The sequence below is a fragment of the Triticum aestivum genome, chromosome 5D, assembly GCF_018294505.1.
Source record: "Triticum aestivum cultivar Chinese Spring chromosome 5D, IWGSC CS RefSeq v2.1, whole genome shotgun sequence".
Lineage (NCBI taxonomy): Eukaryota > Viridiplantae > Streptophyta > Magnoliopsida > Poales > Poaceae > Triticum > Triticum aestivum.
The window spans coordinates 284,193,520-284,265,608 of NC_057808.1; positions in this window are offsets into that span (position 1 = coordinate 284,193,520).

The following is a 72,089-nucleotide window of genomic DNA, read 5'->3' on the forward strand; positions in this document are numbered from 1 at the left end:
TAATCTTGTTGCTACTGTAGTAAGATATGACGATAACAAATGATGTTGTGCGCATGTCAACTATATGAACAGTAATGTAACATAGTACCGCTTTTTCGACTGTCCGTTCGAGAATGAACGGTGAGATCAATGTTAATAGAACTAGGTCTACAACGCATGGAGAGTATGGTGCTACAATACACCACGAAACATGAACTATATGAAGCACGACTCAGTGTTAGGCAGGGTGTATGAAGGGTGCACGGGATGGGAGCAAAAGTTCCCTTCTCGACCCACTTTTGGGTGTTTGGCAGAGTGCATGAAAGGTGCATGAGTCCACACTAGTAGGTTAACACAAATACACGAAGAGGGAACAACTACATATTGAGATGAGAATGCAACCAAACACATCCACACGCTTTGTGCTACAGTGACTGATCTGCACCGTCTGACTTTGATCCAATGGTCATGTTGCGCCGAGACACGGACATGCCCATGCAGAGGACGCCTAAACACCACCGAAGTCCCTCTGCTTCTCGGGGCGCACGACGTTGGTGATGCAGGGTGCAACGGCCCGCAGAGCCCGCTCCCGGTCGACGGGAGCTAGCTCGTCAAAGACGGCGTCCAATGGCACGAATGGATTCCTGTTACAGAGCCCTGAGAGGATTCACCCGGCAATGGCGACGGCAGCCCGCAACCCCTCCTTGTCCAGCTCCGCCCCCACCATCGCGCGGAGACGGCTCAGCTCCTCGGAGATATAGGTGAAGAAGGAGACCAGGTCAGGAAGCCGCAGCTCGTTGAAGTCGACGGGGTGGTCGAACAGGTTTAGCCCGACGGCCGGCATGGTCGCGTTGGCACGACGGTAGGCATCGCGCAGCCGCAACACGTGTGTGGCAACTTGGTCCACCAAGTGGCTGAGGCGATTCGGGACCTCGTCACGATCGGCCCGCTCGCGCTCCAGCCGGCTCCCCTGACGGCCTATCGCATCTCCCGCTTTCTGCAGCAATGCCGCTGACGCCTTGAACATCTTTGTGGTGGACGCCTGCCGCTTTTGAAGCTCCGTGAACTCCCACACATAACAGAGGAGCATGGCACTCCTCTGCTCCTTGAGCTCACGGAGCTCCACGTCCTTGGCCCTGAGCTCCGCATCCTTGGCCTGGAGCTCCTGTGTCAGGCACCTCACCTCAGACTCCGTGATCTGCTGCGTCGCCATGGCACCAGGTAGAAGCAATGGGGAGAGGAAGCAAAGGGGGCGAAATGGCGGAAAGGCAATGCAATCTACAGGAAGACGGAGGGAGCCAGCCGAGGAGCGGGGAATCTTTAGGTTTTCACCATGGGAAAACACCAGTCGACGACTTCTCACATCAGGGAGCAGTGGGTTTTACAGGCGGAGTCATCCTGACTAATTACTGCCGCGCCTGCTCCCGTCAATCAAAAAAATAAAAATCCTGCCGCCCCTGCTCCCGTCAATCAAAAAATTAAAAATCCTGCCGCGCCTACCGACCCAAAGACTAGAGCAACGCCGCAGTGGATATTTAAATTTACCTGCCGGCAAGGAGATAAAAAAGGGTGAAAAAACAAATGTGGCGGCGGCCTAGCTAGTCGGTCGCACTAGCCCAACTAGCTAGCCACCATGCTTCACTGATGTACTCGGCGGGAAAGGTGGTCTTTCGTGATTTGACGACTCATTTACTTGCTTCGGCACTAACGACCGAGGAGGACCCAGAAAACGTGCGGTAGGGCATCCCATGTCTCGGCAAGGAAGAATATATGCGTGCACCACCCGGGAGGACCCCGAAACCGCGCGGTAGGGTGTGCCACGTCTCGGCACGGAGGAAAAATGTGCGTGTAAAAATATATTGTATTGGACGTAGTAGTACCTATGGTTCGACCTCGGGACCCAGCCAGTCGGTCGAAAACACCCCACCAGCCACACAGCTTCATCATGCTAACGTGGCACGGAGGATAGGTGTGGTTAGCTCCGTCTCGAACAGCCACAACGTCTCTTGTTCTAGGCGATTCTTCTATTTTCCAAGATTTTTTTAGTTATAATAACACCACGGCAAGCTAGCGCCGCTCTTCGTGTGTGCCCGTGCGTCTAAAGGTTAGACGATGGAGAGGAGAGAGAGATCACAGACCTGGGACCCACCAGTAAGTGAGTCAACGGTCATGCACGTGTTGACGAGGCACTCCCTCTACTCTACTCAACGTAATACACTACAGGAATCAGCTACTTTGTCGTCTGCCACGGCAGACGGCAAAAGGCTCCAGCAAAGTAGGCATCGGCAAAGAGCTTCTTTGCCGTCTGCTTTTTGAAGCGGACGACAAAGGGGCCTTTGCCATCAGCGGCGGACGGAAAAGAAAGCCGACGGCAATAAATTCGCTGTTAGTCCGTTAGGTGGCTAACGGCAGTCTTTGCCGTCCATGGCTGACGGCAAAGAGCATCAAGCCTTTGCCGTCTGCCACTATAGGCAAACTGACCAAATGGGTCAGCTGCCAGGAAGCACAGGTGGTTGCCACGTGGCTTCTTTGTCGTCCGCCGCGGACGGCAAAGAGCCCGTTGCCGTCGATGGCAGACGGCAAAGAGCCTGCATTGCCTCTTTTTCTGTTTTTTCTTATACCCAACCATTTTCACAACAAATAGATGATACATATATATTTTTCACATGGCAAGTTTACAGCAAACATATGAGATATCCAACACATATAATTTCATCATACATGCATAGTTCCATCAACCATACATAGCAAGTTCCACATACATGCATCCAACCATACATATTACAATAGTGTCATCCTACCATACATGCATAGTTCATCGATACAAAAGAAACATAGTTCATCCAAACAAGCACTCCATCTATGCAAGCTTCCATGAAGCGAATGAATTCTGCAAAATGGGAAATAAGAAAGTTAGAAGAAGAAGATTAGAAGAAGAAGAAGAAGAAAATGAAGAAGAACAAGAATATATGACATTTATGAGCTAATTTAGGTGAAATTGATCGTTTGTGAGCTAACCTAGGTGAAATGGATCGTTTATGAGCTAATCTAGGTAAAATGGGTCATTTTAGAGCTAACTTGGGTAAAATGCATCATTTTGGAGCTAACCTAGGTAAGATGGGTCATTTTGGAGCTAACCTAGGTAAAATGGGTCATTTTAGAGCTAACATAGGTAAAGTGGATCATTTTGGAGCTAGTCTAGGTAAAATGGGTCATTTTAGAGCTAACTTGGGTAAAATGGATCATTTATGAGCTAACTAAGGTAAAATGGGTCATTTTAGAGCTAACTTAGGTAAAATGGATTGTTTATGAGCTAGCTAAGCTAATTATGCCATTTTTGACATAAGTAAGCTAAGTACATGTCATTATTGAGCAAACCTAGTTAACTAAGCATATTAGAGCTAACTTAGGTCATTTTGGAGGAAACAAAGCTAAGTATAGATCGCTTTAGAGCTAACTTAGGTAAAATGGATGGTTTTGGAGGTCAGTAAGCTTATTAAGTCATTTTGGAGGAAAAGAAGCTAACTCTAGGTCATTGTGGTAAGCATATTGGAGGAAATAAGGCTAAGTCTAGGTCTTTATGCATTTGTTAAGCAAAACACTAGAGGAACTTACCATGATCATGGAGGGGCCTCGGAGCGCTCCCGACCAGCGCCCACCATCTTTCAACACCTGCCATGACAAAGAGTAAACGAAATTAGTACAACATAAAAAAATACCGACATGAATAATAATATGTATATCACTTAAGTGTATCATCATCAAGTACAACATAAAAAAATTATATACCTGACACTACTAACAATCTCGATCACTATCATCAATAAATGCATAATCATCATCATCACTATAATCAATGACGGGCTCATAGGGTTCAGTGGCATCAACATGTGGAAGGCCACCTTGATGTAATCGGTCAAGCATTGCAGGTCATCCGCAGCAGTAACCTCTTCTTGTTCCGGCTCTTCTTGTTCCTCCTCTGGGTTGATGTCGGATTCAGTGTCGCTGTCTACTTCAATGTTTTGGGGTGAAGTATAGCGGTTCTTGAAACGCTTTTTGGAAAGACGTGTCTCTTGGAAGAATTCTCCTTCATATGTTTCTGGGTTAATGTGAGGTTCATAATCCTCTTCCTTTCGGGGAGATAGTCTAGCACGTGGCGGCACTTCATAAACGACATCCCAACCTTTCAGATTTGGATTAGTTTGGCAGGCCCACCGTAGATAGAATACTTGGGTCGCATGTTGAGCCGTAATATAGACATCAGGAATATCTAAATGGGTGCTTTGTTTGATTTCAACTAGCCCTATATGTTCATGAGTCCTTCTAGTCTCCTTGGCTGAAACCAATAACATTTGAAGAGTACGACATTCGGTGGGTTGTCACCATAGAATATAAGTTCATAAATTGCTTCAACTCTCCCATAATACTCGGTACCTCCTTCGCCGATAGCAGATACACAACAATTTGTAGACTTTCGGCCGGCCATAGATAGCTCTTTGCCATAGGTACGAAAGCGATACCCGTTGATGTCGTATTTGTCAAATGAACGGACCTTATAGTCAAAACCATTAGCGACTTGTCTCAATTCGGCGTCCATAGACTCTGAATTAGCCTACAAGTTTAATACAAAAGGATTGTTGCATTAGGCAGAAATTAGCGAATGTAATGAAATGGTCTAATAGAAATTACCGTTTGTTTGAACCAAGAGATGAAACCGGGATAGCCGCCTCCTTGCTTTGCGAGAAGCTCATACTCTTCGACGGAATCCTTTTGGATTACTACTCCATACGAGAATATGGCGACGTATCGACTGTATGAAATATCCAGGAATAACAGCAGTTCAAAGGAAATAGAAGTTGCGAAACAATGTAGCGAGAACTTACTCGATGTACGGCCGCACTTCTGTCAGGTTGTTGAAGATATACAACGTAATGGTCCGCCATTCTTCGTTATCAAAAGATACTGGTTTCGAACCACTGGCTGGTGCGAGATTCCCTTTGAATAGGCTGAGGTTGGATCCACCGTTTTGAGGTTCGTCATCATTGTACCGAGGCTACGGATTATGCAAATGACGATTTTTGGCTTCGTAGTGTGCTGTCACGAAGTTTGCCACCTCCTCAGTGATGAATGCCTCAGCCATCGATGCTTCAATTCTACGTTTATTTTTACATTTTTGTCGAAGTGTCTTCTGCATCCTCTCAGTTGGGTAGCACCAACGATTTTGCACGGGCCCCCCCAATCTTGCCTCGGTCGGGAGATGCAAAATCAAATGCTGCATTGTATTAAAGAAACCCGGTGGAAAGATCTTCTCTAACTTGCAGATCAACTCCAACGCCAACTCTTCCATTTCTTCTAGCACGCTAGGCGATAGTTCTTTCGCACAAAGAACACGGAAGAAATAGCTGAGTTCTGCCAGTACTAGCCATTCATCCTCAGGGATGAAGCCACGCAACATCACCGGCATTACCCGCTCAATCCATATGTGCCAATCATGACTCTTGAGACCAAATATCTTCAATTTATCAAGACTCGCTCCCCTCTTTAGATTCGCTACATACCCATCAGGGAACATCAACTGCATTTTCACCCACAAGATAATTTCCCTCATAGCTGGCCTTCCAAGATTGAACCATGCCTTTGGCTTCGTCCAGTTCTGCTTTCCTTTCGGTTCTTTCATGTTTTGTAACGGCCTATCACATAGCACCTCCAGATCGACTCTAGCCTTAGTATTATCATTTGACTTCCCATCTATGCCGAACAATGTACCAAAAAGTGCCTCGGCGATATTCTTCTCAGTGTGCATCACGTCGATGTTGTGTGGGCAAAGGAGGTCTTTGAAGTAAGGCAGATCCCATAAGCATGTCTTGTGAGTCCAGGCGTGCTTAGAATTATACCCCTTGAAGTACCCTGGACGCTCTGGATCTGGCTCGAGAGCGTTTAACTGATCCAGGGTCTGTTGGCCTGTCAACGCAGGTGGTGCAGAGTTTTTGACAGCTCTACCTCTGATGAAGTTCTTCTTGTCTTTCCTGAACTTATGGCGAGGATCCAGGAACTGTCTATGCATGTCGAAGCAAGAAAACTTGCGACCGGCCTGAAGCCAACGAAACTCAAGAGCTCCCTTGCATGTGGGGCACGGGAATCTTCCATGCACACACCAGCCAACGAATAGCGCAACGCCGGCAAGTCATGCGTCGAGTACATGTACCAGACACGCATTATGAAGTTCCGTTTGCTATAGGCGTCGTATGTCTTGAACCCATTATCCCAGGCTTCTTGCAATTCGTCCTTAAGCGGCTGCATGTACACATTCATATTTTTCCCCGGATAGTTGGGCCCTAGAATTATCAACATCAGGAAAATGTTCTTTCTTTGAATAATCTGTCCGGGGGGGAGATTGAGTGGAAAGACAAATACGGGCCAACAACTGTATTGGGCTGCCGTCAGACCAAACACACTGAACCCATCCGTGCTGATGCCGACTCGAGGATGCCTTGGATCTGCCGCTTTGTCAGCATGTAATTCATCAAACTTTTTCCACACAAGACCATCCGATGTGTGTACGATCATCAGATTCCCATCTGCATCTAGTTCGGTTCTTTTGCCCGTTTTGTGCCATGTCATCTGTCTGGCCGTCTCTTCGACCATGAAAAAACGTTGAAATCTTGGTACGATTGGCATATACCGAAGAACACTAACGGGGATTTTGGTCTGTGTCTTCTCACCCATACCGTTGTCTACCACAACATACCTGGAAGACTTGCAAATGGGACAATAGTTCAAGTCCACATAGTCAAGCCTAAATAAGACACATCCTTTCTCACAGGCATGTATCTTCTCATAGGGCATCTTCAGTGCATGGAGGATTTTGTCCGACTGGTACAGGTTTGCAGGCATTACATGGCCTTTGGGTAGAAAGCGTCCAAATACTGTCATCATTGGGAGGAGGAGATGCCATTTGAGCTCACCAACGAACGCAGGGACGGAGCTCATTGAACGCACGGGGAGGTCGTCAAACACCACACCCTCGCAGTGACGAAACAACTGCACATTTGAATCCACCCGATAAACACAAATATGTATGATGTTTTGCATAACAAAATCGAAAAATATACGACCTAACTCATAATTCACAAATATATGACCCTGCCGGCCTCTGGAAGGCCAAAGAGCACCTTCTACATATTCTTCTTTTCTTGTTTTCTTCTTCTTCTTCTTCTCCCCTCCTCTTCTTCTCCTACACTTTCTTCTTCTTCTTCTTCTCCACTCCTCTTCTTCTCTTACACTTTCTTCTTCTTCTTCTTCTGCCCTCCTCTTCTTCTCCTACACTTTCTTCTTCTTCTTCTCCCCTCCTCTTCTTCTCCTACACTTTCTTCTTCTTCTTCTCCCCTCCTCCTCCTCTTCTTCTTCTTCTTCCCCTTCTACATATTCTTCTTTTTTCTTCTTCTTTTTTCATCTTTTTCTACTTCTTTTAATTATATGACTAATTATCTAAAACACATGCACTAAATCTAACACTAACACATATATATCTAGCACTAAACCTAACACTAACAATTAAATAGCAAAAAAAGAAAAATAACTCACCGGACCCGACGGCGGCCGGGGCTTCGCAACGGAAGGGTGGCGGTGGCGACGGGTGCCGCAGGGCTCCGGCCGGGGCGGTGGAGCTCATCATGGGGGAGGGGTGGTGGAGCTCATTAGGGGGAGGGGCGGTGAGCGGCGGCCCCGAGTCGGCAGGGAGGCGGGGGCGATGGGGCCGCGGTGGCGGGTGGCGGGGCGGCGGCGACGCCGGGGTGGTGGGGCGCCGGGGCGGCGGGGTGGTGGGGTGACGGCACGGGGTGGGGGTGGCAGCGGGTGGCGGGGGCGGCGGCGGGTGGCGGGGGCGGCTGGTTGGTGGCGGCAGGTGGTGGGGGCGGCTGGTGGGGGTGGCGCCGGGTGGCGGGGGCGGCGGCGGGTGGCGAGGGCGGCGGCAGGTGGTGGGGGCGGCGGCGGGCGGCGGCGTGGTGGCTCGGGGAGGAGAGAGGAGAGAAACAGAGAGAGATGGATCCAGGGCGGGGTGGGTCTCGCCGTTAGTTAGGTTATTTCTTTGCTGTCCGCCAAACCTTTGCCGTCAGTTTTTCTTTCTCTTTGCCGTCCGCTAGCTGACGGCAAAGAGGGGGGCCGTTAAGTTTTTTTAATCGGCTCGTTAGTGGGGACCACCACTCTCTTTGCCGTCTGCTAGCTGACGGCAAAGATTCTTTGCCGTCCGCTAGCTAACGGCAAAGAGCAGGCTGATGACAAAGACCATTCTTTGCCATGAGCCTGCTCTTTGCCGTTCGTTTTCTGTAAGCGGACGGCAAAGACCTTCTTTGCCGTCAGCCAGCTGACGGCAAAGGCTTGGCTGACGGCAAATTAGCTAATTCCAGTAGTGATACTGTATAAAATCAAGTTATGGGACAAAGCCAACAACCGTTGTTGTTTCAGGCTATCGACTTACGCTTTGTAGTCCAGGTTGCCAGTTCGAATCTCGTCTTTTAGATTTGTTAGTTTTAGGTCCAAATTTGATCAATGACAAGTGGGACCCCCGTGTGTTGTTCCGATATTTCAATGTTAGATGGTTTTATGAACAAACACTTTGCGCGGTTAGACAAGTAACGTCACGAGTTACACGTATTTTGCAAGTTGACGAACAAAAATGACAGCGGCATAGAATATCACATCCACCCCGCAGCTTAGATGATATGGTGATACGAGTTTTTACATTGTTGGAACTGAGATCCAATGGCTTGGGAGTAGTCTTTGTAATTATGCGCAATTTCCAAAGTCTGCAAGTTTTTTTTTGCAAATAAAACATCCAGGCCTCGTGTGTGCCGCTGCATCTTGGATCCAACGGCTCCCCGTTGCTCATATTAGGCGCTCCCCGTAGCTTAATTAGCCGCCACGGTGATAGGAGCGTCTAGGCTGTACGATCAGTGATCAGATGCCACATGCGTAGTACTTGTACTTCCTGCGCAATTCCCAAACTCTCTCGGGCGTATATTGCAAAAACATTCAAACCTCCTAGTGTGAGCCATCAGATCTCCATGAACTCGTATCACCATAGAATCTATGGTGCGGGAGCACCTTATATTCTCCCGTGCAAGAAAACATCAGGTGCTCTCGCAGGTTGGATGGTACGGTGATACGAGCTTCGAGGTCATTTGATCTGGGATCCAATGGCATCTGAGCAGTCTTTGTGCTTGTAAGCAGTGGCCGAACTCTTTGGGGGCTTTTTTGCAAAAAAAATTGAACCACCAAGGAGTTGTTGGGTCACAAATCCAACGTCTCCGAAGAGCTTGTATCACCAAAGCATCTAAGGTGTGGTAGCACATGATATTCTTACATACAGGAGAATATGATGCTCTCCTTCATCTTAGATGCTACGGTGATACGAGCTTCGAGGTTGTTGGATATGGGATCCAAGGGCACCTGAGTAGTTTTTGTACAAATTGTGTGCAATTCTCAAACTCATTAAGGTTTCCTGTAAAAATATTAAGACATCATGTGAGCTGCTATATCTCAGATCAACAATCCCCAAGCAACTCGTATCAGCATATAGCATCTAAGGTGTGGGGCACATGATATTCTCCTGGGGAGGAGGGGGGTGCACAACCAATCGGTGTTTGGGAGGTTGGGGACAAATATAATCTAAACAATTTTAAACAAAGCTTCACAATTTTATCTAGGGTCGAGGGGTTAACCCCCGACAATCTACATAGCTCTGCCTAAACACAACATTTGCATGTACTATAGTACTAGACTTAATATTCATGTTTCAGTTTCCTGTTCCTTTTAAATATTGAATTGAGGACCATGCATGTCTTTCATTTTACTCCCTTCGTTCCTAAATATTAGCCTTTTTAGAGATTTCAAATGGACTACCACATACGGATGTATATAGACATATTTTAGAGTGTAGATTCACTCATTTTGCTCCGTATATAGTCACTTGTTGAAATCTCTAAAAGACTAATATTTAGGAACAGAAGGAGTATTTTTGAATTCGTGTCATACATGCATGGTTTGGAAAAATAGATGCACTATACTTATTGGATTGTTGTTGTGTTTGTGTGTGTGTGTATGTGTGTGTGATCGTATGCTTGATATATACAAAGTTTTCTCACCACCATACCGTTCATCTTTTAAATTTGAATTTGCAATGAAAAACTTACTAGGGATACCATGAAATGTGAAATCCACGTTGAGATTACTATATCACAAACTCACTCTAATTCAAGAACTCATCATAAATCAATTACCACATTGAGATTACTATTTGCAAGGAAAATAAGGGCATTGTAATACACATAGATTCGTTCGGCAATTTAAAAGATTCCTTTCATATTCTTTTTTTTGAGGGATCCTTTCGTATTCTCGAATGGTTGGTCCCAATGGCGTACCAGCCAGACCTTGGCTCGTGTTGATCCTCACAAAAAATGGGCTCGTGTACTTCTCGTGGCGTGCGTGGTACGCACATTAGACAACCCCAACCAGTCGAGCCTCCGCGTTTCGAGTCGAAATATCTGGCAGCTAGAATTCTAGCCCTAGGAAATTCCCCTCATGTCCCCGGTCCATAATGACTACCGATGAACAACGGAGGGATGCTTTAGTAACTAGACAACGTTACCTACCGGGCCGAGCACGGTTCAATTCCCTCGGTCGCCGCTACCAAGGTCACCGGTCAACTGCATTGCCTAGTACTACTACTACACCAGGATGAGCACAGAATTGAGCCCGTTTGTTCGTGCCTACTAGTACTTGAGTAAATGTATACCCCTAAAAAAACTTGAGTTAATATATCCGGCAATGCACTGGTACAGAGAGATTATCCTTTTACTCTGCATATATAACTTGTCTGAAGTCTAACTAGGCAAAATGTTTGACCAAATCCTTTCTTAAGAAATACAACAGGAAAGATGTATCGCTTGAAAATTTATTGCATGATGCGGGTTATGATATTGTTTCGAATCCTGGATTTTAAATTTCAGAAAATCCAAAAGTGACCAGAAATTCATGAAACTGAGCATGGTCATGTGATATGGCACAAATATTCCTATGTAATTTTTTCTTCAATTTGAGACAAGCAGCTTATGAGAAGTTGCACAAATGAAGAGCCAAGGTATTTTGGAACAAAGACTTGTCACGTTAAGGCGAATGCTTTCACTATTGAAACCATGGGCGTTTACGTGCCGCCATGAGTCCCGCTTCTCATCGACACATGTCGTCCGAGCAAGCGTGTGAGTCGACGGGAGGCGTGCGAGCAGACCGCTGCGCCAGATGACAGGGAGGCATGCGAGCAGACCGCTGCGTAGGCTCACCGGGAGGCGAGCCCTTTGACCAGGCTCCACTACCCACCTTCGTCCCAACCACTCCCACTTTTAATGTCGCCGGCGCCGCAGTTTAAAATCAACCCCGCACTACCCGGTATCGCTACAATCTTCTCTCTTCCCCTCTGATTCTCCTGTCGTCTACCTCCAACCAGCCTAACCTAACCGTACGCCATGCCGCATCACGATGGTCTGCCCTTAGTCTTCTAGTTTACTGAGGAAGACACCCAGCCTGAGTCTCAAGAATATAAGGCACTGTGGGACGAGCTTCAACCGGCCTTGCGGGAAGACACCGCGCCTGTCCCCGCTCCCGTTCCGGCTCCCGTCGCCCCGTCTGCGCCAGCGCCCATCCCTGTGGAATTGATGGGCTGGGAGCCGCACATTGTCGCCGAGATTTATGCCACGGGGTTCCACGAGGTCCCCGCCGACTTTCACGCGCCCGTGCACTTACCAGCGCATGCGCCTGCGCGTGCACTGACGCGCACGCCCGTGCTGGTGCCCGTGCACCTGCCAGCGCATGCGCCTGCGCGTGCGCGCCCGTGCCGGTGCCCGTGCAGATGAATGTCTCCGTCGCGCCGTTGCCAGTGCATGTCCCCGCGCGGGTGCCAGTGCCCCCCTCAGCGGCATGGATGGCCGCCGTCGACCGCTTCCTTGCACCAACGCCAGTCGCCTCCTCCCGCTAGTTGACTCGCTCCTGGAGACCGAAATCTAGAACATTATGGCCTTCCTTGAAGCTAGGGCCAACGTCCAGGAGTACGCCAACAACGGTGCAAGACGCCGCCGTCGCCGTCACTGTCGGTCAGTGGCCCGACGACAGACAGAGCACGGCAGAGGAGCCGCTTCCCACCGCAAGACGCCCCTGCCACCGCCGCGTAATCTAAATTTGCCATGAAAAACATTCGGATTGCCATGCTTGAAATCCGAACGTTTATCATTTCCGTTTATTTTAGATCGATCGTTGTATGAGTGCAAAGTCGGAGTCAGACTGAATGAAATGTAAGGTTTGATCGATTGAATGTTCTACTAGAGCTGTATCAAATTAAATATAAAACGTCATCAAGCCACATGTTCCTTCTCATCCAACGACCTAGACTGGCTCAATGTCGAACGCTCAACATGTTTAGCGTGCAGTTAATTTCATGCCAAAAATAGTGCTAATCACATAATAACATGCAAATAATATCCTACTTAATATCCACATGCACTTAATATACTTCCAAATTAACGTGCATTGCATGTACACATTGACTAGTACTACTAGTACGTGAAATTGGTGTTGTAACTTGTGAATGCGTCCAGATATAGTGAACGGCAACATCACCCACGAGTTCTTCGTGTTTGCCCGTGCGTCTAAATGCAGAAGGGGAGGAGAGAGAGAGCACACATGGAACCCACCAGTAAGTGAAGGCGAATAGTACGTGTTAACGAACCGGTCCCACTAATGTACGAAAAATAATATTACATGTTATCCATTAAATAGGTTGTGGTAATATAAAAACATTATATGAACAAAGGGGGTACAACAAACATTGTTGTTCTACGTATGTTGCCTACTGACGTGCGGCTTGAAGGCCCTGGTCGCATGTTCGATCCTCGTCCTTTATATTTTAATTTGTATATGGGTCCAAATTTGTTTCATGACAGGTGGGCCCTTGATGTGTAGTTTGTAACACTTTAATTTGTGGTAGAAATTTGTTCCATTCCAGGTGGACTATCGGTGTGTAGTTTTGTAGCTTATTTGTAATAATTAAAGAGAACAACAGAGTTTTTTGCAATAATACCATGGTGCGACGTTGAAGGGAGAAAGATCGTGCGAGAGAGCGATGACCGAGCCAGAGGGAAATCAATTGGGGGAGGTGCGGGGGTTGCAACGGTGTTTGGAGTAGTCGTGGGCCGAATGCTACGAAAATATAATCTAAACCCACCGGAATAAATGCCTACACAAATTAATCCAAGGTTGGAGTCCCTCTTGCAATGTAAATAGCTCCGTCTTTGCGAGGGATGGAGAGGTAGCTTCAATGTGTGGAAGATATGGCGTGAGAAAGCGAGGTCAATCGAGAGACATATAGATAGAGAGGCAAAGTGAGTGTGGTCCGACATTCATTGAAAATATATATATGCTCTGGAGAGATATTGTTCGATTGAGCTTTTGGGAAGAGTGAGGGCTGTAAGATAGAGCTTGAGAGATGATCCACTCACAGACATGTAGATATATTTTGTGCGTGGGAGGAAGCAAGGTCAATCGATTACATATATAAAGGGAGAGAGACTGAGCGAGTGTGGGTCGTCGTGCAATCGAAAGAGTGAGACGGGTTGGAGAGAGTGACCTAGATAGACAATGTGAGTGAGAGAGTATAGAATATGAATATGTCAAATTGGGCTCAAACATGGAGATATATCGTTTGTGTCCGAGAAAGAGCAAGGTCAACCGAGACATACAAAGAGAGAGAGAGAGAGAGAGAGAGAGAGAGAGAGAGAGAAAGAGAGAGAGAGAGAGAGATTGAGCGAGCGTGGCCCGCCATGAGGTTAAAAGAGCGGGGGCGGCTTGGATGTACTGATCTAGATAGATAATCCGCGTGAGAGAGTATGGAGTGTGTCGATCGAGGCCCGAATAGGGAGATATATTATTTGTGTGTGAAAGAAAACGAGGTTAATCGAGACTCGGATAAAGAGAGCGAGATTGAGCATGTGTGGCCCGCCGTGCGGAAGAAAGAGTGAGACAGTATCGAGGGAGCGACCTAGATAGACAACGTGCATGCGTGCGCACGAGAGGTTGGGGGGCTAGATAGGCAATGCATGTATCTAGCGAGAGAGGGTGGGAGGGAGAGGGAGAGAGAGAGAGAGAGCTCGGCATGGGGTGCAATGGCGGGTGTGTGAGGTAAATACATTTGGTAACAGAGTATAAAAAGGGGTTTGTGTAGTTGAGAGAGTTAGAGATCGAAACATGGAGAGAAAGAATGAACGTGTGTCAGAAACTGATAGCTTCCAAATATGGTTAGGAGAGGAAGATTGACCGATACAGGAAGTATGTAGCGTGTGTGCCGAGGGGGGGGCTAAAAACAACATTTGAATGTAGATAGTACGAGACTTAATATCGATGTTTCAATTCGGTGTACATTGTAAGATTTGAACTCAGTACCATGCATATGGGTAATTATTTTGAATTCGTGTCATACTAGGTATGGAAAAGTTGACATTGACTCGATTGTTGTGCTATTTTCTAGCAAGAGTCCAATGCATTGCATGGAACACCAAGATGCATTTATACGAGTTGTTTATCTTGTGGGAGACGAAGATGAACGAGGGAAGTCCTTATCTGCAAATGTGGAGAGGGGTGCGGGTATATTTTTGCAAAATTGTCATAGTTTGCTTTCTATCCGTCAGATATAGATCGGACGGTCTATATTGCAGGATGGCAGGCACACCATCATCACCAACTCGGTTTTTTATATATATAATAAATACCCCTATATAGTGTTTGAAAGTTGGTCGTTGGATGAAGCCAATCCGATGGTACAGAGATGGCAAATTCGAGCACTACTGGCCGTTGGATATCATCTACATTCCACCAGATTCTGCCACATGTACAATCTAGAAGACTCCATGGTTGAACTTAAGCATAATGCACAAACCTCAAAACACAAGTGCATCTCCTTTGTTCTCTAGAATCTTCCATATCTTAATTGCCCAAACTTTTTTTCTAAATGAATTGTCACTTTTTGTTTTTACTTTATGCTTTACAATGCACAATTCCATGCAAAGTTTTCTCACTACCATGGTATTCAACATATACATATGAATTTGTATTAAAAAGTAGCGTGGATACCGTGAAATGCGAAATCCACGTTAGAATTGGAGATTGCTATGTGACACACACTCTAATTCAAATAACTAATTATGTGACACACACTCTAATCCACGTTAGCGTGGATACCGTGGATACCATTTTGATTTTTTTTTCAAATAACTCCTCATTAATTAATTTATAGTATCTCGTTTCAAATGACTAATTATTTGCAAGCAAAACACGGGCATGGTAATACATACAGATTCGTTTGCAAATGACAGAAGATTCGTTTGCTTTCTCAAATGTAGGCGCACCAGGCAGACCAGGGTCGTGTCGTGGTGGTCGCGTGTGTCGTACGGACGCTTAGCACCCAGCCACCCACCTCGCTCCCTCCCCTCCCCCCTCCCCCCAAAAAACGACAAAAAAATAAGTTCGCGCTTCCATGTTTCGGATTGAAATATCTGGCGGCCCCAAGCAAAATCTGCCTTCTCCACCGTCCCCTTCCGTGCCCAGATTGCTCAAATCCCTAATTCGCCGCCAACCCAAGCAAAGTTTGAATCGCCCCTCTGTCGGCGTCTTGGGAACGGGGGTCCCCAGACTTGCCTGCCTGCGGCCCACGGTGTGGCTCCACCCGTGGCCCTGTACGGCCCATCTTCACCAGCAAACACTCAAGACCCTCGCGAGGGGACAAGCCTCGCGAGGCGGGCGATGCAAGACCTCCTCGGGGGCGGCCTCACCAGGCTGGCTCGCGAGGGGCGGAGAGATCAAGGCTAGGGGCACCTCGCGAGGTTCCCATGACGTAAGCCATGACGACCGGGGCCAAGCGGGCGCCAAGCGGGCACCAGCGCGCAGTGTCCTCGTTTCCTCTTTGGTGCTAAAGAGGCAAGCGCAGGCGAGGAGTCCCGAGGCATCAGGCAAAGGTTTCCATATCGGTGCAACAAGACCAAGACCAGCAGGATGGCAGGTTGGAGGTCACCGTGGAGCCCAAGACGGCGTCAGCGCCAGAGCCTTTGGTAGGCGAAGACCACCTTTAGTCAGGATAGCCTGTACTAGTTGTCTCCCTTCAAATCTGGCTGTTGTGGGATCCCTTCCCGCTCAATATTTGGGAAGACGACCAAGGCCTATATAAATAGGACTACCCACCACCTTAGAAGGAAGGGATCATTCAGATCACCCTTGACCAGCCGAACTCACTAAGCACAAGAACACCTCTCCTCGGGAGGTTGTTCTTCCCTTGTAACTGTTCATCCTCGGCCCAAGAGGCAATCCACCACACCACACCAGAGTAGGGTATTACACCACATCGGTGGCCCAAACCAGTATAAACCTTGTGTCTCTTGTTCTGTGAGTTCGACGCGTTGAGCTTTGAGATCGCGGTGAGGGTGTGAGCTAGGGGGAGGAGAGATCTTCGTGCGCACCCCAGTGTTTGAACCTCAAGGGTTTTGCCGGAACCCGAGATCTGACATTTGGCGCGCCAGGTAGGGGTGCACCGAAGCCCCTCTTCCATCAGCAAACCCACCAGCAATCCGCAGCGCCGATGTCCGGCGACCCGAGGGCCGACGCCGGCCATAGGCCAGCCCGGGCGGCGGCGTCAGCCCAAGAAGACCTCAACCCCGCGCTCCAGGCGGCGCGCGCACCGCCAAACGCTGCGGGGCACGGGCGGCGCGGTTTGGCGCCGTCCACCCTTACTCCGCGGCGCGCGCGGGCCGCTGCAAGGGCCTCAAGCTATGCTATAGCAACGGCGCCGCACACCCGGCGGGAACAAGCGAACATGCGGGCCGCACTCACGGTGGCACGGGAGCTGCTGCGATGCCGACTGATGGAGATTGGCCGAGATGCGCTGCTGGAGCGTGTTGCCGAGTTATTGGACGCCGCAGCCATGGGTACGCCTCCTTTATGCTCCTTGCATACACCTCAGGCTGCGGCCGGATTGCATGGTGGGCCTCGTCGCGCCCGCATGCTCCCGGGCGCACCAGAAGGTTTCGTCGGCGTCGACGCAACCGGTGGCGCAGGGCACCCAACTGCACATGTGCCTTCCACGATGGGCGCAGGCGTGAGCATTGCCACCCATGGTCCCGGCAAGATGCCGCCTTACCATCCTCGGGGCGGCGCGCTGGGCCGGGTGGCGTGGAGCGCGGGGCACTTCAGCAAGGTTTCCGGGGCGACGGCTCCAGAGGCCTATGTGCCCCGCATGATGGACCAGGAGTACACGCCGGAAGATGACCCCGGCGCGTTCCTTGAGACGGGTTGGGAAGAGGAGACGCTGGAAGTCGAGGCCTTCCAGGAGCCGCCCGGGAACCTCGCCGACCATGCCAGCAACAACAGCTACAGGGTACCGCTAATCTCTCAAGAGCAGGCTTACGCTAACCATGGGTCGCAAGTGAATCAGGTCACAACTGTGGATGATGGCCCCAGCACGGCGGCCTCCTTTCCGCCAGGGGAAGCGCACAAGGGGCTGCGTGGGAGGAGCCAGGAGCAAGGCCCCTACCCGCATCACACGGAGCAAGTCGTCACCCGGAGGTAGGTCCTCTACTGGGGAGGCACTGGCGAGCCTTCCCCCCGGCAAAGGGCCCGTGGTCGCCGAGGGCGCCGCTGGCGGCCCCTTTGCCCCTTGGCATCGTCCTGTATTCCGGACGCCCCAACGGTGGTCGAGGGTGGCGCAAGGCGCGGCCCTCGTCTAGCAATATGAAGCAAGGCTCGCGCCTGTGAAAGTCTCCGCTCGTGACACTCTCACGTAATAATGAGTGGGGCTGTACACGCCCCGGAGTCTCCGGAGGGCCGCCCTCGGGCCTCGGGGGCTCCCGCCCACGTCCTAGTAGAGGCGCCATGCTCCGCGCTGGTGGAAGACCAGAAGACTAGACTAGGCGCCAGATGCGGCAATTTGCTTTTAACCTCTTTTCTGTAGCCCTGTTTTCTGGCTTTGGATTTAAGTTTGAAGTTGAATTTTCATTGGTACGCGCAGGGGGTGTCTTTTCTCATTCGTGCGGTTTCTTTCGATCTAGTTCCTTGCCTTGTTTCGGAGTCTGCCCCTGCTGCCTCCCCCTTGCGAGCGGGGGCTGGGCGCGCCGCACGTGTGCTGCACGCATGTCCTGCCATGGTTGTCGCTTGCTTCTCGCGAAGCCCTCTCGGACGGATCGGCAGGCTCCTCAGAAGCTCACGACCTCACGAGCCGGTTTGGAACTTGTCTTGACTAAGGTAAATTACAGAAGCAAGCTCGCGGCGGGACTCGCGGACTCATGAAAATACATCTCCAGCTTGTCCTAAGGAATAGAAGCAGTAATCTGTTTACATGAGGGGTTCTCCCTCCCAAAATGCTCTTACAACTTCCAGGGCCGTGCCCGAGCTTTCGCATGCAGGGTCAACGACAAGGAAGCACGGGCTCAATCGGACATGTCGCTCACTGCATCCTCCGGGTCGCCCTCAGACGCGTCGCTGTCATCGCAGTCGCAGTCGCTGGCATCACCGTCACCATCGCCGGCGCCGCCCTCACCATCGTCGACCATGTCACCTTCATCCACCGCGACCACCACCGCATTGTCCTCGGAGGCGAAGGCCCTGACTAGAGCATCCACATTGTCATCCACCTAGCGCGCCAGGTCGCCCCGTATGGCCTCGGGTACAGGGCAATGGCGGCGTCAAAAACAATGTCGGGGTAGATTTTCTGGAGGTGGCTGAAGACGCGGGAGAATGCGCGCCCGAGCAGGCCACGGCTCCTCTCTTCAACAAGCTCGTGAGCCCTCTCGGATCGATTCTCCGGGCGTGTCACTACATCGGTGAAGAAGCGGAGGTGACTGGCATAATCGTTCATGTGGGGATGAGGGGCATGTTCGTCGCAGATGGTGCCCAGCGCTGCGTTGGCTCTGATCCTGAGGCTTTGGAGCATGGGGGCGTGCACGCGCTCCAGCGTCTGCCGCCGGAGCGCTTCCTCCCTGCTCTGCTGCGCGAAGGACTTGGCGCTGGCGACCCGCCGCTAAAGAGAAAGCAGCTCGGCACGGGCGGAGGCCAGCTCAGCCTGCACTGAGACCTGGGCGGCTCCGGCGGCTTTTTCGCGCTGTTCCGCCTCAGCCAACCCTGACCTGAGGGCAGTAGTCTTGCGCATAGCTTCGGCTTCCACGAGCTTCAGCTTCAGGTCGTACCTGCCAACAAGATCTGCGCAAGCCTCGACCACCCAGCGGTCGATCTCCTCCTGGGCCTTGACCTCGCGTGCACCGACATCATCTTCTGCTTGGGTGACTTGGCGCTCCCTCGTCTCCAACCGCTCGAGCTCGAGGCTGCGCTCTGCGGCCTCCAGCAACAGTGCCTCCTCGCACCTCGAGATGTCCTCCTCGTCAGACGGCGCACCCTTCATCGATGCCAAGGCGGCCCTGCGTGCCTCCAGCTGCTGCTCCAAGGAGGCGTTCAAGGCCTGGAGCTCCCGCCTGTGCTCCTTGGCAATCGCACGGTGACAGTCTACCTCCCTGGCCTCCTCCAAGGCTCGGGCGCTGGCCTCGCGTGAGGTTGCCAGGGATGCCTCGACCTTCGCATTTGCATGCTCACACTGAAGGCGCCCGAAGTTGATAGCCACCTTCAGTTGATGCCACTCCTCCACCAGCCGAAGTCCCTCGGCTTCAAGGCATGCGTCAACATCCATGAGTTCTCCGTCGAGCCAGATCATCGCGCTCATTGCCTCCTGAAAGAGCTTGTGGCGGACGACACTCCACTCGTTCGCAACCTTAAGCGCGCGACCGGGTCCGTCCTCCACAGCAGGGGTTGCTGGCGGGATCCGAAGCGGCTCACCCCCTTCCAACAGGGGGGTTGGGGGCTGGCGCTTCCCGGGCCACCGACCGGGCTTTGGCAGGGGCCCGGATGGTCTGGAGCTTGTTGCTTGAAGAAGAAGCCAGGATCGAAGCCATCCAGCCGCCATCCACAACCAAAGGAGGAGCTCTTGGCATGCTTGCCACACCCCAGGCGAGGCCGCGAAGGAGAGACGACAAAGGCGCGAGTTCGAGGTGCCAGGCTGGCGAGTTTGCCTCTCCGGCCAACCTCGTGCCAGGGGCGTCACGCTGGCTTGGGGTGCTCAAGGCTAGCGGGGGAGTCAAGGCAGGAGGAGGTTGCTTCTCAGGAGACTTCACGGCCTTACCAGTTGGGACCCTGAGGAGCCACTATCAGCAGGGGAAGCAGCACTCAATAAATTACAAAGATAAGGTACTCACTCGTCTATGGTGATATACTTCCTCTGCTTCAACGGCCGGAAGGCATTACTGCTGCAGCTTGGAGACCCTTTCCTCTTGCGGAGCGCGTCGAAGTCCAGACGGAGCTGGCCGAAGCATGGGATACGGCAACCAGCGCAGGGCGCGGCTGGTGAGGCACCCGAGGAGACGACCTCGGGAGTGCTGGGCTGAGGGAAGCTCCTGGGCTCTGCCTCATGACGACCAGCTGAGACCTCGGGAGCTTCGGCCTCAGGAGCAGCGGTTTGCGTTGCCCCCTCAACTGTCACCCCAGGGAAAGAGTCGCGGGCTCCCGGGGGCGGCACCTCGGGAGCCTTGAGGGATGTCGACGCCTTAGCACCCGCGCCTCCGGCCTCCAGCGGTACTTGCCCCCTGCATCCACTCTTGGGGTAAGTTTGGCGCAGGCGGCAGGGAGGGGGACCATGGTGACGGGGTTCTCGCGGGGCCCTTCAAGGCCGACTGGACGCAGCCCCCATTCATCGAAGAGGGGCATCTGCCCCGCAAACTCCACCCTATTCGAGCAGCAGTACAAAAGACAGCCCTCCTGCGGCATGTCGGCTAGCGAGGGGTCGCCCGTCAGGACCTCGAACCGTTCTTCGTGCCTCGGGCGGAAGCCCCGGCTCCTGAATCCTCATACGATCCTGGCCGCCGGAGAGGGCCCACATCGGCCTGGAATGGCGCTGGAGCGGGGCTACATGGTGTCGGAGGAACTCCTTCATCACCATGGGTGCAGTCACACCGAGATCTTTCAGCCTCTTCAACCGAAGCCAGACGAAGGCGAGGCGGGAGCCCGTGAGCTTCTCATGGCCCCAGCCGGAGCTGGGAACAGCGGGCGCCGAAGGGGGCGAGAGCAGGGGGCTGAGTACGCCAACGTCCACATACACCCACCGTGTCCGAAACCCGCTCGTAGACGGCAGGAGCTCAAAGTCAATTCCCGAGCCGGCCATCGCAGCCACGGCCTGGAAGCTCAGGCATCCCGAGCTATGCCGAGGATCAGTCAAGTGCAGCGAGAAGAAATGGCGTAGTAGGGCCACAGAAGGAGCAATGCCCACCATGGCCTCGGAGACGAAGGCGAAGACGACGAGAAGGGCGACTGATTGGGGATCTAGGTGCAGCATATGGATCCAGTAGTGAGAAAGCACGGCGTTGAAGAAGCTGGAGAAAGGAGAAACCAGGCCGGCCCACAAGGTGTCAATGAAGAATTGGATTTCGATGGCCGTCCTATCAACGGAGGCGCACGATGCAGGCCAGGCCACTGTCTCCCCCCATTCGTTGAAGGCGGCAACGAGCGCCGGGCGGACCTTGTCCATTGCTTCTTGGTTGAGCACCCGCGACCGGCCCACGGCAGGTTCAACGGCCGGAGGTGGTTCAGCTGAAGGTTGGGACTTCTTCTTCCCCTTCTCCGTTCGGCTTGGCGCCATGGCGACGGCGAGGGCTGAGCTCAGGTTGGATTGGGGGAGGAGGTTATTGTTTCAGGAAGGCGGAATAGTTGGAGGAGTGCGTCGCCAGCAATGGGGAATAACTATGTAGGTCACGGTCGCCGCCTAGCCAGGCAGATATCAAGGCAGCATGGGGAAGCGGAGGCGCCCACGTCCAATCAATCTCCACGCGTCAAGTGGGGCCGCAGGCTATTGGGGCCCGCGGCGCTCCGCACTTGCCCCTTGGCTTCGCCTCGAAGCCAAGTCCGAGCGCGCCTCGGGCCCGGGGCTACTGTCGGCGTCCTGGGAACGGGGGGTCCCCAGACTTGCTTGCCTGCAGCCCAAGGTGTGGCTCCACCCGCGGCCCTGTACGGCCCATCTTCACCAGCAAACACTCAAGACCCTCGCGAGGGGGCAAGCCTCGCGAGGCGGGCGACGCAAGACCTCCTCGGGGGCGGCCTCACCAGGCTGGCTCGCGAGGGGCAGAGAGATCAAGGCCAGGGGCACCTTGCGAGGTTCCCGTGACGTAAGCCATGACGACCGGGGCCAGGTGGGCGCCTGCGCGCGCAGTGTCCTCGTTTCCTCTTTGGTGCTAAAGAGGCAAGCGCAGGCGAGGAGTCCCGAGGCATCAGGCAAAGGTTTCCATATCGGTGCAACAAGACCAAGACTAGCAGGACGGAGGTCACCGTGGAGCCCAAGACAGCGTCACCGCCAGAGCCTTTGGCAGGCGAAGACCACCTTTAGTCAGGATAGCTTGTACTAGTTGTCTCCCTTCAAATCTGGTCGTGTGGGATCCATTCCCGCTCAATATTTGGGAAGAGGACCAAGGCCTCTATAAATAGGACTACCCACCACCTTAGAAGGGAGGGATCATTCAGATCACCCTTGACCACCCAAACTCACTAAGCACAAGAACACCTCTCCTCGGGAGGCTGTTCTTCCCTTGTAACTATTCATCCTCAGCAAAAGAGGCAATCCACCACACCACACTGGAGTAGGGTATTACACCACATCGGTGGCCCGAACCAGTATAAACCTTGTGTCTCTTGTTCCGTGAGTTCGACGCGTTGAGCTTTGAGATCACGGTGAGAGCGTGAGCTAGGGGGAGGAGAGATCTTCGTGCGCACCCCAGTGTTCGAACCTCAAGGGTTTTGCCGGAACCCGAAATCCGACACCCTTGTCTCGTCTTTTTCCCCACCTCTGTGCCGGACGACGACGACGAAGACGACGGTCGTGCTTCACCACCGCACCGGAGCTACCTCATCTACGCCCTCGTCCACCGCACCGGGTGGTCCACTGACAACGTCGGCCGCCGCAACCGACGTGCCTCACAGACACCGACTTCCACCGCATCAGGTGCGCTTCACCGACGCCGTCTCCCACCTCACCGGGGCTACTTCACCGAGCACATCGTTGCACCTCCGCCCCGCGAGGCCGTTGGGGCTTCACCAATGGTCTCGTCCACCGCATCGTAGCGCTCCACTGCCACTCAAGATCTGCATCCGTGCGCGGCTAGCAAACGCTAGCGCATCACCCTTAACGGCTCTAAAGTGACCCGCAATCTAGCTAGGCGAGCATGCCCAAATGTCGGCCCAAACTAGGTATCCACACATCACTCCCTTGTGCACTGTTCCGACGTTGTTTGGATATCCTTTCTCTGCTCTCTTAGCTTACACGCCTATGCAACTCTGACTTTAACTCTTATTTCTTCTGGAGATATCATCTGAAACAAGCAAAACCATTTTTAGCGAAGCATGACGGCGCTACGGGATCAGGTACACATCCCGCACACCCGTATAACATTGTAAGTATCTGTCCTCCGGTACAATAGCAAGGTCGATTCCTCTTATTTGATCAACCATTCGCCGTGTCAAAAATACAGAGCGGGATGCAAGGAGCACAAGGCCTGCACATCCAAGCAAGTGGTAACATGGACTTGTACATGGAACATCCCAAGCGCAAGCAGAGCTGCAGTGAGCCTGTACAACGAGCTAGCGTAAGTCCCTGCATTTCATTTAATTCGTACTGGCCTGCATGTATGATTTGTGTGAAGTGGCGGATCCACGAATTCAAGTTACCAGGGGCGAACATTTAACTTAAAAATACGAAGGCACTTGCACTCCGGAAATCCACATAACTTGAGAAATGTGAAGCTACATGCACTTTGAAAACCAGCTAATGATCCAAAGTAGTTCAGATTATAAAACACTAAATGATGTAAGCACCAAAAAACACAAAATGCAACATGGTGTACAAGGACTACTAACATGGTTTGTACCTGCTTGAATTATTCGTTCTCTGGCTGAAAATATCGAAGTGTAATTGCACCTATAACCAGTGCGCAAACTGCATATCAATATATCTATCCTGCACAAGTATGCCAATAGTTTCAAACAACAGATTAGAAATTTATTTGTGCTACGTTGTCATGATATGGGGACTTTCTGGCAGATGACCTCGACGTTTCCTCAAGCCATGGAAATGTACTATAATTTGCTTCTCATCAATGCCTGCAAATCTCTATGTCTCTCTCAGCATAGCAGATCATCATTAGACACTAAATCCTTCAATGGGAGCTTGCAAAATGCTTGCATTAGATCCCTCATTAGACACTATATGTTCATCACTAGGAGCATGTAAAATGTTTGCATCAAATCCTTCATTAGCAGTCTGTTCACTAGACACTTCAGGCTCAAGAACAACATGAGCTTGTATGTTTGCACTGGAAACTTGATTAGATACATCAGATTCAGTCAGTTCAGTATTGATTGGGGGTGTTATAAAATAAGCAGAAATTGGTTTCATTTTCTCATAGATTCCCTACATACAAGCAGTTTAACAACACCGTCAGGTTTAACTATTGGCCAGAAATTGAACAGTTGAATTAGATATAATCAGGGATGTGATGTACCTGCTCGTTGCGCATGCTGCTCTTGCAAGCTGTGACTGTCCGTTTACGCAAGCTCGATGCCATGCCCGTGCTGCCGTCGCTGCCTCCCACGCAGGCTACACCCAGGGTTGGATCTTCATCTTCTTGTCCTTCCATTTGCTTGAAGCCCGGCAACCGCCCTCCAACGAGGGCGCGAGGAAGTGTTGTGTCAGTTTGTCCAGCGGCGGCTAGGTTAGGGGCAAACTAGATTGGAGGCTGGAGCGGATGAATTGGGATTTTTCCTGCTGTCGATCGTTATGGGAGGCGCTCGTTTGGGCCGCGAGCCTGCTATAGGGCCTGCCTTGCACTTACGTTATTGGCCCATCCAAATTGAAATATTTTTCTTCAATTTTTACATTGCCTGCTCGTGCGTTGGGACGAACAAAACTAGCCTGGGCCAACCTGGACGACTCAAACTAGGTGCACACTGCCTGGCCACCAAAGGCGGCCGCCCATACCAGCCCCTATGGTGGCGTCGCCCCTTTTTGTGCGTATGATTGGGGTAGTGAAAATATTCCAGTGGCGCTTTTGATTTACCCACAGAATGGTTGAATTGCTTGTTTCTATGAACTTAGTTCGCCAATAATGTGAAGGATGCCAGTCTTTTCATCCCATTGTAGATTGCTTAGATCTCGAGATGTCAAATGTAATCGTGTGAAATATACAGTAAAAGCCAGTGTGATGTGTGTGGCTACAACTATTCTGACTACACGTCCTCATATAATATATCAAGGATGCACCATCTTACCAGATTAACCATTCGACTTACCAATGCAGTGTGGGAAAAAAGAAGTATTGGGACTGCGTATCCAAGCAATTGATGCCATGGACTCCTTCATAGAACCTTGTAAGCGAAAAAGAAGTTGCAGTGTGCCTGTACAAAGAGCTAGCATAAGTTCAGTTACCTGCTTCTCGGAATTTTAGTTAGCCATTTATTGCAAAATTGTTCAATTACGTTGCTTGGCTTAATTTAGTTTGCTATTGATTACATAATACCATAGCCTATTAATCCTATTAGGGAGATTTACATTTTTTCCCCTAACTTTGTCCCAACCTCATCTTTACCCCTAAATAAAAACAGTGCTCAACTTTACCCCTCTTCCGTTAAGTGCGCTTATAGAAATACCCTTCCGTACATTTTCCGTCCAGTCAAAGGCCTTTGACCGTTAAGTGCGCGTGTAGAAAAATCTAACAGTCAAAGGCCTTTGACTGGACGGAAAATGTATGGAAGGGCATTTCTATAAGCGCACCTAACGGAAGAGGGGCAAAGTTGAGCACTGTTTTTATTTAGGGGTAAAGATGAGGTCGGGACAAAGTTAGGGGGGGAAATGGAATTGGCCCATCCTATTATAGACTGTGCCTATCTATGTGTTTGATACTTACTGTTAAGAATTACCTGTTTGCTTGAACTTAAATAGCTACTTAAGCACGTAGATAGCTAGTCATATGTACTTCTAGGGTGCAGCAGAATTCACGTGTAATTTACGTTCTGATACCCTGTTTGTTTAAATGGTTTGCTGTTATCAGATGTTGCACTAGTAATGTTTGCATGTTCATAGATAGACAACTGTCAGGTTTATATGAGGGACACCTTCTTTTTAACTTATATATGTGTTGGAATCATTTTGCTTACGTCAAAGAAATTAACAAATGTCTGTGTTGCTGGTAAACGGTACCGACTTGTTACTTTAATACATTGCCAAGGACTTGTTAGTTTTACTAGTTCATGTGTAATTAAATACGTTTCCAAAACTGGTTAGTTTTACTAGTTTGATGTTAATTTCTTATGGCTCTTGCAAAACTTTATTTATTGATTGCTAACATTCATGTTTGCAGGATCCAACTGAAACTCCGTTGGCACAACATGTATGTTTTCAGAAACTTCCTTGTTTACCTGGTTTGCTGCTGTAACTTGTTGCTGTAATCATCTTACTAACTTCAAGTTTTCAGGATCCAATTGGAAGTCCAATTGCACAGCAGGTACATTTTCAAAAATATATTTGTGTAACAGGTTTGCTGCTGTAACTTGTTGCTCTAATCAAGTTACTGACTACTCAACTTTTCAGGATCCAAGAGAAACTCCAATGCCACAACAGGTTCCTTTTGCAAAACTTGTTTGTTTAACTGCTTTGCTGCTGCAACCGGTTGCTCTAATCATGTTACTGGCTACGCAACTTTTCAGGATCCAAGAGAAACTCCAATGCCACAACATTTACCTTTTGGAAAACTTGTTTGTTTAACTGCTTTGCTGCTGCAACAACCAGCTACAATGATGTTAATAACTACTTTTCAGCATCCAATTGAAACTCTTTAATTCCTTGTTTGTTTAACTGATTTGCTATTATAACTCCCAGTTAAGATGTTTTGCTAACTTCAACTTTTCAGAATCCAATCGGAACTTTAATGGCAAAGCAGGTTAGCCCAAGAGCGAGGTCCCCATGTACGTTGTATCATCCCACAGCAGTGGCACCGGCCCAATCGTGCATCATGAATTGCCAACTGCTGATGCTCTAGAGGCTAAACTAGTGGTAGAAAGAGATTCTGCTTCTGCACTTAGAGATGAAGTTGACATTTTGAGGAAGCAAACAACACAATCACAAGAAGTACTCAAGACAACCATTAAATATTTGGTGGATTTCGAAACGAAGCAAGCTGAGACTGACCGCATTGTTATGGTCCTGAAGGAACAACGGAATTTAAATTCCCACTTGGTAAATCATAGGTGAAATGTTCTTTCCATCATTGAATAACCTTTGTGTTGTTTGTTCATGTAATCGATCAAACCATTTGTTTTAGAGATCATACAATAATTGTTTTTGTTTTTTGGTTTGTAATTTTATTTGAGCACAAGTCTGTATTAACTGACAAGACTCGGAGACATTTCATTTTGATTGCTGTGCCAGACGTAAAAATATGCCAATCGGGCTGACTGTGCATTCAGCAATAATATTAGTATAGATGGACCATAAGTGGCACGCATCGGAAAGGGCCAAGATGATGTACTAGCTTCGCTAGAAAAAGGATGCTCTTCTAGCAAAAAAAAATACAGCGGCCTGGCTTATGTATGGTAGTTGATACTATTGATCCATATCTATAAGTGTTTATATGTCTGTTAGTTTTGTACATTCTTGGTTGATTAACTCGTATTTGAATCTTGATACATCACTTGTGTACATATCTAAATGGGAGTACACATTATGCTGCATGTGACATTTGAGTTGCACATAAAGTGTTCCAAATATTCGAATTCACCTTAAACTGGATTCTAGCTTCTGAATTCGAGTATCGGCATTTGTAAATCATATTCATATATGACAGTGGAATACATCTTTGTCGTGCTTTTGAAGATATATAAAAACACATAGAATGATTTATAAAGATTCGTATAGGAATACAAAATGGATTCGAATTTAGTTGCTAGGGTAAACGTGGATGCTTATTGTCCCAAAATTCGAAAGAAGCGGCAAAATGTCCACTCCCACGTCGGCTGCCCGAAGCCAAGTGTTTGGGAGATGGAAATTACTGTCTACCCCTTACACGGACAATCCATCGGCCCGATTTCCACTGCTCTCAATAGGGGTAGGTTAGTAACTTCAATTAGACGTGACACGACCGCCTCTGAGCCCATTCCGACACGGTGGGCACCAAACATGGGCGGCAAAACACATTTGATTCAAGCTCGTCCGAAAGACCTCTGTTTCTCCCTCCATTTCCCCATTCATACACGGTGGGCGGCAAAACAAACTCGCCTCGGCCGAAATCGAGGTAAGCAAATATTTTCAATAGGGGCAGGTTTGTAACTTCACTCAGACATGACACAACCGCCCTACCTGTCAGCCCTGTTCATACACCGTGGGCGCCAACCATGGGCGCCAGAACACCCTCTCCTCGCCGGAAATCGCTTTAGGCAAATATTGGTGAGATGCGAGATTACCGTCCTATCCCCAACCGACGGGACATCCAAATTTTAAACGGGGGCTAAGTTCGTAACTTTCCCATATTTCGGACAGGCGCGTCCCAAAAACATGGTTCCCCGTACCTCTCCCTCCATTTTCCCATTCATACACCGTCCACGCTAGAACACCATCCCCACACCAGCCTTCTCCGTCCGCCACCCGATCCATCGCCGCCGTCCTCCACCCCATCCATCGCCACCGTCCTCCACCATGCCGGAGCGCCTACCAAGACCGCGTCGTCCACTGCTAGAGATGGACGTTTCTCATCCACGGTGACGGACCAAGAGCCTTGCATCGCGTCCTCTCGCTTCATCGGCGCTGTCGTCCTCTTTGCCGGGGCCGCTCACACGACCTTCTCTTCCATCGCAATGGGACTTATCCCCCGATGCACCCGTCTACGCTCGCATATCTGCTTCAACGCCACCGACAGCCATCGCACCACCGATGCCTACACGACGCCGCAAGAAAGGTGGTACTTCATATCTCCTCAACTTTTTGATCTCAACCAGAAAATAGATCGTAACTTGGTTACTGTACTTTCTTTTCAGTTCTTAGAATTTAGTTCTTAGTTCGAAGCAAACAATGGATGCTAAATAGCATTTCTCCGGTTTGCAGCTTTAAATCTGCCATGGCACAGTCATAATAGGGTTTAATTGATCATGCTTGGGGTTTAATTGATCATGTTGGTTCCGTGGTGGTTTCTTTAATAGAAATCGGAGGGGAAACCCTCTTTTGCTCAAAAAAATGCTAGCAGAAGAACACTCGGGTGTGTATCTCTACAGGGTGCCCACGGTGGGCCGCGGCCCACCCTGGGATTTTGGGTCGGCCCAGGCCCCGATTCCCCTCTGTTCTGCTGCGCGCTTCCGATCTCTACTCGCCCCCAGCCGCCTGCCTCGCCGGCGACTTGCCGTCCCCGGACGGCATGACTCTAGGAGGAGACGCCGGACTAACAGGAGGTCAGGAGCCGCTCGCCCAACAACGTCACCGCTGCCCGGGCGCGCCGCCGTGCCTACCTTCCCAGTCCGTTCAGGGCTCAGGCGTGCAGCACCCACTAAGCCAACCCGATTTATCCTGAGATACGTCCTCAACACTCAGCAGCCACTCCTCATCACCCATTTTCTAATTGATTCATTACTCATTAGGCAGGACTGTCATTAGGGTTTGTTGTGTGCTGAGTGCTACCTACACTTAATGGTTCAGATGTATTTCAGTAATCTTTAGTACCTGTAAAGTTCACAGGGTTTCAAAATTCCGGCCCTAGGAACAGACACTAGTCATTTTGGATTGTTGGTCGTAGTGACATTGACCCAGATTACTACTGCAGGCCAGGTTTGTTGACAATTTTACTTGTCTTTCTTACTCATTCGATATGATATCCAATTATTCACGTTGATTAGGTGCAAACAATAAGTGCTAGACAAACTTCTTGATTCAGATTTTGGATGGTCTCTTACTGCAGTTACAATTCTGCATACTTGTCCTAGTAAGCTTACAAGTAAATGATTGATTCACTACATCTATGCTTGCCTTGTCATATTTGTTGTCAATATTCTTTTAGGGTGGACCACCTGTTTCAAAATACTGGAACCGTAGACATGAGTGAATAGTATTTCTCTGTGTGATCTCTTCCATCATGTGTGGGCAATGAACACTGCATTGTATAGAAAGAAAGTGTCATTTCCAGCTTTTACATAGACTACAATCTTTTACATGGAATACAATCTGCCTACTTGCTATGTGTCGCACTACCAGCACTCCACCCTTGAAGCTAAACATTATGCCACTCATAATTCCTTAGTTTATTTGTTCAAATACGAATTTGATATGATTCTAATGTTCCTACTTCAGTTTTGAAATGGGTGTCTGCCTGTTATAGAGACATAAGAGGTTTGTATTTCTGTGTGGTCTGGTCAGCACGGTTGGGGGTGAACTTTGCATATGCAGGGGTTTATAGGGAGACACTCTTCGAGTTGAATCCGCAATGCATTCCATAGATAATCTGACTACTTTTTATGTTTTCATGAATCTCAGATTCTGAACAGCATCATAATGATTATGAGCTTGCGCGCATGAAAAGAATAAAGCAGAACAATGCCATGGCTGTCAAACTTGGCATTAAGGGACTGAAATCAAGTCTGGATGCAATGAAATGCAAACGCTCTCCACCTACAGATTCATGCTCAGAATATGATCCTAACAGTGATTCTGAGCTAGAGGGAGACCTAAGTCAATGTAGCTCCCTAGTGGAGGAGTCAGAGGCAGATGCCCTATCTTATTCACCCATCAAGGTGCTTTCTCTAACTTTCCAAGGTTATATTGGTCGCACATATCTTGCAACTGATGCTTTGCATTGCTTCTACTTTGTTGCATTGCCATTAGCTTAGTTTACACATCGTGTATGTGAATACGCCCTGCCTACCCATTTTTAGTACATATTCCATGTGTCATCATACCATATTTATCCATTGAAATGTTGTTATTGTGTATCAGACGTTCAAAAGGAAGAGGGCGATTGCTGATCGCGAAGGAGCACGAGCAAAGTATTTGGAAAAGGTAGTGACACCTGATAAATCAAATAGCCCATTAGGTGTAGTTGCAATATCACCTGACCCACAAAACACCCCAACTCTAGCAGACTCTAGCCCTACTACACTGGTCATTTCTGATGCCCCAACTCAGCAGACCCCAACTGTAGCAAACAGTATGATGATGCCAGTTGACATAGCACCAACTCTACGACGGAAAACCCCCATTCCAGCAAAGAGTACACCAAATCCAGTTGCCAAATCCCTTTTCGAACCAGAGAGAGCCCCAATTGCAGCAAATAGGACCCCTGTTCCATTTCTTCCCAGTTTAGAAGACGAAGCTTATATTGTTGTCAGGAACTTTGTGCGCATCTTTCCTTCATGGAAAGATTATACCGCAGACACAGAACAATTTCCAGTCTTCCTCCGCAACTTACGCGTAAGTAATGTACTAATGTTATTCATGGTAAATATTGCATATGTTTCTGCTGACAGAAGACACAAGATTTCATTCTTTTAAATAGGCGAGGACCAAACTGGATTGTCAAGACGAGCAAGGGTTGGTTGCGCTTTTCAAGCACTCGTTGATGAAGTATCGTTCCTACCTGAGGCAAGCGCACTTCGATGGCAAGCCTCTAAACGAAATTTCTGTAAAGTCTCCGGTGCTACATTTATCAGACAGTGACTGGAATAATCTTGTTACACATTGGTCTCGTCTGCAGCGTAAGGTACTGTCTATGATATCACATCACAATTTGAACTACATTTCTGCATTTGCCTTAACGTCTCACTTGTACGAAAACTGTTAGCAGAAGAACACTCATTCTCAAGGGACCATAGAATCTCGCAACTATACTGCACACTGCATTGCTCTTGTGAGTACCTCTTGCCCTGTATGACCATACTTACTTTCATAGCTATTTGATTATGTAGCATCACTGCACATGTTAGGCTCGTTATCGTCCATTTGGTGGACATTATAAGATCCGTATGGACTCTTACATAAATTTAGAATCAACCCAAGACTTTTGAAGAGGTTTAGCTCTGCAGTCCTCTTGTAAGGGCTCAACGTCGTCTATCACTGTACTTACATTAACAGCTACTCCCTCCGTCCCATAATATAAGAATGTTTTGTATAGTACACCAGTGTTCAAAACACTCTTGTAGTATGGGAAGAGGGATTGGTTCATTGTGTAGCATTCTGCATCTTATCTCCCTCGCCCACCATTTACTAAAAAATATCAGATCTATATTTAATCTTACCAAAAAGTTGAATACACAAACAATGCCAGTGCAGAAGTGTAGCCTATTGCTCTTGTCACTACATTTTGTCCTAGTAACGCTTGTACTTCCAGGGATTGGTAGTTGATTATGTAGCATCAATCTGCATCTTATCTTCATTATCCTCTATCCCTTCCAGTATTATCATATCTTTAATTACTCTCTACAAAATGTAGAGTACAGGCAATGCTTATGAAGAAGATTCTGTGCTGAAATTCTTGAGTTATCCTTCCCTTGACGTGGAGAAGGGCATTATAAAGCCGGTGTAAACTGTTAATGTAAGTCAGTCCTTCTAAAGCCTTCATCCTCAACTGATGTTTAATTTGCTCATACTCCCTATCGTTTACTGTTGTTTAGTTTGTTGTTTCTATCAAAATGCATGTTCGCAAGAACCGTAAGTTCCAAGTTTTACTTGCAAAACCAAATTCCTTATTCATACCATGCACACTACTCAATAATCCCTATATGTATGATTGTTTTTGTGGATCTATAATCCAGTGTGTGGTGAAGCAGCCCACATTTGCACCTTGTCATCTCCCGTTTTATCTTACTGATGTGGCTGATGATATGAACAACATGCCATGCACATTAACCAAAATAGATACAATGGTTGTCTTTGCCCTTCATCTATGCTTGTTATGTTGACATGGTAATCCAGTAGTGTGGGGAAGCTCCCCGCATTATGAACAATGCCAAATTATGCTATTGATATTTTGAACTTACTCTTTATTTTCTAATTTCAAATTGGATGGAATTGACAGCACAGTTATCATCTTTGTTTATACACGTGCAAAACCTGTCATCTCTCTGCTTGTTTCAGGGTGATATGCCTGATGGCATGAACAAGTCTGCTGAAGGCTGTGAGACAAACCCAACATATATTGCAGCAAAGAAGGCAAAACATCTTGAAGATAGCGAGACAACCCCAAAGTCTTGTCTTGATGCAGTGTTCAAGTTACTTGAGACTAGCAGTCAGACAAGCTCACAAATTCGCTGTCTGAATCAGTTCAACTTCTTCAGTCCCAAGTTCTAGCAGAAAGGCATTCTGCAACTCAACTTCGACTTGAAGTCCTATCTCTAAGAAAGATTGCGGAGAACACCAATGAGAACCTCATTGCTAAACAGCTACACCTGGAAGCTATGACCGACATGCTAGGCCGGTCTCACAGCCTTGCTCAGCAGCTTGCGCAGCAGTTCCCGCACAAGCCTAACCTTTCTTGAACTGTCTTGGAAGTGGTCTCGGTTTAGTATTATTTTGTTATGCTACAATGGTGCCCAGTTTTTGTAATCTACTTCTTCGTTGCGCTTTATGATCACTGGTGGCGAACTTCGATGCCCAGTTGATGTAATATACCATAAATCCTTTATTGTATAGTGTATGTTTATTCTAAGTTACTATGTCGTAATTTCTTTATTGTATAGAGTAGGTTTGTTCTTAATTCCTACTAGTTACTGCCATCATTCGCTATCTGAAAAAAAATCTGATGTAGTCGACCGGGCCGAAACATTCGCCTCTAACGGGCCTGGTTTTTAGCGGGCAACATTGGGCCGGCCTGCATCTTTCTTGGGCCCGAATGGCCATTGGGACCTTCACACTTTGCGCCAGGCCCACAACTTACTCCGGCCTATATCCGGCCCAAATTTTAGTTGGGCCTTTTGTGGACCCAGCGCTTAGTTTGGCCCATGTAGCATTGGGCCATTAACACACTGAATATCCTGCTGGCCTGTTACGGCCCAGAAGAAACCATGGGCCTTTAGCATGCTGAAATGCATGTAGGGCCTCAATTTTCACTAGTCGTCGACAGGCCTTCAGCACGCTGAAATGTAGACCGGGCCTTTTTCGGCACAGTTATATGACTGGCCGTTACCAGGCCGAAACATATCTCGGGCCTTAGTTGGCCCACTGATATCATGGGCCTTTAATAGGCCGAAAGCTTAGTACAGGCATCAACGTGTCGAATTATACGACAGGCCTTTAACAGGCCCAAAGTCACATTGGGCTGAACTGTTACCACCTTTATCACGGGCCGTTAGTGGGCCGGATGTCGCGTCGGACCATATATGGCCCATGGGCAGCACGGGTCATTCCCAGGTCGAAAGACACACCGGGCTGAAATGGGCCCATGTCTACATCGGGCCTCTAACAGGCCGAAAGTCACTGGGCCGTAATTGGGCCCAAATATTCGGCGAATAATTAACGAGCCAGATCTGGCTTCGGGCCGTAAATGGGCCTTTATTAAACAGGCCGTTATTGGGCTGGCCCATTAGTACCTGAGTAAGTACTACGGGCCTTTGACTGGGCCGGCCTTTTTAACCTATATGGGCCTCTGTTGGGCCGTGCCAGGTGTCGACGTATCATAGGCACCTCCTGTCCAACGAATGGATGACATCTGTCCCAACGGTGAGCCAATACGTGTTTCCTCTGGCCAATGAGAATTTTACACGTGGAAAATCCTCATTGGTCCGGGCTGTTAGCGGGTTATCGGATCAAAAACTGGACCCGATAGCTTAACGGCGACCTGTTACGGTGGATGCCACATGTCAGTCACCCTTGATGAAAGCACTTCCATGACGCGACATTTATCGTCATGGAAGTGGACACTTCCGTGATGATAATTTTCGTAATGTCATGGAACACTTCTACGACAGCACATGTATGACTATCTTGATTCTGTCATAAAATTGTCATGGATGTACATGCATGACTGAAAACGTGACCTACCGTGACAAACACGTATCATAACGGAAGTGTATTTTTTTGTAGTGCAAGGAGCGCGAGCAGGAGCTTTTGCGGCATGGGATAGCGTGCCCGTGCGTCACGCAATACCGTGTTGACGAAGTACACCGGGTGCTCGATGAGGCCAGGAGCGTTGATGGCGTCTTGTACCTCCTGAGGTTGGGGGACCTCAAGAGCTTGGCCTCTTGCGGGAGTAGCCAGGGCCTCAGGAGCACCATCCCGTGGGGCCTAGTCCATCTGTTGGTGCCGCCGAGGCCTCAGGAGCACCGTCCTGAAGCTGCATTATCTTGTCATGTCAGGGGCGTTGCCCAGCGGGCCCTTGGCCTGGTGCTCCTCCCGGACCGCCACCAGGGCTGCGCTGGCGAAGTGTGGCGTGGCGGCTAGGTAAAAGCACCAGGGGCTCAAGAGGGCGCGGCGCCACCATCACTGGTGGGCTGGTGAGGTACCTCCTGAGGTCTTGAAATGATGCGTCAGCCTCCGGAGTCCACTCGAATTGCCCCTGTGTGAAGCGCCCCAATGAGGTCACGCAACCTGCCAGCTTCTGCATCTCCTTGAGAGTCCGCGGCGGGCTCATCCTTTCTATGGCCTTGACCTTCTTTGGGTTTGCCTCGATTCCCCTGTGTGACACCAGAAAACCTAGTAGCTTGCCGGAGAGAACGCCAAACACGCATTTCTCTGGGTTGAGCTGCAGATCCACTGCGCGCAGACTGGCAAATGTTTCCTCTAGGTCCTCGATAAGTGTCCTTGCCTCCCGAGACTTCACTACTATGTCGTCGACAGATGCCTCAACGTTCCTCCTGAGTTGCTGGCCCAGGGCGATGTGCATCAGTCGCTGGAAGGTTGCCCCGGCGTTACGCGGGCCGAATGACATGCAGGTGTAGCAGTACACCCCGCAGGGGGTCAGGAAGGCCATTTTCTCAACATCTTGTACCGCCATCTTGATTTGATGATACCCCGAGAAGGCGTCCACGAAGCACAATAGGTCACACTCGGCGGTGGAGTCGATGATCCGATCGATGCGCGGGAGCGGAAAGGGGTCTTGAGGGCAGGCCTTATTGAGGTTGGTGAAGTCGACGCACATGCGCTCCTTCCCGCCTTTCTTGGGGACGACGACCGGGTTCGCCAACCATTCCGGGTACTGCACCTCCCGAATGACACCAACGTCATGTAGCTTGCGGGTTTCTTGGACAATGAATGCCTGCTTCTCTGTGGACTGCCGCTACGCCTTCGGCTTCACTGGCTGTGTGTTATGGCACACCCTCAGGTGATGCTCGATTATTCCCCTCAGGATCCCAACCAGGTCCTTGGGCTCCCACGCGAACACCCCCTTGTTCGCACGCAATAAGTCGACCAACGGCTTTTCCTGATCTGGAGGAAGGTTGGCACCTATGGTGAAGGTGGCACCCGATACTCCATCTTCATCAACCGGCACCTACTTCATTTTGGCCCGATCTTGAGAGAACAACTGCTTCTTCTTTGCTGGCACAGCCCCTAGGACCTCTGGGGCCCCTTCTTCGGTCGGGGCGCGCCGCAGCTGCGGCCGGAAGGCGAGCTTGAGGGCCTTCAGGGCTTCCTTGGTGTCTCCGGCCATGGTGAGGACACCGCTGCTCCCCGGCATCTTCATGAGGTTGTAGGCAGGGTGAGTTGCCACCTTGAACTTGGCCAGGGCTGGGTACCCAAGGATGGCGTTGTACGGGAGGCTGATGCGGGCGATGTCGAAGTTGATGAGCTCGGTGCGGTAGTTGTCGCGGGTGCCGATGGTGACGGGGAGGCGGATCTGCCCCAGGGGGCTGGTAGAGCCATCGACAACCCCGGAGAACGGTTTGGTGGGGCGGAGCCGGCCATGCGGTAGATGAAGCAGGCCAAAAGCCTCCATGGATAGTACATTAAGGCCGGCTTCACCATCGATGAGGGTCTTGGTAACCGCCATGTCGCAGATGGTGGGGGTGCAGAGCATCGGGAGCACGCCTGCGCCCGGGGTGGTCATTGGGTGGTCCCTTGAGTCGAAGGTGAGGTCGGCCTTTGGCGCCGCCCACCCCGGAGGGGCTCCCTGCTGCATGCGGGCGGCGCCCATTTGGTGGAAGAACTGCTTAACGTGGCGGTCCGAGGGCGGCGCCTGCAAGCCGCCGAGGAGGGTTGCAATGGCATGGAGCGCTGGTGCCGTGAAGCGCGTGACGAAGAGGCCACGCAGCTCCTCCCAGGAGGCCATGGAAGATCCCGGTAGGCTGAGCATGGGCCATGGGAAACCAGTTGGACATGACCTTGTCGTCGCCACCGGCCACCCAAATGGCCTCCTCGTACGCCTGAAGAAAGGCTGTTGGATGCGTTGCACCATCGTAGTGGGGCGGCATCTCTGGCCTAAACTTGGGCGGCCACTGCACTTGTCGTAAGGCGGGGTGAAGGCTCGGAGGCCCACGGCACCTCCGTGCACACCCGTCGATCCAGCCGGAGCGGCGGCGCCTGTCATGAGAGCCGAACAGAGGGACGAAGCGGACGGAGAGGCGGAGCGGGTGGAGAGGCAAAGCTTCGATGCACCCCTACCTGGCGCGCCAAATGTCAGATTCGGGGTTCCGCACACCCTTGAGAGGTTCGAACTCTGGGGTGCGTGCGAAGAACTCGTCCTCCCCAATATGCCTACTCGCTAATCTCACTGCCTAGCTCGATGAACAAGATGTAGAAGGGACACAGGAGTTTATCCTGGTTCGGGCCACCTTGCGGTGTAATACCCTACTCCAGCTTTGTGGTGGATTGCCTCGAGGGGCTGAGGATGAACTAGTACAATGGTAGAACATCCTCAGGAGGTGAGGTGTTCTTGTGCTCGATGAGCTGGTGGGTGTGACGATGATCTGAATGATCCGTCCCCTCTATGGTGGTGGCTAAGTCCTATTTATAGTGGCCTTGGTCCTCTTCCCAAATGTAAGGCGGGAAGGGATCCCACAACTGCCAAATTTGTAGGGGGACAGCTAGTACATGCTATCCTGAAAAAAGTAGTCTTCACCTGCAAAAGCCTCTGGTCGTGACGCCTTGGTGGGCTCGGCGATGAACTCCGTCCTGCCGTCCTTGCAGTCTTGGTCTTGTTGCACCAAAATGGAAACCTTTGGCTAATTCCTCGGGACTCTGAGCAAAAGAGGAAACTGGTACACTACGCCCGCTGGCGCCCGCCTGGCCTTGAACGTCATGGCTCACATCATCTGAACCTCGCGAGGTGAGCCTTCCATAGAAATCTCCGCTCCTCGGGAGCCAGCCTGAGGAGGCCGCCCCTCGAGGAGGTCTTGGGGTCGTCCGCCTCGCGAGGCTTGGCCCTCGCGAGGGTCTTGGGTAGTTGATCCTGAAGTTGGGCCGTACCAGGCCGCCGATGGAGCCTCGTCATGGGCCGCAGGCAGGAAAGTATGGGCACCCCCAGTCCTAGGACGCCAACACCGTGACCTTGGAATTGTCTCTGTTGCCCCGCTCTCCCTTGTCTTGATCTGCATCTGACCTTGTCGGGATGGGTTCGCTTTCCTCTCCGGAGGGGACAGTGGTTGCGGCTGCTGCTTCATCTACTTCCCGCTGTGCCACCAGCACCGCACTAACCACTTGATTGGTTGCTGCTAAGTATAGTAGCAACGGCTCTTGTGGTTTGGGAGCGCCTAAGGTAGGCACAGAGGAAAGATAGGTCTTCAAATCTTGTAGCGCAGCGTCTGCCTCCGGGGTCCACTCCACGGCCCTGTCGGCAACACATCTAGTCAAACACCTCACGTCTTTAACTGTCTTGGGAGCTTGGATATGCTCAATCGCCTTGATCTTGTCGGGGTTGGCCTCTATCCCCCAGTGGGACAAAAAGAATCCAAGTAGCTTGCCGGAAGGAACGCCAAACACACACTTCTCTGGATTCAGCTTCAAGTTCATCTTGCGCAGATTTGCAAAGGTCTCTTCCAAGTCCTGAATGGGAGTCAATCTATCCTTGGTTTTGACGTCTATATCATCCATGTAGGCTTCAATATTTCTGTGCAGCTGGGACTCAAAGCCAATTTGTACTGCTCTTGCAAAGGTGGACCCAGCGCTCTTCAATCCAAAGGGCATCCGTACAAAACAGTACGTGCCGCATGGGGTTACGAACGCAGTCTTCTCTTCTTCTTCCTTGGACATGAAAATCTGGTAGTATCCGGAGTGGGCATCCAGGAAGGAAAGCAGATCACCCCTAGAGGTGGAATCCACAATCTGGTCGATGCGTGGCAAGGGGAACGGGTCCTTCAGGCATGCTTTATTTAGATGCGTGAAATCTATGCAAAGCCTCCACTTCCCATTTTCCTTGTGCACCACCACTGGATTTGCCAACCACGTTGGATGCAATACTCCCCTGACCCAACCAGCTGCCTCAAGTTTCTTGATCTCTTTGTCAATAAACTGCTGCCGCTCCGAAGCTTACTTCTGGACCTTCTGCTTGACGGGCCGGGCATGCGGGCAGACAGCAAGGTGGTGCTCGATTACCTTCCTGGGAACATCGGGGATGTCAGATGGTTGCTAGGCAAACACATCGACATTCACCCGCAAGAAGGTAACGAGCGCACTTTCCTATTTGTCATCGAGGGTTGCACTAATAGTAAAGGTAGCATCAGCGCCAACCAGCCCTACCGGGACCATTTTCACAGCGGGTGCGGCAACTTTGGATCCCTTGCTATTGGAGCTCTCCGGCAAGTCAACAACAGGTGCAGCACACTCCGAAGAGGTGCGCTTCCTGGATTCCTTGCTGGCATCCTTGCTAACTTTCTTCCCTTTCTTCCTTTCCTTGGCGGGAGCAGTACCTTCCGCGGCCTCTGCAGCAATTGCTTCCTGGTACATCCTATCCACGCATATGATTGCGTCCATCTTGTCTGACAGAATGGAAATGATGCCCATTGGCCCTGGCATCTTGAGAGTGTTGTAGGCATAGTGGGATGCCGCCATGAACTTTGCCGGGGCTGGGCGACCAAGGATTCCGTTGTACGGTAGGGGGAGGTAAACCACATCAAACACGATCTTCTCAGCCTGGTAGTTTAACTCCCCCCTAAACGTTACCAGCAGTGTGATCTCCCCTTTAGGACGACTCCTGCCGGGGTTGATCCCTTGGAAAGTACCAGTAATCTTGAGCTCTTCATCTGCTATCTGGAGTTTGCTGATGACCTTGGGTGAAATCAAATTCAACCCAGCCCCTCCATCAACCAACATCTTTGTGACCTTGAGGTTGCGGATCGTTGGTGAGACCAACAATGGCAAACACCCTACCGTGGTGGTGTGGTCAGGGTGATCCTCTTCATCAAAGATAATGGGTGTGCGGGACCACTTGAGCGGCTTCAGAGAATCTGCCGCTGGCTCCACGACATTGACCTCACGCACCCACTGTTTAAGCTGGCGGTGAGAGGAGTGCAAGGATGCAGCTCCGTCAATGCATAGGGCGTCAGTGGCTTTCTGGAACTCATGCTCGCTGGTTTCCTCTTCATCTCCTTCATCACTCTCGTCATCGTAATCCCTCTTCTCACGGACTTTGGAGGGTTTCCCTTGATACTGAGTGGCCTTGCTGGGGCGACCTCCTTTGCCGCCCCGGCCTTTCCCTCCAATGCCATCTTGGTCTTTCTCCTTGTCGCGCTTCTCGTACTCAGCCCTCTGCTTCTTGACGAGTTGCTCAACCTGATGACACTCCTGAAGATCATGGCCCTTGGTCTGATGGATCTTGCAGTACAGCCCGTCAGCCTTCCCGGCCTTCTCGGCAGCCACAGCTTCCTGACAATTAGTGCACGTGGCAACTTCCTTGCCGGGAGCCTCGGCCTTAGCCTTCTTGTCGGTACTTGAGGTGCTTGGCCCTTCAACGGCCAGCACTGCTTTGTCTTTGCGCTTCTTGTTGTGTTTCTTGTTCTTGTTCTTCTGATTGGCGGCATCATCGTCGTCCTCTGAGTCAACGTCGATGCCATCTTCTTCACTTGAGAGTCACCTCCCCTCCTCTACTCGGGCACACTTATCCACCAGAGTGTATAGCTCATTCACAGTCTTGGGCAATCGGACGTTCATCTTAGAACATATCCTTCGGTTGTGCATGTTGGACTGGAATGCAGCTATCACAGCTGCCGGGTGGATGTCTGGAATGTTCCTGTGCACCCGACTGAACCTCTGCATATACTTCCGCAAACTTTCTCCTTCCTTCTACGGGAGGAGCTGCAAGTTTCTGGGCCGCCCTGGTTCTTGATGGACGCACGTGAAGGCGCTAACAAACTCATGGCACAGGTCAGCCCAGGTAGAGATGGAGTTCTCTGGCAAGTGCATCGGCCACGACCTCACGTTTGTCTTGAGTGCCAAAGGGAAGTAGTTGGCAAATACCTTCTTAACACTTCCCCCGGCAGCTTGAACAGCGATGGTGTAGATGCTCAAGAATCTGTCGGGTTCTATCTTCCATCGTACTTTTCTGGAATCTCTGGCTTGAATGTGCGAGCCGATGGCCAACGGACTTGCCGCAGCTCGCGAGAGAAGGCGGGGCACCCAACTTGAAAAGGCAGGTACCCGCCTTCACTGGGCATGGGCTCGTCAACGTCGTGGCCGTTGCGCCTATCAGACTGGCGGCGGGTTTCGCGATGTCGCTTGATGCTGACGCATGCGTCTTCCCTCCGCCTGTCTTCTAGGACTCGCCACTGGTCTCGATGTGCTCAAGGATCGGATGAAGCCATCGATACGTCATCGGGTTCTTGGTCGCGTGGTGATAACCCACAAGTATAGGGGATCGCAACAGTTTTCGAGGGTAGAGTATTCAACCCAAATTTATTGATTCGACACAAGGGGAGCCAAAGAATATTCTCAAGTATTAGCAGTTGAGTTGTCAATTCAACCACACCTGGATAACTTAATATCTGCAGCAAAGTATTTAGTAGCAAAGTAGTATGGAAGTAACGGTAACGGTAGCAAAGTAATATTTTTGGGTTTTGTAATGATTGTAATAGTAGCAACGGAAAAGGAAATAAGCGAAGAACAATATGTGAAAAGCTCGTAGGCATTGGATCGGTGATGGAGAATTATGCCGGATGTGGTTCATCATGTAACAGTCATAACATAGGGTGACAAAGAACTAGCTCCAATTGATCAATGTAATGTAGGCATGTATTCCGAATATAGTCATACGTGCTTAGGGAAAAGAACTTGCATGACATCTTTTGTCCTACCCTCCCGTGGCAGCGGGGTCCTAATGGAAACTAAGGGATATTAGGGCCTCCTTTTAATAGAGTACCGGACCAAAGCATTAACACATAGTGAATATGTTGGGGAACGCAGTAATTTCAAAAATTTCCTACGCACACGCAGGATCATGGTGATGCATAGCAACGAGAGGGGAGAGTGTTGTCCACGTACCCTCGTAGACCGAAAGCGGAAGCGTTAGCACAACGCGGTTGATGTAGTCGTACGTCTTCATGATCCGACCGATCAAGTACCGAACGCACGGCACCTTCGAGTTCAGCACACGTTCAGCCCGATGACGTCCCTCGAACTCCGATCCAGCCGAGTGTTGAGGGAGAGTTTCGTCAGCACGACGGCGTGGTGACGATGATGATGTTTTACCGACGCAGGGCTTCACCTAAGCACCGCTACAGTATTATCGAGGTGGACTATGGTGGAGGGGGGCACCGCACACGGCTAAAAGATCAAACGATCAATTGTTGTGTCTTTGGGGTGCCCCCTGCCCCCGTATATAAAGGAGCAAGGGGGGAGGCGGCCGGCCTAGGAGGAGGGCGCGCCAAGGGGGGAGTCCTACTCCCACCGGGAGTAGGACTCCTCCTTTCCTTGTTGGAGTAGGAGAAGGGAAGGGAGAAGGAGAAGGAAGGAAGGGGGCGCCCCCCCCCCCTCCCTAGTCCAATTCGGACTAGTCCATGGGGAGGGGTGCGGCCACCCTTTGGGGCCTTTCTCTCCTTTCCCGTATGGCCCATTAAGGCCCAATACGAATTCCCGTAACTCTCCGGTACTCCGAAAAATACCCGAATCACTCGGAAACTTTCCGATGTCCGAATATAGTCATCCAATATATCGATCTTTACGTCTGACCATTTCGAGACTCCTCGTCATGTTCCTGATCTCATCCGGGACTCCGAACTCCTTCGGTACATGAAAACACATAAACTCATAATATAACCGTCATCTAACTTTAAGCGTGCGGACCCTACGGGTTCAAGAACTATGTAGACATGACCGAGACACGTCTCCGGTCAATAACCAATACCGGAACCTAGATGCTCATATTGGCTCCCACATATTCTACGAAGATCTTTATCGGTCAGACCGCACAACAACATACGTTGTTCCCTTATTCATCGGTATGTTACTTGCCCGAGATTCGATCGTCGGTATCTCAATACCTAGTTCAATCTCGTTACCGGCAAGTCTCTTTACTCGTTCCGTAATACATCATCCCGCAACTAACTCATTAGTTACAATGCTTGCAAGGCTTATAGTGATGTGCATTACTGAGTGGGCCCAGAGATACCTCTCCGACAATCGGAGTGACAAATCCTAATCTCGAAATACGCCAACCCAACAAGTACCTTCGGAGATACCTGTAGAGCACCTTTATAATCACCCAGTTACGTTGTGACGTTTGGTAGCACACAAAGTGTTCCTCCGGTAAACGGGAGTTGCATAATCTCATAGTCATAGGAACATGTATAAGTCATGAAGAAAGCATTAGCAACATACTAAACGATCGTGTGCTAAGCTAACGGAATGGGTCAAGTAAATCACATCATTCAACTAATGATGTGATCCCATTAATCAAATACAACTCATGTCAATGGCTAGGAAACATAACCATCTTTGATCAGAGCTAGTCAAGTAGAGGCATACTAGTGCACTCTGTTTGTCTATGTATTCACACATGTATCATGTTTCCGGTAAATACAATTCTAGCATGAATAATAAACATTTATCATGATATAAGGAAATAAATAATAACTTTATTATTGCCTCTAGGGCATATTTCCTTCAGTCTCCCACTTGCACTAGAGTCAATAATCTAGTTCACATCGCCATGTGATTTAACATAGTTCACATCTTTATGTGGTTAACACCCATAGTTCACATCGATATGTGACCAACACCCAAAGGGTTTACTAGAGTCAGTAATCTAGTTCACATCGCTATGTGATTAACACCCAAAGAGTACTAAGGTGTGATCATGTTTTGCTTGTGAGATAATTTTAGTCAATGGGTCTGTCACATTCAGATCCGTAAGTATTTTGCAAATTCTATGTCTACAATGCTCTGCACGGAGCTACTCTAGCTAATAGCACCCACTTTTAATATCTATCCAGATTGAGACTTAGAGTCATCTGGATCAGTGTCAAAAACTTGCATCGACGTAACCCTTTACGACGAACCTTTTTTTCACCTCCATAATCGAGAAACATATCCTTATTCCACTAAGGATAATTTTGACCGCTGTCCAGTGATCTACTCCTAGATCACTATTGTACTCCTTTGCCAAACTCAGAGGTAGGGAATACAATAGATCTGGTACATAGCATGGCATACTTTGTAGAACCTATGGCATAGAGAATGACTTTCATTCTCTTTCTATCTTCTGCCGTGGTCGGGCTTTGAGTCTTACTCAATTTTACACCTTGTAACACAGGCAAGAACTCTTTCTTTGACTGTTCCATTTTGAACTACTTCAAAATCTTGTTAAGGTATGTACTCATTGAAAAAACTTATCAAGCGTTTTGATCTATCTCTATAGATCTTGATGCTCAATATGTAAGCAGCTTCACCGAGGTCTTTCTTTGAAAAACTCCTTTCAAACACTCCTTTATGCTTTGCTGAATAATTCTACATTATTTCCGATCAACAATATGTCATTCACATATACTTATCAGAAATGTTGTAGTGCTCCCACTCACTTTCTTGTAAATACAGGCTTCACCGCAAGTCTGTATAAAACTATATCCTTTGATCAACTTATCACAGCATATATTCCAACTCCGAGATGCTTGCACCGATCCATAGATGGATCGCTGGAGCTTGCATATTTTGTTAGCACCTTTAGGATTGACAAAACCTTCTGGTTGCATCATATACAACTCTTCCTTAATAAATCCATTAAGGAATGCAGTTTTATCCATTTGCTAGATTTCATAAAATGCGGCAATTGCTAACATGATTCGGACAGACTTAAGCATAGATACGAGTGAGAAACTCTCATCGTAGTCAACAACTTGAACTTGTCGAAAACCTTTTTGCAACAATTCTAGCTTTGTAGATAGTAACACTACTATCAGCGTCCGTCTTCCTCTTGAAGATCCATTTAATCTCAATGGCTCGCCGATCATTGGGCAAGCCAATAAAAGTCCATACTTTGTTCTCATACATGGATCTCATCTCAGATTTCATGGCCTCAAGCCATTTCGCGGAATCTGGGCTCAACATCGCTTCCTCATAGTTCGTAGGTTCGTCATGGTCAAGTAACATGACCTCCAGACCAGGATTACCGTACCACTGTGGTGTGGATCTCACTCTGGTTTACCTACGAGGTTCGATAGTAACTTGATCTGAAGTTACATGATCATCATCATTAGCTTCCTCACTAATTGGTGTAGGAGTCACAGGAACAAAATTTCTGTGATGAACTACTTTCCAATAAAGGAGCAGGTACAGTTACCTGATCAAGTTCTACTTTCCTCCCACTCACTTCTTTCGAGAGAAACTCCTTCTCTAGAAAGGATACATTCTCAGCAACGAATATCTTGCCTTCGGATCTGTGATAGAAGGTGTACCCAACATTTTCTTTTGGGTATCCTATGAAGACACACTTCTCCGATTTGGGTTTGAGCTTATCAGGTTGAAACTTTTTCACATAAGCATGGCAACCTCAAACTTAAAAAACAACAACTTAGGTTTCTTGCTAAACCATAGTTCATACGGTGTCATCTCAACGGATTTAGATGGTGCCCTATTTAACGTGAATGCAGCTGTCTCTAATGCATAACCCCAAAACGATAGTGGTAGATCAGTCAGAGACATCATAGATCGCACCATATCTAATAAAGTACGGTTATGACGTTCGTACACACCATTGCACTGTGGTGTTCCAGGTGGCGTGAGTAGTGAAACTAATTCACATTGTTTTAACTGAAGGCCAAACTCGTAAATCAAATATTTTACCTCTGCGATCATATCGTAGAAACTTTTATTTTCTTGTTACAATGATTCTCCACTTCACTCTGAAATTCTTTGAACTTTTCAAATGTTTCAGACTTGTGTTTCATCAAGTAGATATACCCATATCTGCTCAAATCATCTTTGAAGGTCAGAAAATAACGATACTTGCCGTGAGCCTTAACACTCATCGGACCGCATACATTAGTATGTATTATTTCCAATAAGTCAGTTGCTCATTCCATTATTCCGGAGAACGGAGTCTTAGTCATCTTGCCCATGAGGCATGGTTCGCAAGCATCAAGTGATTCATAATCAAGTGATTCCAAAAGTCCATCAGCATGGAGTTTCTTCATGCGCTTTACACCAATATGACCTAAACGGCAGTGCCACAAATAAGTTGCACTATCATTATTAACTTTGTATCTTTTGGCTTCAATATTATGAAAATGTGTATCACCACGATCGAGATCCAACAAACCATTTTCATTGGGTGTATGACCATAGAAGGTTTTATTCATGTAAACAGAACAGCAATTGTTCTCTAACTTACATGAATAACCGTATTGCAATAAACATGATCCAATCATATTCATGCTCAACGCAAACACTAAATAACATTTATTTTAGGTTCAACACTAATCCCGAAAGTATAGAGAGTGTGCGATGATGATCATATCAATCTTGGAACCACTTCCAATACACATCATCACTTCACCCTTAACTAGTCTCTGTTCATTCTGCAACTCCCGTTTCAAGTTACTACTCTTAGCAACTGAACCAGTATCAAATACCGAGGGGTTGCTATAAAAACTAGTAAAGTACACATCAATAACATGTATATCAAATATAGCTTTGTTCACTTTGCCATCCTTCTTATCCACCAAATACTTGGGGCAGTTCCGCTTCCAGTGACCAGTCCCTTTGCAGTAGAAGCACTTAGTCTCAGGCTTAGGTCCAGACTTGGGCTTCTTCACTTGAGTAGCAACTTGCTTGCCGTTCTACTTGAACTTCCCCTTCTTTCCCTTTGCCCTTTTCTTGAAACTAGTGGTCTTGTCAACCATCAACACTTGATGTTTTTCTTGATTTCTACCTTCGTCGATTTCAGCATCGCGAAGAGCTCGGGAATTACTTTCGTCGTCCCTTGCATACTATAGTTCATCACGAAGTTCTACTAACTTGCTGATGGTGACTAGAGAATTCTGTCAATCATTATTTTATCTGGAAGATTCACTCCCACTTGATTCAAGCGTTTGTAGTACCCAAACAATCTGAGCACGTGCTCACTGCTTGAGCTATTCTCCTCCATCTTTTAGCTATAGAACTTGTTGGAGACTTCATATCTCTCAACTCGGGTATTTGCTTGAAATATTAACTTCAACTCCTGGAACATCTCATATGGTCCATGACGTTCAAAACGTCTTTGAAGTCCCGATTCTAAGTCATTAAGCATGGTGCACTAAACTATCAAGTAGTCATCATATTGAGCTAGCCAAACGTTCATAACCTCTGCATCTGCTCCTGCAATAGGTCTGTCACCTAGTGGTGCATCAAGGACATAATTCTTCTGTGCAGCAATGAGGATAATCCTCAGATCACGGATCCAATCCGCGTCATTGCTACTAACATCTTTCAACATAATTTTTCACTAGGAACATATCAAAATAAACATAGGGAAGCAACAACGTGAGCTATTGATCTACAACATAATTTGCAAAATACTATCAGGACTAAGTTCATGATAAATTTAAGTTCAATTAATCATATTACTTAAGAACTCCCACTTAGATAGACATCCCTCTAATCCTCTAAGTGATCACGTGATCCATATCAACTAAACCATGTCCGATCATCACGTGAGATGGAGTAGTTTCAACGGTGAACATCACTATGTTGATCATATCTACTATATGATTCACACTCGACCTTTCGGTCTCGGTGTTCCGAGGCCATATCTGTTATATGCTAGGCTCGTCAAGTTTAACCTGAGTATTCCGCGTGTGCAACTGTTTTGCACCTGTTGTATTTGAACGTAGAGCATATCACACCCGATCATCACGTGGTATGTCAGCACGAAGAACTTTCGGAACGGTGCATACTTAGGGAGAACACTTATACCTTGATAATTTAATGAGGGATCATCTTATAATGCTACCGTCAATCAAAGCAAGATAAGATGCATAAAAGATAAACATCACATGCAATCAATATAAGTGATATGATATGGCCATCATCATCTTGTGCTTGTGATCTCCATCTCCGAAGCACCGTCATGATCACCATCGTCACCGGCGCGACACCTTGATCTCCATCGTAGCATCGTTATCGTCTCGCCAATCTTATGCTTCTATGACCATCGCTACTGCTTAGTGATAAAGTAAAGCATTACAGGGCGATTGCATTGCATACAATAAAGCGACAACCATATGGCTCCTGCCAGTTGCCGATAACTCGGTTACAAAACATGATCATCTCATACAATAAAATTTAGCATCATGCCTTGACCATATCACATCACAACATGCCCAGCAAAAAAAAGTTAGACGTCCTCTACTTTGTTGTTGCAAGTTTTACGTGGCTGCTACGGGCTTAGCAAGAACCGTTCTTACCTACGCATCAAAACCAGAACGATAGTTTGTCAAGTTGGTGCTGTTTTAACCTTCGCAAGGACCGGGCGTAGCCACACTCGGTTCAACTAAAGTTGGAGAAACTGACACCCGCCAGCCACCTATGTGCAAAGCACGTCGGTAGAACCAGTCTCGCGTAACCGTACGCGTAATGTCGGTCCAAGCCGCTTCATCCAACAATACCGCCGAACCAAAGTATGACATGCTGGTAAGCAGTATGACTTATATCGCCCACAACTCACTTGTGTTCTACTCATGCATATGACATCTACGCATAAAACCAGGCTCAGATGCCACTGTTGGGGAACGCAGTAATTTCAAAAATTTCCTACGCACACGCAGGATCATGGTGATGCATAGCAACGAGAGGGGAGAGTGTTGTCCACGTACCCTCGTAGACCGAAAGCGGAAGCGTTAGCACAACGCGGTTGATGTAGTCGTACGTCTTCATGATCCGACCGATCAAGTACCGAACGCTCGGCACCTTCGAATTCAGCACACGTTCAGCCCGATGACGTCCCTCGAACTCCGATCCAGCCGAGTGTTGAGCGAGAGTTTCGTCAGCACGACGGCGTGGTGACGATGATGATGTTTTACCGACGCAGGGCTTCACCTAAGCACCGCTACAGTATTATCGAGGTGGACTATGGTGGAGGGGGGCACCGCACACGGCTAAAAGATCAAACGATCAATTGTTGTGTCTTTGGGGTGCCCCCTGCCCCTGTATATAAAGGAGCAAGGGGGGAGGCGGCCGGCCTAGGAGGAGGGCGCGCCAAGGGGGGAGTCCTACTCCCACCGGGAGTAGGACTCCTCCTTTCCTTGTTGGAGTAGGAGAAGGGAAGGGAGAAGGAGAAAGAAGGAAGGGGGCGCCCCCCCCCTCCCTAGTCCAATTCGGACTAGTCCATGGGGAGGGGTGCGGCCACCCTTTGGGGCCTTTCTCTCCTTTCCCGTATGGCCCATTAAGGCCCAATACGAATTCCCGTAACTCTCCGGTACTCCGAAAAATACCCGAATCACTCGGAACCTTTCCGATGTCCGAATATAGTCGTCCAATATAACGATCTTTACGTCTTGACCATTTCGAGACTCCTCGTCATGTTCCTGATCTCATCCGGGACTCCGAACTCCTTCGGTACATGAAAACACATAAACTCATAATATAACCGTCATCTAACTTTAAGCGTGCGGACCCTACGGGTTCAAGAACTATGTAGACATGACCGAGACACGTCTCCGGTCAATAACCAATAGCGGAACCTGGATGCTCATATTGGCTCCCACATATTCTACGAAGATCTTTATCGGTCAGACCACATAACAACATACGTTGTTCCCTTTGTCATCGGTATGTTACTTGCCCGAGATTCGATCGTCGGTATCTCAATACCTAGTTCAATCTCGTTACCGGCAAGTCTCTTTACTCGTTCCGTAATACATCATCCTGCAACTAACTCATTAGTTACAATGTTTGCAAGGCTTATAGTGATGTGCATTACTGAGTGGGCCCAGAGATACCTCTCCGACAATCGGAGTGACAAATCCTAATCTCGAAATACGCCAACCCAACAAGTACCTTCGGAGACACCTGTAGAGCACCTTTATAATCACCCATTACGTTGTGACGTTTGGTAGCACACAAAGTGTTCCTCCGGTAAATGGGAGTTGCATAATCTCATAGTCATAGGAACATGTATAAGTCATGAAGAAAGCATTAGCAACATACTAAACGATCGTGTGCTAAGCTAACAGAATGGGTCAAGTCAATCACATCATTCTCCTAATGATGTGATCTCGTTAATCAAATGACAACTCATGTCAATGGCTAGGAAACATAACCGTCTTTGATCAACGAGCTAGTCAAGTAGAGGCATACTAGTGTCAGTCTGTTTGTCTATGTATTCACACATGTATCATGTTTCCGGTTAATATAATTATAGCATGAATAATAAACATTTATCATGATATAAGGAAATAAATAATAACTTTATTATTGCCTCTAGGGCATATTTCCTTCAGAATACATGAACTCCTCAAACTATGATGATCACCGGGAGTGGTCCCGATTATTGTCATTTTGGGGTTGCCGGATCATAACACATAGTAGCTGACTATAGACATGCAAAAGAGGATCAAGAACTCACATATATTCATGAAAACATAATAGGTTCAGATCTGAAATCATGGCACTCGGGCCCTAGTGACAAGCATTAAGCATAGCAAAGTCATAGCAACATCAATCTCAGAACATAGTGGATACTAGGGATCAAACCCTAACAAAACTAACTCGATTACATGATAAATCTCATCCAACCCATCACGGTCCAGCAAGCCTACGATGGAATTACTCATGCACGGCGGTGAGCATCATGAAATTGGTGATGGAGGATGGTTGATGATGACGATGGCGACGGATTCCCCTCTCCGGAGCCCCGAACGGACTCCAGATCAGCCCTCCCGAGAGAGTTTAGGGCTTGGCGGCGGCTCCGTATCATAAAACGCGATGAATCTTTTTCCCTGATTTTTTTCTCCCCTAACACGAATATATGGAGTTGGAGTTGAGGTCGGTGGAGCACCAGGGGGCCCACGAGGCAGGGGGGCGCGCCCAGGTGGGGCAGGTGCGCCCCCCACCCTCGTGGAAAGGGTGTGGGCCCCTGGCCTTGATTCTTTCACTAGTATTTTTTCCAAAAATAATCTTCGTGAAGTTTCAGGTCATTCCGAGAACTTTTGCTTCTGCACATAAATAACACCATGGCAATTCTGCTGAAAACAGCGTTAGTCCGGGTTAGTTCCATCCAAATCATGCAAGTTGGAGTCCAAAACAAGGGCAAAAGTGTTTGGAAAAGTAGATACGACGGAGACGTATCAACTCCCCCAAGCTTAAACCTTTGCTTGTCCTCAAGCAATTCAGTTGATAAACTGAAAATGATAAAGAAAAACTTTTACAAACTCTGTTTGCTCTTGTTGTTGTAAATATGTAAAGCCAGCATTCGAGTTTTCAGCAAAGATTATGAACTAACCATATTCACAATAACACTTAGGTCTCATGTTTACTCATGTCAATGGCATAATCAACTACCGAGCAATAATAATAAATCTCGGATGGTAACACTTTCTCAAAACAATCATGATATGATATAACAAGATGGTATCTCACTAGCCCTTTCAGAGACCGCAAAACATAAATGCAGAGCACCTTTAAAGATCAAGGACTGACTAAACATTGTAATTCTTGGTAAAAGAGATCCAGTCATAGTCATACCCAATATAAATTAATAGTAATGGATGCAAATGACAGCGGTGCTCTCCAGCTGGTGCTTTTTAATAAGAGGGTGATGACTCAACATAAAAGTAAATAGATAGGCCCTTTGCAGAGGGAAGCAGGGATTTGTAGAGGTGCTAGAGCTCGATTTTGAAATAGAGATGAATAATATTTTGAGCGGCATACTTTCATTGTCAACATAACAACCAAGAGATGGCGATATCTTCCATGCTACACACATAATAGGCGGTTCCCAAACAGAATGGTAAAGTTTATACTCCCCCTCCACCAACAAGCATCAATCCATGGCTTGCTCGAAACAACGAGTGCCTCCAACTAACAACAGTCCCGGGTTAGTTTTGTTTGCAATTATTTTGATTTGATTTGCTTAAAGCATGGGACTGGTCATCCCGGTGACCAGCCATTTTCTTGTGAGTGAGGAGCGGAGTCCACTCCTCTTGAGAATAACCCGCCTAACATGGAAGATACGGACAGCCCTAGTTGATACATGAGCTATTCGAGCATACAAAACAAAATTTCATTTGAAGGTTTAGAGTTTGGCACATATAAATTTACTTGGAACGGCAGGTAGATACCACATATAGGAAGGTATAGTGGACTCATATGGAATAACTTTGGGGTTTAAGGGATTGGATGCACAAGCAGTATTCCCGCTTAGTACAAGTGAAGGCTAGCAAAAGACTGGGAAGCGACCAACTAGAGAGCGACAACAGTCATGAAAATGCATTAAAATTAATAAACATTGAGTGCAAGCATGAGTAGGATATAATCCACCATGAACATAAATATCATGAAGGCTATGTTGATTTTGTTTCAACTACATGTGTGAACATGTGCCAAGTCAAGTCACTCGAATCATTCAAAGGAGGATACCACCCTATCATACCACATCACAACCATTTTAATCGCATGTTGGCACGCAAGGTAAACCATTATAAACTTCTAGTTAATTTTCTTGTTTAACAATAAAATTATTGAACTCATCCAAGCATTGACTAGCAGACTTATTATGAGGAATATCAACTTCATCAAATCTACGGAGAGATTTTACCTCTACTACCTGTGTCGGGTTATCAAGACCATGTATTTCTTCAATAGGTGGTAAATTCTTAACATCTTCAGCTTTAATACCTTTTTCTTTCATAGATTTCTTTGCCTCTTGCATATCTTCTGGACTGAGAAATAGAATACTCCTTTTCTTCGGAGTTGGCTTAGGAATTGGTTCAGCAAGTGTCTAATCATTATCATTACTGAATATATTATTCAATAGCAATTCAACTTACTCAACAGTTCTTTCCCTGAAAACACAACCAACACAACTATCCAGGTGGTCTCTGGAAGCATCGGTTAGTCCATTATAAAAGATATCAAGTATTTCATTTTTCTTGAGAGGATGATCAGGAAAAGCATTAAGTAATTGGAGAAGCCTCCCCCAAGCTTGTGGGAGACTCTCTTCTTCAATTTGCACAAAATTAAATATTTCCCTTAAGGCAGCTTGTTTCTTATGAGCGGGTAAATATTTTGCAAAGAAGTAATAAATCATATCCTGGGGACTACGCACACAACCAGGAGCAAGAGAATTAAACCATAACTTAGCATCACCCTTTAATGAGAAAGGAAATAATTGAAGGATATAGTAATAGCGAATTTTTTCCTCATGGGCAAATAGGGTGGCTATATCAATCAATTTAGTAAGATGTGCCACAACAGCTTCAGATTCATAACCATGAAAAGGATCATATTCAACCAAAGTAATTAACTCAGGATCGATAAAGAATTCATAATCCTTATCAATAAAAAAGATAGATGAAGTAGCAAAAGCGGGATCATATTTCATTCTAGCATTCAAGGATTTTTCTTTCAGCTTAGCTAACAATTTCTTAAGATCCTCTCTATCATTGCAAGCAAAGAAGTCTCTAGCAGTTTCTTCATCCATAACATAACCCTCGGGTACAACAGGCAATTCATATCTAAGGGGAGAATCATAATCATCTTCAATAATATCATCAGTTTTAGTAATTTCATTCTCTCTAACCCTAGCAAGTTGTTCATCAAGAAATTCACCTAATGGCACAGTATTATCAAGCAGAGAAGTAGTTTCATCATAAGCATCATGCATAGCAGAAGTGGCATCATCAATAACATGCGACATATTGGAATCAATAGCAGGTGTAGGTGTCGCAAGTTTACTCAAAACAGAAGGAGAATCAAGTGCAGAGCTAGATGGCAGTTCCTTAACTCCCCTCATAGTTGAGGGAAAAATCTTAGTTCTTTGATCTTTCAAATTCCTCATAGTGATCAACAGATATAAATCCCAAGTAACTTAGAGAATAGAGCTATGCTCCCGGGCAACGGCGCCAGAAAAAGGTCATGATAACCCACAAGTATAGGGGATCACAACAGTTTTTGAGGGTAGAGTATTCAACCCAAATTTATTGATTCGACACAAGGGGAGCCAAAGAATATTCTTGAGTATTAGCAGCTGAGTTGTCAATTCAACCACACCTGAAAGACTTAATATCTGCAGCAAAGTATTTAGTAGCAAAGTAGTATGGAAGTAACGGTAACGGTGGCAAAAGTAACAGTAGCAGTTTTGTAGCAATTGTAACAGTGGCAACGGAAAAGTAACGAAGCAGAAATCAATATATGAAAAGCTCGTAGGAAATGGATCAATGATGGATAGTTATGTCGGATGGCATTCATCATGCAACAGTTATAACATAGGGTGACATAGAACTAGCTCCAATTCATCAATATAATGTAGGCATGTATTCCGAATATAGTCATATGTGCTTATGGAAAAGAACTTGCATGACATCTCTTGTCCTACCCTCCCGTGGCAGCGGGGTCCTATTGGAAACTAAGGGATATTAAGGCCTCCTTTTAATAGAGTACCGGACCAAAGCATTATCACTTAGTGAATACATGAACTCCTCAAACTATGATCATCACCGGGAGTGGTCCCGACTATTGTCACACCGGGGTTGCCAGATCATAACACGTAGTAGGTGACTATTGACTTGCAAGATAGGATCAACAACACAAATGTATTCTTGAAAACATAAAGGGTTCAGATCTGAATCATGGCACTCGGGCCCTAGTGACAAGCATTAAGCATAGAAAAGTCATAGCAACATCAATCTTAGAACATAGTGGATACTACGGATCAAACCCTCACAAAACTAACTCGATTACATGATAAATCTCATCCAACCAATCACGGTCCAGCAAGCCTACGATGGAATTACTCATGCACGGCGGTGAGCATCATGAAATTGGTGATGGAGGATGGTTGATGATGACGATGGTGACGGATTCCCCTCTCCGGAGCCCCGAATAGACTCCAAATCTGCCCTCCCGAGGAAGAACAGGGCTTGGCGGCGGCTCCATATCGTAAAACGCGATGAATCCTTCTCTTCGATTTTTTCTCCCTGAAAGTCGACATACGGAGTTGGAGTTGAGGTCGGTGGAGGTCCAGGGGGGCCACAAGGTCAGAGGGTGCGCCCTAGGGGGGTGGGCGCGCCCCCACCCTTGTGGCTAGGGTGTGGGCCCCCTGGTGTTGGTTGTTTCACCAATATTTTTTATTAATTCCAAAACTTGGCTTCGTGAAGTTTCAGGTCATTCCGAGAACTTTTTATTCTGCACAAAAATAACACCATGGCAATTCTACTGAAAACAGCGTCAGTCCGGGTTAGTTCCATTCAAATCATGCAAGTTAGAGTCCAAAACAAGGGCAAAAGAGTTTGGAAAAGTAAATACGACGGAGATGTATCAAGGGGTCACTGGTGGATCACTAACCAACCTATTCTAAGCAGTTTAGGATAAGCAGGTAAGGTAACGATAGCAAGTTACAAAAGCATGCTATGCATCAAATACAAGCAAGCAATTACAGTAGCAAAATCTAATGCAAGCATGAGCAAGAATGGAATGGCCGATATCGGAATGATCAAGGGGGGTTTGCTTGCCTGGAAGCTCTGCTGAAAAGGTAGGAGGGTCGTCGGTGACGTAGTCGATCACAAGCGCATTAGCAGCGGTCTCAGGGTCTACCGGAGAAGAAGAGGGGGAAGAAACAGTAAATACAAAGCACACATATGCATGACATGACTATAGGCAGAGCTAGGGGTGTTCTAACGCAGTGTTACACGATACCGGCGAAGGGGGATAACATCCGGGAAAGTTTTCCTGAAGTTTGGCATTTTCGGGCAAATGAAACGGAGGGGGACGATTGCATGTTCACTATGGTAGCGCACGTGACAGATGAACGGAGACGTATTCGGATTCGTCAAATTTTTTCGAGCAACTTTCATGTATAAAACTTTATCATCCAAGTTACTAATAATTTTCTATGATTTTTCAAAGATTTAACTATATTCTGAAATTAATTTTAATTCGAAAATAAATATTAGATGCTAGGTTCACCCAGCTCTGTGTACACAAAGTGTACAGAGTGACTGACAGGTGGGCCAGGGGGACACAGTTGACCAGTCAACGCTCTTGTCATACTCACATCAGCTAATTAGATGATTAATTAGACTAACTAAGTAATTAGTTTAGTTAAACCTAATTAATTAATTTAATTAATCAATTAATTAATTATATTATATATTATATATTTTTTAAACCTTTTTTTAATTTCATAGGGGCCTGGGGGGGCCCACTGGGCGGTGGCCCATAGGCCAAAGCGGGCGTGGGCTATATGGGCGCGCGGGTGCTGGCGCCCGCACCCGAGGGGCAACAAAGGGCGCCGGCCGAGCGCTGGCCTGGCGCGGGCGATAGCTGGCGGTAGCGGTGGCGGGGGCGAGCTCGGGCGGCGCGGCGCTTGCTGCGACCCGGTGGGAGCCGCAGCAGTGGTCGCAGGGTGGCTTGGCCGGAGCAGCGGGGGGCGGCGAGCGGGAGGCGCAAGCGGAGCGCCGAGTTGCGGGTGGAGGCCAACGGCGGGGCCACACGTGAGCGACGCTAGGAGGGGGACGACCCCAGTTGCAGTCGGGCGGCCGGCGTGCGGGGCAGTTGAAGGGTAGCGCGCGAGGGCGAGTGGCGGAGGTGGGGAAGCAGCAGAACGCAGCAGCGCCAGGCGCGTCCGCGCTCACGCGCGGTGATGCAACAGCGCGACCAGGGTGACGGCGGCCGCGGCTGAGACGGCCAGGGGCGGTTGCCAGCAGCAGCAGCAGGCAAGGGAGCGGCCAGATCACAAGCTGGGCGTGCGAGGCCAGGGGTGCAGGGGCGCGTGCGGCGGTGCAAGTGCTCGGGGACCGCGGAACGCAGCGGGCGGGGCGGCAAGCCACAGAGACGGGCGTGGTTGGGAGCTACAGCGACGACGAGGGCAGCAGGGGGGAACCGAAGGAGAGAACGAGGGGGAGGGGCTGCTCACTGCTGTTGGAAATATGAGCAAATTACTACGAGATTTAATCCGAATAAACAGAAGATAAATCATGACTACAGTAGCAGAGATTAAACTAATCATGCGAAGTAGCATAGCAGATGAACAAATCACATCTAGGGCACATACTAGAAACATGAATTCTACCACGATCTCGAACAGGAACGATAGAATCACATACGGTGCAGCGGGAGCAGCACCGCCGGCGTTGACGTTGTCGCCCATGTCCTCGAGGATGAGGTTGCCGAGGTCGGGGAAGAAGTCGTCGCTGCCAGCAGTCGCGCGAGTGCGCTCCCCAAAAACCTGATCGCCCCTCTCCCGTACAGGATCACGAGAGGCGGGGTTCCGGAGGCCTGCTTTCCCTTCTCCCGGTGCACGCCGAAAGGAGGGATGGAGAAGACTTGCTTGGAGGCGCAATGATCTGGAACGGTGGTGAGAAACCATATGAAGTGGCAGGCTAGGGTAGACGTCTACCTGACTATATAGTGCGGGCCGGGTAGGTCGTGGGAGTAAACCCCACGTCCGAGTCGTCACGATCCAAAAGAATCAGAAACGGTCCAGTAATTAACGCGTCCGTTAATTATTCATTAATGACTCATTAATTTTTCCCGAGCAGCAAAAATATGGACAACGTGCATAGCTCTGTCCTCGGCTCGGCTCAATCCCGCAACCCGCGGCGCATCGTGACGAGGCGTGGCGTGGCGAGGCGAGCGAGGAGGAGGAGCGCGCGTGTAGGTCTCCTCTTCTCATGCTCATACAAGTGGTAGAAGGGCTCACCTTATAAAGAGGTGCAAATCCCTCTCAGCTTACGTGGTGGGACTAAACTGTAGTCTCACTCACTCCACTCACATGTGTGCATGAATGGGCCAAGAGAATTTCAGAATTTTAGTTGGGCTTTGGGCCAAAGGCCTACTAGAAAAATTCCAACAATCCCCCACAAAGTCTCATTGGCACATCTCATCATTTAGTTCCAAAACATTGTTTATATCCCGGTGCTTAGTGGAGACTGTGAAGTTGAACTTCCACTTAGAGATTTATGCTACACTAGATCACAACTTGAATAGTGGACTATGCCTTGAACTACAAGTTTTCTGCGAGACTAGTTCCACACAAATTCTTGACCGACACTGGGCTGCCGCAAGGCTTCCCCGTGGGTGGAGCGTATACGTCATACTCCAGGGCCTTTCATGAATTTATTAGAGAACACCCAATTCTCACAGACTGCGACGTTAACAGTCAATTTCATATAGATGTGTTCCTCAGAAGATGTTGTGCAAGACAACATCTCTGCTTACCCGAATAAACCACTTGGAACACATTAAGATAAGTATCAACCTGCCATGCAGATCAGGAGAGTATTGCATCTTCACGGAGTGGGATAATTAAAATAGGGATACTCCCCTCTTAGCTGACTAATAGCTTGTCTCCCACTTCTACTTCACGGGATCTCCGATCACATAGAGTGGGTTACCACTATGGACAACTCATGCGGTGGGTCTCAGACCCATCTCCATCGATGCATTATCTATCACATTACGTGATAGACCCTTTGTGAAGGGATCTGCCAAGTTTTTCGACGTTTGGATATAATCCAACGTAATAACTTCGGAGTTCCTCAATTTTGTGACAGATTTTAGTCTCCTCTTCACATGCCTTGAGGACTTCATATTGTCCTTAGAACTGTTTATCTTGATGATCACAGTTTGATTATCACAGCTCATCAGGATATGGGTTATTGGCTTTTCAACCATAGGTAAGTCCATCAAGAGCTCACGAAGCCACTCTGCTTCAACAGTGGCAGTGTCTAATGCTGTGAGTTCTGCTTCCATAGTTGACCTCGTTAAGATGGTCTGCTTGCAAGACTTCCAAGAAACAGCGCCACCACCAAGTGTAAAAACATAACCACTTGTGGCCTTAATCTCATCAGCATCAGATATCCAGTTTGAGTCACTATAACCCTCTAGTACCATTGGATACCCGGTGTGGTGAATCCCATAGCTTGTAGTGCCTTTCAAATAGCGCATAACTCTCTCAAGCGCATGCCAATGATCATCTCCTGGTTTTGATACAAACCGACTCAGCTTGCTCACAGCAAACGAGATGTCAGGCCTCGTGGCACTCGCCAAGTACATAAGCGAGCCAATAATCTGAGAATACCTCAGTTGATCTCTAGCAATCCGTCGATTCTTTTGAAGCAACACACTAGCATCATATGGAGTTGGAGAAGGCGTGCAGCCGCTATACCCAAAATGACTCAAGACCTTTTCCACATAGTGAGACTGAAGCAGTGTGATCCCACCATTCTCATCTCTTAACAGCTTGATGTTTAAGATAACATCAGCTACTCCTAGATCCTTCATCTCAAAATAGCGAGATAAGAAATCCTTAACCTCCTTGATTAAATCAAGTTTGGTTCCAAAGATCAATATGTCGTCGACATACAGACAAAGAATAACTCCTTCGCCCCCACCATGGCGATAGTACACACACTTGTCACCATCGTTTACTACAAAGCCAGCAGCAGTTAATGTTCTTTCGAACTTCTCATGCCACTCCTTAGGAGCTTGTTTAAGGCCATATAAAGACTTTAATAACTTGCACACCTTTCCTTCCTGACCAGGTACTACAAAACCATCTGGCTGATCCATGTAAATTTCCTCCTTCAACTCTCCATTGAGGAAAGCCGTCTTAACGTCCATTTGATGAACGAGAAAACCATGTGAGGCATCCAGTGATAGTAGCACCTGAATTGTGGTCAGTCTAGCCACGGGTGAGTAAGTATCAAAGAAGTCTTCACCTTCTTTCTGGGTATAACCCTTAGCCACAAGACGTTCCTTATACTTTTCAATCGTACCATCAGGTCTAAGCTTCTTCTTGAACACCCACTTACATCCTACAGGTTTGCACCCATAAGGACGGCCAGTGATCTCCCAGGTTCCGCTAGCTAAGATGGAATCCATCTCGCTACGAATAGCTTCCTTCCAGTAGTCAGCATCAGGAGATGCATAGGCCTCTGAAATAGTCCTGGGTGTGTCATCCACAAGGTACACAATGAAATCATCACCAAAGGACTTTACAGTCCTCTGTCTCTTACTCCTCACAGGAGTTCCATTGTCACCCTCAATAGGATTCTCAACGTGTTCCATCGCAATGGTGGGTTCAGAAATTACAGTGAATTCCTCACTAGATGGAGTAGGTATCTCCTGGTTTGATGAACTCGACATATCCTTCATAGGAAATATGTCCTCAAAGAAAGTCGCATCATTCGACTCCATAATCGTACCAACATGCATGTCGGATATAAATTCTCCGATCTAAATGGCAGAGAAGTTTCCATATTTCTACCTTTTCTTGTTGGGGAAGGGGAAGAAAATTCTATGAACCTTTCCTTTTTTCGTTAAGTTCAAGTCCCGTGTGAATCAGCAAGGACCACCTTGCAAGGCTAAATACTAAAGCTGTTGTTCCGGTGATTAGATCAAAATAGAGTTCTTTCTACAAGAGCATCTCAAGGTAGAGAAAATGCCTCGAGCCGAGGTCCGAGTACCAAGCGTTTTTATGTGTTCTTAGTTCTATTGAACTTTTTTCATTCTTTTAAACAAAATCCTTTTTATCTGGCATTAATTTGGAACCGCGTGCATCTAAAGCGCTTCTTTCTTTTATCACTTAGGAGCCATGCGAGATGGACTAGCGATTGCTTCTCCACGAGGCTACTATAGCCAACGCTATGAAAAGCATAGCCCAGAAGAACACAATCCACGGTTTTTGGTCCAAGCTTGCGCTTCTTGGGAATTGGTATATTGAATTTCGCCAAACAACCCCAAGTACGTAGGTAAGAGAGTTTCAATCTTTTCCTTTCCCATTCCTCAAATGGAGTCATGATCTTATGCTTTGTGGGAATTCGGTTTAGGACATGACACGCAGTCATTAGCACCTCCCCCCACCATTCCTTGGAAAGACCCGATGTGTCTAACATGGTGTTAACCATATCAGTTAGAGTTTGGTTCTTTCTTTCGGCTACCCCATTTGACTGAGGTGAGTAGGGAGGCGTCCTCTCATGGATTATACCATGTTCCACACAAAACAGATCAAATTCATTGGAAAAATACTCTCCACCACGATCGGACCTAAGCCGTTAATTTTTCGATCAAGTTGGTTCTCTGCCTCAGCTTTATAGTTTTTGAAGAAAGTTAAAGCCTCATATTTTGATTTCAAAAGATACACATAACAATATCTAGTGGAGTCATCAATCAACGTCATGAAGTATCTCTTTCCACCTTTTGTCAACACGCCATTCATCTCACAAAGATCAGAATGTATAAGCTCTAGTGGCGCCAAGTCTCTTGCCTCTGCAGTCTTATGGGACTTATGAGGTTGCTTAGCTTGCACACATACTTGGCACTTGGAGCCTTTGACAGTAGAGATTTTTGGAATTAAATTCATATTGGCTAGCCGCGTCATGCAACCAAAGTTAATATGACAAAGTCGTGAATGCCAAATATCAGACTCATTATTGTGGCAAACATTATTAATAACTTTAGTGCAAATATCTGACAAAGATAGGCGGAACAAGCCTCCGCTCTCATAGACTTTTCCAACAAATTGTCCATACTTAGAAATTACAACTTTATTGGATTCGAACACCAACTTAAAACCATCTCGGCATAAACGGGAACCACTAACGAGATTATTATTGATGGACGGCACATGATGAACGTTCTTCAGACGCATGGTCTTCCCCGAAGTAAACTTCAGATCGACCATACCAACACCTCGAACGATGGCATGTGACCCGTTCCCCATCAGCACGGGTGAAGTCCCTGTTGCCTGGTAAGAAGAAAACATGGAGGCGTCAGCACAAACATGTACATTGGCACCGGTGTCAATTAACCAATCGGGGGATTGAGATACTGAAAGGATGGTAGGAAAAATACCGTACCCTGATTCCTTCATATCAGTATAACCGATGACAACATTAGCGGACTTGCCGCTCTTCTCATGTTCGCGCTCCTCAAAGAGGTTAGGACACTTCGGAGCCCAGTGATTAGGATCACCGCAGACATGGCAAAGTCCCTTCCCCTTCTTATGAGAATTCTTCTTGAAGTTGGTAGAATGTGATGGCTTGTTCTTTCTATCAAACTTGTCTTTGCCCTGAGTTTTGTTCTTGTTGTTTTTGAACTTGTTGGGCTGGAAGTTCTTCTTCTGTACCATGTGGGCACTAGAACCTCCCTCAGCAACTCGAGCACGTGTGTCCTTTTCTCTCGCCTTCTCTTCAACATCAAGAGTACCAATGAGATCCGCAACGGAAAACTCATGTCTCTTGTGTTTCAGGGAAGTAGCAAAATTGTTCCATGAAGGTGGAAGCTTGGCAATGATGCCTCCAGCAACAAATTTGTCCGGCAACAACCACTTGAAGTACTCAAGTTCTTTTGCGAGCGACTGTATCTCATGAGCCTGCTGTACAACAGGGCGCTCATCAATCATCTTGTAGTCATAGAATTGCTCCATGACGTACAACTCGCTGCCGGCGTCCGAGGCACCAAACTTGGCCTCGAGTGCAGCCCACATGTCCTTGCCGTTGTCAAACGACATATACAAGTCCACAATGGAGTCATCAAGAACACTCAGAAGAGCGCCTTTAAAGAGGGTATCGATCTTCTCAAAAGCTTCCAGCCGTGCTGGATTGAGATCGCCCTCAGGATTGCCCTTGGTGGCGTCATAGCAGCCCATGGTCTGAAACCAGTAGACTGTTCTCGTGCGCCACCTCTTATATTGCGCCCCCTTAAAGGTAGGCGGCTTTAGATGCGCAGCAAAACCACTCGGAGTAAATTGCCTATAATCAGGTTTTTGGATTGTTGGAAATATGAGCAAATTACTACGAGATTTAATCCAAATAAACAGAAGATAAATCATGACTACAGTAGCAGAGATTAAACTAATCATGCGAACTAGCATAGCAAATGAACAGATCACATCTAGGGCACATACTAGAAACATGAATTCTACCATGATCTCGAACAGGAAGGATAGAATCACATACGGTGCAGCGGGAGCAGCACCGCCGGCGTTGACGTTGTCGCCCATGTCGTCGAGGATGATGTTGCCGAGGTCAGGGAAGAAGTCGTCGTTCGTGAAGTCGTCGCTGCCAGCAGTCGCACGAGTGCGCTCCCCAAAAACCTGATCGCCCCTCTCCCATACAGGATCACGAGAGGCGGGGTTCCGGAGGCCTGCTGTCCCTTCTCCCGGTGCACGCCGAAAGGAGGGATGGAGAAGACTTGCTTGGCGGCGCAATGATCTGGAACGGTGGTGAGAAACCATATGAAGTGGCAGGCTAGGGTAGACGTCTACCTGACTATATAGTGCGGGCCGGGTAGGTCGTGGGAGTAAACCCCACGTCCGAGTCGTCACGATCCAAAAGAATCAGAAACGGTCCAGTAATTAACGCGTCCGTTAATTATTCATTAATGACTCATTAATTTTTCTCGAGCAGCAAAAATATAGACAACGTGCATAGCTCTGTCCTCGGCTCGGCTCAATCCCGCAACCCACGGCGCATCGTGACGAGGCGTGGCGTGGCGAGGCGAGCGAGGAGGAGGAGCGCGCGTGTAGGTCTCCTCTTCTCATGCTCATACAAGTGGTAGAAGAGCTCACCTTATAAAGAGGTGCAAATCTCTCTCAGCTTACGTGGTGGGACTAAACTGTAGTCTCACTCACTCCACTCACATGTGTGCATGAATGGGCCAAGAGAATTTCAGAATTGTAGTTGGGCTTTAGGCCAAATGCCTGTTGGGGAACGTAGCAATAATTCAAAATTTTCCTACGTGTCACCAAGATCAATCTTGGAGATGCTACCAACGAGAGAGAGGGAGTGCATCTTCTCACCCTTGAAGATCGCTAAGCGGAAGCGTTACAAGAACGCGGTTGATGGAGTCGTACTCGCGGCGATTCAAATCGCGGAAGATCCGATCTAGCGCCGAACGGACGGCGCCTCCGCGTTCAACACACGTACAGCCCGGGGATGTCTCCTCCTTCTTGATCCAGCAAGGGGAGAGGAGAAGTTGAGGGAGAACTCCAGCAGCACGACGGCGTGGTGGCAATGGAGCTCGTGGTTCTCCGGCAGAGCTTCGCTAAGCACTACGGAGGAGGAGGAGGAGAGGGCTGCGCCAGGCCAGGGGTGTGGCTGCCCTCCCACCCCTCCACTATATATAGGGGCAAGGGAGAGGGGGGCCGGCCCCTTAGATCCCATCTGGTGGGAGGGGCAGCGGCCAGGGAGGGTGGCTTGCCCCCCCCAAGTCAAGGGGGGCGCCCCCTCCAGGGTTTCCCCCAACCCTAGGCGCATGGGCCCTAGGGGGAGATTGGTGCCTAGCCCACTTAGGGGCTGGTTCCCTTCCACCTACAGCCCATAAGGCCCTCCGGGGCAGGTGGACCCTCCCGGTGGACCCCCGGAACCCCTTCGGTGGCCCCGGTACAATACCGGCATACCCCCGAACACTTCCGGTGACCGTATGATGACTTCCCATATATAAATCTTTACCTCCGGACCATTCCGGAATTCCTGTCACGTCCGGGATCTCATCCGGGACTCCGAACAACCTTCGGTAACCACATACTATTTCCCATAACAACTCTAGCGTCACCGAACCTTAAGTGTGTAGACCCTACGGGTTCGGGAACCATGCAGACATGACCGAGACACCTCTCCGGCCAATAACCAATAGCGGGATCTGGATACCCATATTGGCGCCCAGATGTTCCACGATGATCTCATCGGATGAACCACGATGTCGGGGATTCAATCAATCCCGTATACAATTCCCTTTGTCTATCGGTATGTTAGTTGCCCGAGATTCGATCGTCGGTATCCCAATACCTCGTTCAATCTTGTGACCGGCAAGTCTCTTTACTCGTTCCGTAACGCATGATCCCGTGGCTAACTCCTTAGTCACATTGAGCTCATTATGATGATGCATTACCGAGTGGGCCTAGAGATACCTCTGCGTCATACGGAGTGACAAATCCCAGTCTCGATTCGTGCCAACCCAACAGACACTTTCGGAGATACCTGTAGTGCACCTTTATAGCCACCCAGTTACGTTGTGACGTTTGGTACACCCAAAGCATTCCTACGGTATCCGGGAGTTGCACAAGCTCATGGTCTAAGGAAATGATACTTGACATTAGAAAAGCTCTTAGCAAACGAACTACACGATCTTGTGCTATGCTTAGGATTGGGTCTTGTCCATCACATCATTCTCCTAATGATGTGATCCGTTATCAATGACATCCAATTTCCATGGTCAGGAAACCATAACCATCTATTGATCAACGAGCTAGTCAACTAGAGGCTTACTAGGGACATGTTGTGGTCTATGTATTCACACATGTATTACGGATTCCAGTTAATACAATTATAGCATGAACAATAGACAATTATCATGGACAAGGAAATACAATAATAACCATTTTATTATTGCCTCTAGGGCATATTTCCAACAGTCTCCCACTTGCACTAGAGTCAATAATCTAGTTCACATCACTATGTGATTGTAATGAATCCAACACCCATGGGGTTTGTTCATATCTCGCTTGTGAGAGAGGTTATTAGTCAACGGGTCTGAACTTTTCAGATCCGTGTGTGCTTTACAAATCTCTATGCCATCTTGTAGATGCAGCTACCACGCGCTACTTGGAGCTATTCCAAATAACTGCTCTACTATACGAATCCGTTTTACTACTCAGAGTCATCCGGATTAGTGTCAAAGTTTGTATCGACGTAACCCTTTACGACGAACTCTTTTACCACCTCCATAATCGAGAAAATTCCTTAGTCCACTAGTTACTAAGGATAAGTTCGACCGCTGTCATGTGATCCATTCCTAGATCACTATTGTACCCCTTGACTAACTCATGGCAAGGCACACTTCAGGTGCGGTACACAACATAGTATACTATAGAGCCTACGTCTAAAGCATAGGGGACGACCTTCGTCCTTTCTCTCTCTTCTGCCGTGGTCAGGTCTTGAGTCTTACTCAATACTCACACCTTGTAACACAGCCAAGAACTCCTTTGCTGATCTATTTTGAACTCCTTCAAAATCTTGTCACGGTATGTATTCATTTGAAAGTACTATTGAGCGTTTTTGATCTATCCTTATAGATCTTGATAATGTTCAAGTAGCTTAATCCAGGTTTTCCATTGAAAAACACTTTTCAAATAACCCTGTATACTTTCCAGAAATTCTACATCATTTCTGATCAACAATATGTTAACAACATATACTCATCAAAAATTCTATAGTGCTCCCACTCACTTCTTTGGAAATATAAGTTTCTCATAAACTTTGTATAAACCCAAAATCTTTGATCATCTCATCAAAGCGTACATTCCAACTCCGAGATGCTTACTCCAGTCCTTAGAAGGATTGCTGGAGCTTTGCATACTTGTTAGCATCTTTCAGGATTGACAAAACCATCTGGTTGTATCACATACAACCTTTCCTCAAGAAAATCGTCGAGGAAACAATGTTTTGACATCCTATCTGCAAGATTTCATAAATAATGCAGTAACTGCTAATATAATTCCAACAGACTCTTAGCATCGCTACGAGTGAGAAAATCTCATCGTAGTCAACTCCTTGAACTTGTCGGAAAACATCTTAACGACAAGTCGAGCTTTCTTAATGGTGATACTTACCATCATTGTCCTCACTTCCTTTTAAAATCCATTTGCACCCAACAGCCTTACGACCATCAAGTAGTTCTTCCAAAGTCTATACTTTGTTTTCATACATGGATCCTCTCGGTTTTAAGGCCTCAAGCCATTCGTTGGAATCCGGGCCCACCATCGCTTCTCCATAGCTCGTAGGTTAATTGTTGTCTAGCAACATGACTTCCAAGACAGAATTACGTACCACTCTGATGTAGTACACATCCTTGTCATCCTACGAGGTTTGGTAGTGACTTGATCCGAAGTTTCATGATCACTATCAAAAGCTTCCACTTCAATTGGTGTAGGTGCCACAGGAACAACTTCCTGTGCCCTGCTACACACTAGTTGAAGTGACGGTTCAATAACCTCATCAAGTCTCCACCATCCTCCCACTCAATTCTTTCGAGAGAAACTTTTCCTCGAGAAAGGACCCATTTCTAGAAACAATCACTTTTGCTTCCAGATCTGAAATAGGAGTATACCCAACTGTTTTGGGTATTCAATGAAGATGCATTTATCCGCTTTGGGTTCGAGCTTATCAGCCTGAAACTTTTTCACATAAGCATCGCAGCCCCAAACTTTTAAGAAACGACAGCTTAGGTTTCTCTAAACCATAGTTCATACGGTGTCGTCTCAACGGAATTGCGTGGTGCCCTATTTAAAGTGAATGGGGTTGTCTCTAATGCCTAACCCATAAATGATAGTGTAATTCGAAAAGAGACATCATGGTATGCACCATATCCAATAGGGTGCAGTTATGATGTTCGGACACACCATCACACTATGGTGTTCCAGGCGGTATTAGTTGTGAAACAATTTCCACAATGTCTTAATTGTGTGCCAAACTCGTAACTCAGATATTCATCTCTATGATCATATCATAGACATTTTATCCTCTTGTCACGACGATCTTCAACTTCACTCTGAAATTACTTGAACCTTTCAATAATTCAGACTTGTGTTTCATCAAGTAAACATACTTAGCATCTACTCAAATCATCTGTGAAGTAAGAGCATAATGATATTCACTGCGTGCCTCAGCACTCATTGGATTGCACACATCAAAATGTATTACTTCCAACAAGTTGCTCTCTTGTTCCATCTCACTGAAAACGAGGCCTTTCAGTCATCTTGCCCATGTGGTATGATTTGCATGTCTCAAGTGAGTCCAAATGATCCATCTGTATGGAGTTTCTTCATGCATATATACCAATAGACATGGTTCGCATGTCTCAATCCTTTCAAAAACGAGTGAGTCCAAAGATCCATCAACATGGAGCTTCTTCATGCGTTTTATCCCAATATGACTCAAATAGCAGTGCCACAAGTATGTGGTACTATCATTACTATCTTATATCTTTTGGCATGAACATGTGTATCACTACGATCGAGATTCAATAAACCATTTATTTTAGGTGCAAGACCATTGAAGGTATTATTCAAATAAAAAGAGTAACCATTATTCTTCTTAAATGAACAACAAAATCCAATCATGTCTATGCTCAACGTAAACACCAAATAACAATTATTTAGGTTTAACACCAATCTCGATGGTAGAGGGAGCATGCGATGCTTGATCACATCAACCTTGGAAACACTTCCAACACATATCGTCATCTCACCTTTAGCTAGTCTCCTTTTATTCCGTAGCCTTTTATTTCGAGTTACCAACACTTAGCAACCGAACCGGTATCTAATACCCTGGTGCTACTAGGAGTACTAGTAAAGTACACATTAATATAATGTATATCCAATATACTTCTGTCGACCTTGCCTGCCTTCTCATCTACCAAGTATCTAGGGTAGTTCTGCTTCAGTGACCGTTCCCCTCATTACAGAAGCACTTAGTCTCGGGTTTGGGTTCAACCTTGGGTTTCTTCACTAGAGCAGCAACTGATTTGCCGTTTCATGAAGTATCCCTTCTTTCCCTTACCCTTCTTGAAACTAGTGGTTTTACTAACCATCAACAATTGATGCTCCTACTTGATTTCTACTTTCGCGGTGTCAAACATCGCGAGTTGCTCAAGGATCATCATGTCTATCCCTGATATGTTATAGTTCATCACAAAGCTCTAATAGCTTGGTGGCAGTGACTATGGAGAACCATCACTATCTCATCTGGAAGATTAAATCCCACTCGATTCAAGCAATTGTAGTACTCAGACAATCTGAGCACATGCTCAACGATTGAGCTTTTCTCCCTTAGTTTGCAGGTTAAGAAACTTGTCAGAGGTCTCATGCCTCTTGACATGGGCACTAATCTGAAATCCCAATTTCAGTCTTTGGAACATCTCATATGTTCTGCGATGTTTCAAAAACGTCTTCGGTGCCTCAATTCTATACCGTTAGCATTACGCACTGAACTATCACGTAGTCATCAAAACGTGTATGTCAAATGTTTCGCAACATCTACAGACGACGCTCGAGGTTCAGCACACCGAGTGGTGCATTAAGGACATAAGCCTTCTGTGCAGCAATGAGGACAATCCTCAGTTTACGGACCCAGTCCGCATAATTGCTACTATCAACTTTCAACTAAATTTTCTCTAGGAACATATCTTAAACAGTAGAACTAAAGCGTAAGCTACGACATAATTTGCAAAGACCTTTTGACTATGTTCATGATAATTAAGTTCATCTAATCAAATTATTTAATGAACTCCCACTCAGATAGACATCCCTCTAGTCATCTAAGTGATACATGATCCGAGTCAACTAGGCCATGTCCGATCATCACGTGAGACGGACTAGTCATCATCGGTGAACATCTCCATGTTGATCGTATCTACTATACGACTCATGTTCGACCTTTCGGTCTCTTGTGTTCCGAGGCCATGTCTGTACATGCTAGGCTCGTCAAGTCAACCTAAGTGTTTCGCATGTGTAAATCTGGCTTACACCCGTTGTATGCGAACGTTAGAATCTATCACACCCGATCATCACGTGGTGCTTCGAAACAACGAACCTTCGCAACGGTGCACCGTTAGGGGGAACACATCTCTTGAAATTTTAGTGAGGGATCATCTTATTTATGCTACCGTCGTTCTAAGCAAATAAGATGTAAACATGACAGACATCACATGCAAATCATGAAGTGACATGATATGGCCAATATCATCTTGCGCCTTTTGATCTCCATCTTCGAGGCGCGGCATGATCACCTTCGTCACCGGCATGACACCATGATCTCCATCATCGTGTCTTCATGAAGTTGTCTCGCCAACTATTACTTCTACTACTATGGCTAACGGTTAGCAATAAAGTAAAGTAATTACATGGCGTTTTCATTGACACGCAGGTCATACAATAAATTAAGACAACTCCTATGGCTCCTGCCGGTTGTCATACTCATCGACATGCAAGTCGTGATTCCTATTAAAGAACATGATCAATCTCATACATCACATATATAATTCATCACATCCTTTTGGCCATATCACATCACATAGCATACCCTGCAAAAACAAGTTAGACGTCCTCTAATTGTTGTTGCATGTTTTACGTGGCTGCTATGGGTTTCTAGCAAGAACGTTTCTTACCTACGCAAAAGCCACAACGGTGATATGCCAATTGCTATTTACCCTTCATAAGGACCCTCTTCATCGAATCCGATCCGACTAAAGTGGGAGAGACAGACACCCGCTAGCCACCTTATGCATCAACTGCATGTCAGTCGGTGGAACCTGTCTCACGTAAGAGTACGTGTAAGGTCGGTCCGGGCCGCTTCATCCCACAATGCCGCCGAATCAAGATAAGACTAGTAACGGTAAGCAAATTGAACAAATCATCGCCCACAACTACTTTGTGTTCTACTCGTGCATAGAATCTACGCATAGACCTAGCTCTGATACCACTGTTGGGGAACGTAGCAATAATTCAAAATTTTCCTACGTGTCACCAAGATCAATCTAGGAGACGCTAGCAACGAGAGAGAGGGAGTGCATCTTCATACCCTTGAAGATTGCTAAGCGGAAGCGTTACAAGAACGCGGTTGATGGAGTCGTACTCGCGGCGATTCAAATCGCGGAAGATCCGATCTAGCGCCGAACGGACGCCGCCTCCGCGTTCAACACACGTACAGCCCGGGGACGTCTCCTCCTTGATCCAGCAAGGGGAGAGGAGAAGTTGAGGGAGAACTCCAGTAGCACGACGGCGTGGTGGCAATGGAGCTCGTGGTTCTCCGGCAGAGCTTTGCTAAGCACTACGGAGGAGGAGGAGGATTTGGAGGAGGAGAGGGCTGCGCTAGGCCAGGGGTGCGACTGCCCTACCACCCCTCCACTATATATAGGGGCAAGGGAGAGGGGGGCCGGCCCTCTGGTGGGAGGGGCGGCGGCCAGGGAGGGTGGCTTGCCACCCAAGTCAAGGGGGGCACCCCCTCCAGGGTTTCCCCCAACCCTAGGCGCATGGGCCCGAGCGGGAGGTTGGTGCCCAGCCCACTTAGGGGCTGGTTCCCTTCCACCTACAGCCCATAAGGCCCTCCGGGGTAGGTGGACCCCCGGAACCCCTTCGGTGGCCCCGGTACAATACCGGCATACCCCCGAACACTTCCGGTGACCGTATGATGACTTCCCATATATAAATCTTTACCTCCAGACCATTCCGGAATTCCTCGTCATGTCCGGTATCTCATCCGGGACTCCGAACAACCTTCGGTAACCACATACTATTTCCCATAACAACTCTAGCGTCACCGAACCTTAAGTGTGTAGACCCTACGGGTTCGGGAACCATGCAGACATGACCGAGACACCTCTCCGTCCAATGACCAATAGCGGGATCTGGATACCCATATTGGCT